Raw genomic sequence first — 72,089 nt, forward strand, 5'->3', positions numbered from 1 at the left:
CTCTTTGTGACCCCATGGACTGTAGCCCACCAGGCTCCTCTGTTCATGGAATTCTCCAGGCAAAAATACTGGAGTGGGTTGCCATTTCCTTCTCCACCTAGATTCCATATGTAAGCCTTAATATATGTTTGTTTTTCTCTTTCTGACTTACTTTACTCTGTGTAACGGATTCTAGGTCCATCACTACAAATGACCCAGTTTTGTTCCTTTTTATGGCTGAGTAGTAGCCCATATGTACCATTACTTCTTTATCCACTCATCTGTCAGTGGACCTGGTTGCTTCCAGGTCCTGGCTATTGTGTTTGGTGCTGCAATGAACACTTGTATGGAAATACAAAAGACCCTGATTGCTGCTTCTGCTCTGGAGTGCAGACAACTGCACCCTCAGCTGTCCCATCTCTCCCCATTGTTGCAAGCCCCTCCGTCTCTGGCTGAAGTGAGTTCCAGAGAGATTCAAAGCTCTAGTACCCTTCTCCTTCCCCCTGCTTTCATTTTTTCCTTTTTCCCCGTTGGAAACCAGACATAATATTTTGACCAAAACTTAAGACTGAAAGTGATACATTCCAAATGAATTGTAGTTATAAATCTATAGGGGTCAAGAGAAGATGAAGACAGCTTCTTGACTTTGGAGGTTCGAGAGCAGCTCCCAGAAGAAGGTGGGCTTGAAAGGGCTTGGAGGGAAGGGTGTGTGTGATTTGGATAGGTTGAGCACAGGAGGAAGGGCACTCTAGATAGGAGGAAAAAAATAAGCAAAGGCAACAAGAGGGTTACTGCCACCCATGCTTGGGATGTGGCCAGTGAATCAGCTGGGCCAGAATCAGGGGAAGAATCCTCAGGACTTGTAAGAGAGACTTGGCTAAAAAAATAAATTAATTAAAAAAAAAAAAAAAAGAGAGAGAGAGAGAGAGAGACTTGGCTGCCTACCTAAGAAAGTCAGATTTGCACCCCAGGCAACAGAAATCACTGGAGAAATTTGAATTGGTACATGGCAGTATAAGATTTTAAAATTGGCTTACCACATCCAAGAGTATCTATTTTATTGTATTTAAAAAATGATTTATTTATTTTTTGACTATGCCAAGCAGCATGTGGGAATCTTAGTTCACTGATCAAGGATCAAACCCAGGCCCCCTGCATTGAAAGTGCAGCGTCTTAACCACTAACCATCAGGGAAGTCCTCCAGGAGTATTTATTAATCACCTTCTTTATGTTTGCCACTCTTGCTAGGCATTTTGGGAGACCAAATAAATGGTGAACCACTTTTGCCCTCAGGGAACATATTCCCACCAGAGATACAAAGTATCTACACATTACTACAGAAATCAACACGTATCTGCTTAAAAGAAGAAGGCAGCACCTACTCAGATGGTCAGTGTAGTCCATGACAATAGCAAACACTTATATTGTGCCTGCTGCTGCTGCTGCTAAGTCGCTTCAGTCGTGTCTGACTCTGTGCAACCCCATAGACAGCAGCCCACCAGGCTCCCCTGTCCCTGGGATTCTCCAGGCAAGAGTACTGGAGTGGGTTGCCATTTCCTTCTCCAATGCATGAAAGTGAAAAGTGAAAGTGAAGTCGCTCAGTTGTGTCCGACTCTTAGCGACCCCATGGACTGCAGCCTACCAGGCTCCTCCGTCCATGGGATTTTCCAGGCAAGAGTACTGGAGTGGGGTGCCATTGCCTTCTCCTATATTGTGCCTACTATCTGTTAAAGACTATTCCAGGACTTTACATACATTAATTCAATTAATACAACATGTTCATGAGGTAGGTAACATTACAGAGGAGAAAACAGAGTCATGGAGAGTTAAGCAACCCACCTAACATGTGAACCAGTGAGTAGATAAAAGGATTAAATCTGGACAGTCTGATCAGAGGCTGTGACTAACTTTACCTTATCTTGCCCCACAAATAGCAGGTTAGACCTATTGATGACTGGGATATACCAATCCTTTCCATCTTTGTTAACTTGTTTAGTTTGTACTCATTATAAACTGTCATCCATGATCCAGTCTGAGGGTGTAGACTTAGTGTCAACTTTGCTGAACTCTTGCTTCCCTGGATGAAACGCTACTGCAATTGCTTTGGAACACATTAGATGTTAATTTCTTTTAGTGATACATGGCACACCTATACGTCTGTAACTGTTGTTTAAAAGCATGGAGCATTTAAAATATTTTAAAAACATTAAATGTTAAGCTGCTTTTGCAGTTGAGCAGCGTTGATAGCGTATATGAAATACATACACTACATGGACGAAGCACAGACTCTGGTTTCTGTCTCTTGGTGGTATGACCCTGAGAAAGTCACCTTCCTGACCCTGGTCCTGCATGGAGGGGCTCCCAGGCCCTGCTGATTCCAGGTCCCAGATGATCGAAGAAGATAACGATAGGAACACTCCAAGAAAATCATGAACCTGGCCTGGGCATTTCATACCCTGTAAAAAAGACCCTCTGTGAAAAGGAGAAAATTCTCTTTTTCACAGGCTTGTTTGGAAGAGTCAATGGATATTATGCGTGAAACTCAATTGCTGAACAAACATTAGCTACACGTAGATGATCAAATGTTAGGCAAATGTAAAGTGGTATTATTTTTATTTTTCTTGGTTGTATCTCACAATTCTCTGAAGTTTCCAGGCTGAACTGGGAAAGTTCTGGAATACCACAGGAGGGCTTGTCTAGCGTTTTCTTTCCACCAGCTTGTTTTGAAAGCAGGAGTACTGGAAATATTGCATAAAAAACCAGGCTGGCTAGATTTCAAGCCCTATTTCTAGACCAGAGTGGTTTGGATCTGCTTGAATAAGATTCTGAGCAGTTGGATGTGGAGACAAAAACCAAACCTCAGCAAACTGAGAAATGACAAGCAAACTGAACATTTTCAAATTATGGGATGGTTTAGGGGCTATGGGCAAACGTCCATTAGCGACTAGGATGCAATTATCAAGCATGTTTTTAGACTATGTCCAAAGGGCCAGTTTTTGTTTTCAGTTGTTCTCTTTTTGAAGCAAAATTCCTGTTTGCTTAGGACTTGGAAGCTACGGTCATTAGAAGAACAACTTACTTTGGTCAGTTTCCTATTAAATTTTTGCTTGAAAATCATTACAGTGGCAATCACTAGTTTGTGCTTACTTTATAATAATTATTTTTTCAAAAATTATCATAATTAATGGACTAATGATAATCATGTTCCCTTCAAATAGTTATATGGATGTGAGAGTTGGACCATAAAGTAGGCTGAACACCAAGGAACTGATGCTTTCAAGTTGTGGTGCTGGAGAAGACACTTGAGAGCCCCTTGAACAGCAAAGAGATTAAACCAGTCAATTTCTGAATATTCATTGGAAGGAAAGATGCTGAAGCTCCAATTCTTTGGCTACTTGATGCAAAGAGCCAACTTATGGGAAAAGACTGACGCTGGGAAAGATGAAGGGCAGGAGGAGAAAGGGGCAACAGAGGATGAGATGGTTGGATAACATCACCAGCTCAATGGACATGAATTTGAGCAAACTCTGGGAGATAATGAAGGGCAGGGAAGCCTGGTGTGATGCAGTCCATGGGGTCACAAAGAGTTGGACATGACTGAGAAACTGAACAACAATTATATGAATTAACAAATAAATATGAATATGTATCATTACAATGATCTCTTAAAAGTTTCACTGAGTCCCGTTTCTGTATCAGATAATGTTGAGCACTGAGGGTGGAGGTGAACAAGACCCTAGTGCTTTGTAGGTGACGCGGACATGGTGACATAGTAGAATGTGCGCAGTGGTCCAGATGCCATATCCCTGTGATGGAGGTGATGGAGACAGTTATTTAGCATCATTGAACTGCCAAAAGATTCAGTGCACCTTTTCTATGCTTTTCCAGTCTTCGCCTTGGAACTCTGTGTACTTTGCATATGTAGAAATCGAGCCTCACAGAGGTAATTGTCAAAACTGCTCAAGAACCTGTGTGTGTCTGTCTACAACTTTCCCCACTTACCATGTTTCAGAGGTGCTCCTGGGTACTCCTGGCTGCCTCTTTCTGCAGAAACCATGAAAAAGCTTCACTGCCCATTTGGAAGACCCATCCAGGGCTTGGTAAGGGGTGTTGATGCTTCTTGCTCAGAATGATGTCCTCGAGGTGGGGGGAGGCAGGGAGAGTTTTGTTTAGCCCACCTGGGACAGCCCTGGCTTCACCTGCCACTGCATGCACAGGAAGGATAGCCCTGTACTAGCAGCCACCTCTGTCCTGCTCAGTCCTCACCGGAGAATAACATGTTACATAGTGCCATGAATTTTTAATGACTTGGACTTGAAAAGTAGTTTCAGAAGGTGAGCAAAATGCTAAGTTAATTGAGCCCTGCTGCTCAGCCTTCCTCTCCCAAAGTAGTTTTCAAGGAAATATGGCTGAAATATCAGTTGTCAGACGATGAATATTTTAAAGCAAATTCTGATATGCACCCAAGGTTCACTTGGCTTGCTAATGAGAGTGATGAGGACAGTTACCTTTAGGGAAAGGAAGTGAGTTCACTGTTGCCACTTACCGGGGGCTGCTTTGACAGGCATCTGCTCTAAGCACAGAGCTCTGTCTGGGGAAATCAGACCTGCTTGTCTGAACATCACCCGGTAGGGAAAGCTCCATCTTTCAATGGTTGGGAGCTCTGTCTGTGGCAGAGAGCTGGCTGCAAACTATTTTTATTCCCTTGGCTGATTGTTGAGGTGGAATCCATCACCTGATGAATATTCAATAGGTGAAGTTAAAAAAAAAAAAAAAAAGGAACATCTCTGCTTTCCTGCAAAACCCTCTGTGGCCCAAACCGGAAGAAATCCCAAAGGCAGGAGCGGAAAAGTCAGGCACATCTCCTGTCTCTTCGACAAGAGTGCTCTCCACAGATGCTGGGAAAGTTCTAACTGAGGGAGGGCAAGGAAAACAGAGTGTGTTTTCAAATTATCTCAGCGAAATAGCCAGAGGAAAAAGACTCTCACCTTGAAATTAAGAGAATATGAAAAGTGAGCCAGGCATACCTTAATGATTGCTACCTGTGGCTTAGTAGAGTGGATGTTCTCAACCTCCAGGATCTAATGCCTGATGATCTGAGGAGTAGCTGATGTCATACTAATAGAAATAAAGTGCCTCTTTCTGGGGAGGCAGAAAGGTAATGTGCTTGAATGATCCCCAAGTCATCCCCTCCCCACCCAGGCTTGTGGAAAAACTGTCTTCCACCAAATTGGTCCCTGGTGCCAAAAAAGTTGGGGACCCCTGCAGTAGAGGATGTCTGGCTTTTCCTTGAGCTTGAGATGGAAATTTGGGCAAGAAAGGGAGAAAAGGAACCGCTCTGTGTTCCGCAGGGAATGCAACACTGCCTGGAGTTGGTAAATAACATACAGCATGTTGTTGTTTACTTGCTAAGTCGTGTCTGACTCTTTTGGGACTCTATGGACTGTAGCCCACCAGCCTCTTCTGCCCATGGGATTCTCCAGGCAACAGTATGGAGCAGATTGCCATTTCCTTCTCCAGGGATGCTTCCTGACCTAGGGAGTGAACCTGTGTTTCCTGCGTTGGTAGATGAGTTCTTTGCCACTGACTCATGAGGGAAGCCCACAGCACATTTTTATGAGGTCGGTTTTGCTAGTTGTGCAGCTCTTCGCTTGTCAGACCACAATGGAAGTGGTGGGTATTTTAGCCTGTGCAGTTGAAGCAGGATTCGCTGAATGGTGTGGCTGCAGAGTGACTGTAACCCATCCCGGACAAAAGGGTGAAGTCTGGATCTCTCTCTGTCCTGCCTGCACTGGTCTCTGTTCCCATGCCCATGGCTGTCCTCAGCCTTGCTGTCATCATGGCATCTCCCACACCTTGGAGTTACTACCCAGGAATGGTTTGTTGTTGTAAGAACACCATTAAGAGGTACTGAGGGATAAACAATAAGGTCCTACTGTACAGCACAGGGAACCACATTCAATATCCTCTGATAAACCATAATGGAAAAGAATATATAAAAACGTCTGTATGTAAGTAATTGAGTCACGTTGCTGTACAGCAAAGATTGGCACAACATCGTAAATCAACTTTACTGCAGTAAAATACATTTTAGAAAGGGAACTGAGAAGCCAGACACCCATTGTGGAAAAGTATAGAATATTCTGGATGATAAAAACTGCATGGATACCATGCTTTCCAGATACCTGGTACTTACTTGTTGTACTTCAGCTTATTGAATCTTCACTGGAACATGATGGCTGTGTATCATTTTCTTCATTTTACAAATAAGGCAAATGGGGCTTAGAGAGGTTATTTGGCTAAAATCACACATCTTTAAATAGAACAGCTGGGGTTTGAACCTAGGCCAGTATCTCCCCACAACCTGCACTCCTCCTTTACTCTTTCTGGATGGACATGGAGCAAAAGGAGGTAGATCAGTCTTAGGTTAGTAGGCTGTGGCCAGAAGCCATTGTCTCTGGGCAACTGAGAAGTTAGAAGAAGCCCTTTCTCTTCTAATGCTGGCTTGTGGCTTCCTGGTCTTGAGTGGTGATAACCTGGCTATAGGCAACTGTGGCATCTCAATGCCAAGCACACAGGAGAGAGGAAAGGAGCCATGCAAGAGGAAGTTCCAGCATGAAATCAACACCCACCCAGAAACAAGGTGTTGGGGGTGCTGGCCAGGAGGCTAGGGCAGGTCCTGGCACAGAAAACCTGGATGGCAGGAAACATCACGTACACCTCAAGTTCCGCGCTCCAAGTCTGGCGATTTAATCATAGAAACAGAGGTCCAGTTTTCACATAGAAATACTTAATGTACTTTTTCCAGCCTCATAAAATGTTCTGAGTGTGTGATACAATGAAATAATACCTCATGGAAGGGTTGTGTAACTCAACAGCAGAGAGCAAAGCAGACCAGGAATTCCTGCCATCAAGATCCCACTCTGACCAGCGTCTGCTGCTGCAGCCTCCAATGCATGGTGTTCTAGACATCCTACTTATAAGCACTGGTACATACCCGAGTAGCTTCTCCAGGCTCTACTTCACATATTCCATCGCCACTAAGACATGAACCAGTCCTAAGAAGCAATATTGCTTATATGTGGAATCTAAAAAAAAAAAAAAAAAAAAGGAGACAAAGGAACTTACTTACAAAACAGACTCACAGACATAAAAGATAAATTTATAGTTACCAAAGAGGGAGGTAGGGGAAGGGATAAATCAGGAGTTTGGAATTAACACACACATACCACTCACTATATACAAAATTGATAATCAACAAGGACCTACCGTATAGTACAAGGGACTATACTCCTTGTACTATATACAAGATATATAAGATATTATATATCTTATAATAACCTGCAATGGAAAATTATCTGAAGAAGAACAGATATATCTCTATGTATAACAATCACTTTGCTGCACACCTGAAGCTAACACAGCATCGTCAATCAACTATGTGCATGCGTGCACGCTAAGTTGCTTTGGTTGAGTCTAACTCTTTGAGATCCTGTGGACTGTAACCCGCCAGGCTCCTCTGTCCATGAGATTCTCCAGGAAAAAATACTGGAGTGGGTCGCCATGCCCTCCTCCAGGGGATTTCCTGACCCAGAGATTGAACCTGCATCTCCTGCATTGGCAGATAGGTTCTTTACCACTAGTACCATCTGGGGAACTTGTAAATCAACTATGTGCTTAGCCGCTCAGTCCTGTCCATCTCTTTGCGACCCCATGGACTGTAGCCTGCAAGGTTCCTCTGTCTCTGGGGATTCTTCAGGCAAGAATACTGGAGTGGGTTGCCTTGCCCTCCTCAAAGAGGGGGGTGGGGGAAGTTACTACTTCCCCATTTAGAAGAAACTAGAAAAGGCAGAGGAACCAGAGATCAAATTGCCAACATCTGCTGGATCATGGAAAAAGCAAGAGAGTTCCAGAAAAACATCTATTTCTGCTTTATTAACTATGCCAAAGTCTTTGACTGTGTGGATCACAACAAACTCTGGAAAATTCTGAAAGAGATGGGAATACCAGAGCACCTGACCTGCCTCTTGAGAAACCTGTATGTTGGTCAGGAAGCAACAGTTAGAACTGGATATGGAACAACATACTGGTTCTAAATAGGAAAAGGAGTATGTCAAGGCTGTGTATTGGCACCCTGCTTATTTAACTTATATGCAGAGTACATCATGAGAAACGCTAGGATGGAAGAAGCACAAGCTGGAATCAAGATTGCCCCAGAAAAATATCAATAACCTCAGATATGCAGATGACACCACCCTTATGGCAGAAAGTGAAGAAGAACAAAAGAGCCTCTTGATGAAAGTGAAAGAGGAGAGTGAAAAAGTTGACTTAAAATTGAACATTCAGAAAACTAAGATCATGGCATCCGGTCCCATCACCTCATGGCAAATACATGGAAAACATTCCATGGGAAACAGTGGAAACAGTGTCAGACTTTATTTTTGGGGGCTCCAAAATCACTGCAGATGGTGACTGCAGCCATGAAATTAAAAGATGCTTACTCCTTGGAAGGAAAGTTATGACCAACCTAGACAGCATATTAAAAAGCAGAGACATTACTTTGTCAACAAATGTCTGTCTAGTCAAAGCTATGGTTTTTCCAGTAGTCGTATATGGATGTGAGATTTGGACTATAAAGAGGGGTGAGAACTGATGGTTTTGAACTGCGGTGTTGGAGAAGACTCTTGAGAGTCCCTCGGACTGCATGGAGATCCAACCAGTCCATCCTAAAGGAGGTCAGTCCTGGGTGTTCATTGGAAGGACTGATGCTGAAGCTCCAATACTTTGGCCACCTGATGCAGAGAGCTGACTCCTTAGAAAAGACCCTGATGCTGGGAAAGATTGAAGGCAGGAGAAGGGGATGACAGAGGATGAGATGGTTGGATGGCATCACCAACTGGATGGACATGAGTTTGAGCAAGCTCCAGGAGTTGGTGATGGACAGGGAGGTAGGCCTGTGCTGCGTTTCATGGGGTCGCAAAGACACAACTGAGTGACTGAACTGAACTGAAAGCTCTAAAATGTTGACTGATTTACCAAAGACAATAAAGCTGATAAGCAACAGGACATGGATTTGAACTCAGATCAGATTCCGAAGCAGCATTTCTGCTAGTTCTCTGATTGTTGCTGGGCTGTGCCTGCTTTGTAACTTCTTTATTGTTTTATCCTGTGTGTAGATGTGGTACCACTATGTCCTTGGACATCCAAGTTCTCTATCCCCATTCAGGTGACATATCTCACTTGTCCACAGTGACTGGGGTTTCCATGCCCGAAGATGATGTTGTCCTCCACCTGCATCCTGTCTTTGATCCAGAAGGTTCCATCCTCTCCCCTGGGGACTCCATGGTACTTCCTATGGATGCTTCTTCCCCTTCCCCAGCCACAGCTTCTCTAGTCCTGGAGGGGACATCTAGTTTGGCTAACAAGTCGCAGACCCCTGGCTTGGGTCACATTTGCCTGTTGACCTTCTTATGTGGGGGAAGAAAAATTGGCCTTTAGACACCAAAGAAGGGAGGGAAAAGAAGGGGAGAATAACTAGATTGCTGCTTCTAGAAAACTGACATGGGAACTGGGCATAGTCATTCTCCAATCAGAAGTTAGCTAGGGATGGCTGAGCACTTTTAAGATAAAGACTACAAAACTGTGTTGAGCAAATTAGATACAGAGCCTGAGTAAAGACCCATAGAAGCTAGGGGCTTTGAGGCTAAAGCATAATTAGTGGAACGGTTTTCAGTTTGATTTTGGTGAAGAGCCAATGAGATATTGAAAGTGGTGAGGGATGGCTGTCTCCACATTTGCTATAGGGTCACAATGAATTGCATTTTCTATGTAGACATTTATTAGTCAAATTTTCAGGCACAAACAGTTTATGAACTTACTCTGCAACTCACTGAAGCCCCAGCTCCTCGTCTTTTAGAGTTTCCAATACCAAAGAGTCTGTCAAGCTGGATCTCTCAGGGGCACCCCTGAAGGCCACGTGGTGGTCTCTCCCCAATTCATTCAGGGGTGGGAGTGTCTCTGAATGGTTTTAGTGGATCCACATACTCTGAATAGCTTTAATTTCACCAGCGGAAGACCATTTCTAATATTCATTGTGCTCATTAAAAGTCACCAGTTTTCCAGTGAAAACCTATTTTTGATACTTGCATACTCATTCACAAAATATTAATTTTGAAAATTAATTTACTGTGTATAATTACTATTGTATTTTAAAATTATGATAAAATACACATCATATAAAATTTATCATCTTTACTATTTTTAGGTATACAGTTCAGTGGCATTCAGTACGTTCACATTATTGTATAACCATTACCCCCATCCACCCCATAGCTCTTTTCATCTTATAGAACTAAAGCTCTGTCTCATTCATAACTCCCTCTCCCCCTTCCCTTCCTCTCAGCTCCTGGCAGCCATCATTCACTTCTGTCTCTATGAATTTCGCTACTCTGAGTATCTCATGTAAGTGGAATCATACAGTATTTGTCCTTTTGTAACTGACTTATTTCACTCAGCAAATCCTCTAGGGTTTTTCAGGTTGTAGCAAGGGATCACAATTTTCTTCCTTTTTCAAGCCCAAATAACACTCCATTATATGTAGATACCATGTTTTGTTTATTCACTCATCCATTAATGAACATTAAGATCATGGCATCTGGTCCCATCACTTCATGGAAAATAGATGGGGAAACAATGGAAAAAGTGAGATACTTTATTTTTGGGAGCTTCAAAACCACTACAGATGGTGACTGCAGCCATGAAATTAAAACACGCTTGCTCCTTGAAGAAAATATATGACCAAACGAGATAGCATATTAAAGAGCAGAGACATTACTTTGCCAACAAAGGTCCACCTAGTCAAGGCTATGGTTTTCCAGTAGTCATGTATGGATGTGAGAGTTGGACTGTGAAGAAAGCTGAGCACCAAAGAATTGATGCTTTTGAACTATGGTGTTGGATAAGACTCTTGAGAGTCCCTTGGATTGCAAGGAGATCCAACCAGTCCATCCCAAAGCAAACAAATCCTGAATATTCACTGGAAGGACTGATGTTGAAGCTGAAACTCCAATACTTTGGCCAAATGATGCGAAGAACTGACTCAACTGAAAAGACCCTGATGCTGGGAAAGATTGAAGGCAGGAGGAGACAGGAACAACAGAGGATGAGATGATTGGATGGCATCACCGACTCGGTGGACATGAGTCTGAGTAAGCTCTGGGAGTTGATGGTGGACAGGGAAGCCTGGCGTGTTGCAGTTCATGGGGTTGCAAAGAGTTGGACATGATTGAGTGAACTGAACTGAAGCTAATGGACACATGAGCTGCTTCCACCTCTTGGCTATTGTGAGTAATGTTCTACAGATCTCTCTTTAGGACTTGGCTCTCAGTTCTTCAGAGTACAAAACTAGAAGTGGGCTTGCTAGTTCATATGGTGATTCTATTTTTATTTTTATTTTTCAGAATTGCCACACTGTTCTGCAAACTGTGTAGTTTTGGTGCAGTAACAGAAACACTTAGTGACACAGGGCTGCAGAACCTCTCTGGATGAGGCATTCCACAGAGCAATATAGGAGCTGACCACTCCTAGAATGAATGCACAAACTCATTGCTTCTTACTGAGATATTATAGCTGGTAACTCACAGCCACATGCATACATATTGTTTTCACAAACAGTGGGAAGCCCTTTGACAAAAGAATTTTTTTTTCAAGTCTAGTATTAATTTTTTTTTTTCTTTTTCATTAGAGTAGTTATTCATTTAAAAGAGGCAGATGGGCAAGAAAGAACACTGACCTCAGGATGGAAAACCCATGTGCTTTTCTGGTTCTGGTCTTGAATCTTCTTTCTGTGGTAAGAGAATCTTTGGCAATTTCTCCTCCTTGAAACTAGAAAAGTCTCATCCAGATCTTACAAGGACGATATGTGTTGTTCAAATACCACAGCTGAGAACCTGAGTCTATTTCTCCTATATAAGTGTTGTCTCTCATTGATAGTGGTTTTCTGAAAGAGAAGGTGGGACTTCTTGATTCAAGATTTACATCTGGATGTGCTGCCCACCCCCAGGGTTTCTAGGCTGATTCCCCCAAGTCATGCCTCATGGAGATCAGCTCTTCAAGGGCTGTGCTGTCTGTGCTAAGTCACTTCAGTCTTGTCAGACTTGGTGTGACCCTGTGGACTGTAGCCCCCCAGGCTCCTCTGTCCATAGAATTTTCCAGGCAAGAAAACTAGAGTGAGTTGTCATGCTCTCCTCCATGGAATCTTTCTGACCCAGGGATAGAACCTGCATCTCCTGTGTCTCCTGCATTAGTAGGCAAAATGTTTACCACCAGCACCACCTGGGAAGTTTGAGGGAAAATCCTCCGTGCTTTGTTTTCATCTTATTTGGAGATTTGATGGGGTTGAGGAGGGGAGGCAAGGGGAAGGACCCTGGGCTGCAAGGGGAGGTGGAGCTGAGTTTTCGCTTCAAATTCTGTGACAACAACTCAAGCATCTACCTCAGCCTGTCTCAGTTTCTTAGTGTTTCACTGTTCCGTCCAATTATTGGTTCTAATCAGTGACTTAAGCATGTATCAGATCAAATGACAAAAGTCAGAGCCCTGGGCCCTGCCTGGCAGGCTGCAGGCTCACACTGAGGTTTGCTGCAGGGACATTGACTAGGATTTTCTAGAGAAAAATAAAAGACTTCTCATCTTTTTAATTAATGCAGTTTTTTTTTAAAAAATTAACTCATTCACCAGTTTTCACTCCAAATTGTCAAATGCAGAAAAAGAAAGAAGCCCTTGTACAAATAATAATAGGGGAAAAAAAGTTCCTTTCTATTAGTAATGGGAAGCATTTTCAAGGTACTTCCTTGGTACTTCCTTCAGGTGAAATCTCTCAAAAATCATAGCATAAATTATAGATTTGTTCAAGTCTTTTCACCATAGGATATTAAGAGGCTTGTTTTAATAGTGTTGTAAGGAAAAAAGAAATAAAAGACATGTAAGAACCTCTTATCTACGTTATCACATGAATCCTTCTGACAACTAAAATATGGTAAACTTTTAGCTTTTTCTTTTAATTGGTTTTTGTTTTAGTTTAGTTACAAGCTTGAAAAGGATTCTGTGAAAAAGGTTATTCTAGGAATTAGCTTTTGTTCGCTCAGCAGTTCCTCTGGAAAACTTGATCAAGGAGGAGTGAAGGATGATTTTGTTTCATTTGACCTGTTGGATTTGAATCTTCAGCCAGAGATGGGGTGGAGATCCTGAGTGTCCTCCAGCGATTTGCCAAATGGAATATTAACTGTCAGTCATGGAGATGGTGCAGGGAAAGATTGAAGGCAACAGGAGAAAGGGATGGCATAGGATGAGATGGTTAGATAGCATCACCAACTCAATGGACATGAATTTGAGCAAATTCTGGGAGATAGTAGAAGACAGAGGAGCTTGGTGTGCTTCAGTCCATGGGGTCACAAAGAGTCAGACATGACTTAGTGACTGAAAAAACAACATGGGGATGGGGAGCTGGGAGATCAGGCCCCTTTGGGGCTGTTTCATTTCCTTTGGCTCTGTTGCGTTAAATCTTCTGAATGTACTAACTGGAACATACCATCTTTAACTCTTCTTCTCATTGTCTATTCTGTTATAGCAGCCTGAGCTGACAGAAACACCAACTTCATAGATAGAGACATTGATGAAAATCATATGTCCAGCAAATGGCCAACCCAGCTGTGAATGAGGAGGGATTTTGGGCCCTTCCCCGACATGACTATGAGCCATGCCATGTAGGGCCACCCAAGGCATGGTAGAGTTCTGACAAAATGTGGCCTGCTGGAGAAGGCAATGGCAAACCACTTCAGTATTCTTGCCTTGAGAACCCCATGAACAGTATGAAAAGGCAAAAAGATATGACACTGAAAGATGAACTCCCCAGGTCAGTAAGTGCCCAATATGCTTCTGGAGAAGAGTGGAGAAATAACACCAGAAAGAATGAAGAGACAGAGCCAAAGAGAAAACAACGCCTAGTTATGGATGTGACTGATGATGGAAGTAGAGCCTGTTGCTGTAAAGAGCAATAATGCATAGGAACCTAGAATGTTACGTCCATGAATAAAGATAAATTAGAAGTGGTCAAATAGGAGATAGCAAGAGTGAACATTGACATTTTAGGAATCAGTGAACTAAAACAGACTAGAATGGGTGACTTTAACTTGAATGGCCATTATGTCTTCTACTGTGGGCAAGAATCCCTTAGAAGAAATGGAGTAGCCATCACAGTAAACAAAGAGTCTGAAATGCAGTAGTTGGATGTAATTGCAAAAATGACAGCATGATCTCTATTCATTTCCAAGGCAGACCATTCAATATCACAGTAATCTAAGTCTATGCCCTGACCAGTAATGCTGAAGAAGCTGAAGTTAAACAGTTCTATGAAGACCTACAAGACCTTCTAGAACTAACACCCCCAAAATATGTCTTTTTCATTATAAGAGACCAGAATGCAAAAATAGTAAGTCAAGAGATACCAGGAGTAACAGGCATATTTGGCCTTGGAGTACAAAAATGAAGCAGGGCAAAGGCTAACTGAGTTTTGCCAAGAAAATGCACTTGTCATAGCAAACACCTTCTTACAACAACACAGGAGAAGACTGTACACATGGACATCACCAGATGCTCAATACCAAAATTAGATTAATCGTTTTCTTTGCAGCCAAAGATGGAGAAACTCTAAACAGTTGGCAAAAACAAGACCAGGAGCTGACTGTGGCTCAGATCATAACTCTTTATTGCCAAATTCAGACTTAAATTGAAGAAAGTAGGAAAAACCACTAGACCATTCAGGTATGGCCTAAATCAAATCCCTTATGATTATACAGTGGAAGTGAGAAATAGATTCAAGAGATTAAATCTGGTAGACAGAGTGCCTGAAGAACTATGGACAGAGGTTCATGACATTGTATAGGAAGCAGTGATCAAAACCATTCCCAGGAAAAAGACAAAATGGTTGTCTGAGGAGGTTGAGGCCTTACAAATAGCTGAGAAACAAAGAGAAGCAAAAGGCAAAGGAGAAAAGGAAAGATATACCCATTTGAATGCAGAGTTCGAAAGAACAGCAAGGAAGAAGAGATAAGAAAGTCTTCCTCAGTGATCAATTCAAGGAAATAGAGGAAAACATAGAATGGGAAAGCCTAGAGAATTCTTCAAGAAAATTAGAGATACCAAGGGAACATTTCATGCAAAGATGGTCACAATAAAGGACAGAAGGACCTAACAAAAGCAGAAGATATTAAGAAGAGGTGGCAAGAATACACAGAAGACCTATACAAAAAACTATACAAAAAGAGATCATCATGACCCACATAACAGTGATGGTGTGATCACTCACCTAGAACCAGACATCCTGGAGTGGGAAAACAAGTGGGCCTTGGGAAGCATCACTGTGAACAAAGCTAGTAGGGTGATGGAATTCCAGTTGAGCTATTTCAAATCCGAAAAGATGATGCTGTGAAAGTGCTGTACTCCATATGCCAGCAAATTTGGAAAACTCAGCAGTGGCCACAGGACTGGAAAAGGTCAGTTTTCATTCCAATCCCAAAGAAAGGCAATGCCAAAAAATGCTCAAACTACCGCAAATTGCACTCATCTCACACACTAGCAAAGTAATGTTCAAAATTCTCCAAGCCAGGCTTCAACAGTACACGAACTGTGAACTTCCAGATATTCGAGCTGGATTTGAAAAAGGTAGAGGAATCAGAGATCAAATTGCCAACATCCATTGGATCATCAAAAAAGCAAGAGAGTTCCAGAAAAGCCTCTACTTCTGCTTTATTGACTATGCCAGAACATTTGACTGTGTGGATCACAACAAACTCTGGAAAATTCTTCAAAAGACGGGAATACAAGACCACCTTACCTGCCTCCTGAGGAATCTGTGTGCAGGTCAGGAAGCAACAGTTAGAATTGGACATGGAACAACAGACTGGTTCCAAATAGGGAAAGGAGTACATCAAGGCTGTATATTGTCACCATGCTTGTTTAACTTATATGTGGAGTATATCATGCAAAATGCTGGGCTGGATGAAGCACAAGCTGGAATCAAGATTGTTTGGAGAAATATCAATAACCTCAGGTATGCAGATGACAACACCCTTATGGCAGAAAGTGAAGAACTAAAGAGCCTCTTGATGAAAGTGAAAGAGGAGAGTGAAAAACTAGGCTTAAAGCTCAACATTCAGGAAACTAAGATCATAGCATCTGGTCCCATCACTTCATGGCAAATAGATGGGGAAACAGTGAGAGACTTTATTTTTTGGGGCTCCAAAATCACTGCAGATGGTGACTGCAGCCATGAAATTAAAACACGCTTGCTCCTTGGAAGAAAAGCTATGACCAACCTAGACAGCATACTATAAAGCAGAGACATTACTTTGCTGACAAAGGTCTGTCTAGTCAAAGCTATGGTTTTCCAGTAGTCGTGTATGGATGTGAGAATTGGACTATAAAGAAACCTGAGTGTTGAAGAATTGATGCTTTTAAACTGGTGTTGAAGAAGACTATTGAGAGTCCCTTGGATTGCAAGGATATCAAACCAGTCAATCCTAAAGAAAATCAGTCCTGAATATCCATTTGAAAGACTGATACTGAAGCTGAAACTCCAATACTTTGGTCACCTGATGCGAAGAACTGACTCATTCGAAAAGACCCTGATGCTGGGAAAGATTGAAAGCAGGAGGAGAAGGGGACAACAGAGGATGAGATGGTTGTATGGCATCACTGACTCAGTGGACATGAGTTTGAGCCAGCTCCAGGAATTGGTGATGAACAGGAAGGCCTGGCGTGCTGCAGTTCATGGGGTTACAAACAGTTGGTATGATTGGGTGACTTAACTGAACTAAACTGACGTGACATTGATTCTTGGAAATCAGTGTTAAAGGGTCCAAGGAGAGAATGATCAATCTGAAATTGAAGGACACAGGTTTGGACATAGCTCTGGTTAATTCCGAGGGCTTCCCAGGTGGCTCAGTGGTAAAGAGCCACGTGGCTCAGTGGCCAGTGTAGAAAACACAAGAGACATGGATTCAATCCCTGGGTCCTGAAGATCCCCTGGAGTAGGAAATAGCAGCCCACTCCAGTATTCTTGCCTGCAAAACTCCATGGACAGAGGAGCTTGGCAGCCTACAGTACATGAGGTCACAAAAAGTCAGACCCGACTGAGGAACTGAGCATACACAAGCACTGGTTACCTCCTTCTCTCATTACCCTGAACCCTATTTGGTTTTCTGTCCTGTGGGGAAATACAGGATCACTGGAGAGATTGAGTAAGAAATGCATAAGCTTGTAAAGATCCCTCTGCCCCTCCACAAAACTCTCCAAGGCTATTAAAAATGCTTAAGTTGGCTACATTTTGCATCTAGTTCAACGATTAAGCACTCTTTGTACAAGGGGTGATCTGGTGGGACAGAAGGGAGAAAGCCTGGGTGTAAGAGCTCTGGGAATGCTTCTTCCTTGGTCTTATGGGGGTAACAAAAGAACAGAACCTTAGCAAAGAAGATGAAAGAACTTCCCTTGATATCAAGTCGCTCCTTCATTTGTAAATGCATAGGTGGAATAATTAAAGAAGAATCACAGCTGCTTCTTAGAATGCGAATTCACTCACTTGTCAGCAGACACACACCAGCCACCACTCCAGGGGCAAGTTACCAGCAGCACAGACAAGTTCCTTTCTCTTCTGGGTCTTCCATTCCAGAAGCAGAGACCATGATGAAATTATGCAAGAAGACACAGCTCCTCATCCTGTCTGGGAAGCTACAAGCGGGTTACATGCAACCACAGTGCCCATGGAATGAGACTCCTGAGGTGTCCCGAAAGTTTGACTTCATGAAGGGGGTCCATTATTCTCTGGGTTTAGGAGGGAAAGGGCAGAGAGAGAGTGAGAAGGTACCTTAGGCTGAATGAAGACCCAAGTTTGATTAACGTATTAGTAAGTGCCTCTTGTGGGCAGAATGTGGTCTCCTATATAAAAACTCACATCTAGGAACTAGCATTTCTTAGATAGAAGGCTGATTTGAGATCTGGGCAAAAAATATAAAAGATAAAGTAGTACACTATCAAAAGTTAAATCAAAAGGAGCTCTGAGGTGACTTGAAGAAACTACCACTGGTAAAAGATAGGACAAATTGAATATTGGTAGGAATAATGGCAGCAATGTATTAGAATATACCAAACATGTATAAATCAATAAATTTATATTAAAACTAAAAAGATTCTTTTAGAAGTGCTCATGAACCAACTGATGAGTTAATTTTTTTTTTTTTTTTTTGGCCATGTCTTGAGGCTTGTGAGATCTTAGTTCCCCAACCAGGGATGGAACCTGAATCCACAGCAATGCAAGTGCTAAGTCCTAACCACTGGATCTCCAGGGAATTCCCAACTGGTGACTTAACAAACTTGTAAAAAGAGAAGAACCAAGAACATTTGGTTTCTTAGAGGTAAATTTATCCTGCATTTTCCACTTACTAGATGAAAGAAAAATAATAGAACCAGAATATGATTTTGTGATCCTGAACAAAGTAATGGATCCAGACAATAACTAATGGCAGCTAACGTCACAATATGGCAGACAATCTGATATTTTGTGTCTCTTGATGGAAGTACATACCACCACCTAGGAAGTGTTTTTGCCAAGAAATGGACCCTGAACTTGATCAAGTATCTAGACTTAATTACCAGGAAATACAGAGGAATACATTCAATGATACCATATGAATGCAATCAGCAATATCCCAAACCTCAGAAACTTTATAGCTTTTTCAGCGAATACACGGCAAAGAAAAATGGAGGATCCCTGGTTGGGGAACTGAGATCCCACATGTAGTGCAGCATGGCTAATAAAAAAAAGAATAGAAAAAGGAAGGAAAATGGGAAACATACACAAGTAAATTTTAGACTTAAGAGACATATTAACCATCTGTAATGAGTGGCTGTTGTTTAAGTTCTACTTAAAAAAATCAACCTCAACCATAAAGAAATCTTTTAAGACACTTCAGGAAGTTTGAACAGTAATTGGATTTTTGATGATGTCGAAAAATTATTGTTCAGTTTATTTCTGGGATGATAACAGTGCAATGTGTTTAAAAAAGTCCTTCTAGAGATTCAAACAGAAACCCTTACAGATAAAATCCTATTCTTATGTGCAGGTTTTGCTAGGTACTACTGGATTATATTATATTAGTCACTCTGCTTTTGTGTGTGTTTGAAACATCTCATAATAAAGTAGTTAAAAATAGTAAAATAGGGAAAGGGAAAACAATTTGACCCAGAGAATAGATAGTGGTCATGTCAGGCCTGAAGGCATGGGGAAGAATGCTTTCCTGGGGCCCTCACACAGAAGTGACCAAATGGTCTGCTATTTGCCAGGCATTCCTGCTCAGGAAATACATCTTCGACAGTTCTATCTCACTGTGTAGTTCTGTGTTCTTCGAATTCCCTAAAAATTGGTGTCTGTGACTCTCTGCACACCCTTGGCCAACCCCATGTGGGCTCAAGTTTGCTGAACTGTCACACAGTCTAGGGGTCATTGATCCCCCAGACTCTGCTCAATGCTATTGATTCCTGCCTGCTGCCCTGTGGTCCCATGACCTCCTGCAGTGCCCCGTGGCCTGCGTTTCCTGCCCCTCCAGGAGCACTCTCGTCTCTTCCGTGGTTTCCCTGGCTAATGGGAGTACAGCGTGATGCCAAATAAAGTCTCCAGCAACAATAAGGTTCAAGGTTGGCTCCTCCTGCAGAGGAGTTAAGCCTTATCTGCTTTCAGCACCACTCTCCCTGTGGTACTTAGCCAGACTGGTGGAAGGTTTTCAGAGCAATCGGTTTGCAAGCTGTCGCTGCTAACCCTGACTCTAGCCCCAGAGACGACCTTTCTTCAGACTGGATTATTTATGTGTATCCTGCAACTTCACTGGGGAAGTGTGTTTTGGCCCCCAAACAAAGATTACTGTCTCCTCGATGACCTCAAAATATTTCCTTGCACATGGCTGTTCACTGGGGTGCTTTGCTGAAGGTTGCTGCCTTTTTATTTTAGTTGCTTGGCATTGTTTCATTCCTAAGGTACCAGGGGCATAACTTTGGGGATCAATTGTACTAGGTACAAATAAGTCAAACAATTCGTGCTGCAGACACGGGTACGATTTTTAAAGATGAGTTCCAGAAGTCTCTGGAGTCATGAACAGGAGTGCTGACCAAGGCAAAGAAGACAAAATATATTTCAGAATTTGGAACTAGTGTGGCATAGTGGTTAGGACCATATCATTGGCAGTCCTGATCTGGGTGTAGATATCAGCTCTGCCTTAGTGGTGTGATTTTGAGGAATCAGCTAACTCCACAAAGCTTGAGTTTCCTTAGCTTGATTATAGTGCTTATCTCAGGGGGAGTATCATAAAGAGTAAAATAGAGAGATATGATGGATATGCTTGCCACATGCTGACTGCTTATTATTATTCAGATAGTATTAAAAATTAACCATAATATATAGTCATAATCCTTATAATGACAGCTTTCAAAGCTCATAGCACTTCATATACATGTCTATTGTAGATTAATATTTTGTACTATAATTATTTTATTGACTAGGTTCCTAGCCTATACTAAATGGCAGGTACTCATTCTTATCTTTTTTCTCCCTAATATTCAGCACCTAACAGGTACTTAATACTTGTTGAAGGAATGAATGGTTACCATGGTTATCAGGAAGAAATGCAACTGCCTGTTTTTTAGTCATAAGACACAGCACACATGTGCACACTATGGACCTCCACATCCATGATAAAAATGCTGACAATCCCCAAGCACTGGGTTCACTGATACTGCTCTTAGAAGTGGCTACAGAAGGCGACTTGGGGGTTCCTGTAAATCCTTGCTCCTTGAAGGGCAGAATGCAGAGTAAAAGCTGTGCACAAGGCAAAGAGGAAAACGAGCTGCTGTTTTTCACATCCTGTAAAGGCTACCGAACTGTGGTCAGAGGACATTAATTTTGCGGTTTTCCCTGTATGTGGGCTTCCAGAAATTTATACTTACAGCCTAGGATTCTCTTGGATTTTTCTCAGATGCTCCTGACTTTTGTGTTTTGCTCTTCTGGGGTGTCAGGAAGGGAGTACTTCATATCTGAGGTGTGCGTATGGTGAAGTCAGGCCAGTGGAGAATCTTATGTAAGGCTCAGATAAATGAGATGAAGGGCAAAGGCAGCTTGATTGGGCTTTATCTAAAAAATATACAATTTTTGTTAAAGTAAGAACATATTCATCAATTATAACATAACCATCGATCCTTAATTAACTGCAGTCACGTGGTTATTCACTTAGAGTGAAAACACTACCTGGGTCAAGATTTAAAGAAATATATCTACTCTTCCTTCTATAGTTTACTTAAGGCTCAGCCACTGTATTCCCTGGAAATTGGACATATTCCCTAGACCATGTCTCTCTTCTGGGCAGAGATCTGCTGACTCGACAAGGTCACCATGCAGTGAACAGAGCCTTCACTGTATCCTGAAGTGCTCCAAGGGGTCTGGGTGTGAGTCAAGTGTTCCTGTCTACTTACTGTATGAAATTACTACACAGGTTAACAAAACACAAAAAATATTTCCATAGCCTTTTATTCTAGGTACACAAGAAAAACATAAAAACTACCCTTGCTCCAAATGGCATAATGCTTTCAAATAATACTTGAAATTTTTTCTAGGAAAAGTTTAATGCCCCAGTGCACTTTTTCTTATTATGCATCTATATGCTTAAACACGTACATAGATATACCTGCAAGGGCACGCCAACCACAGCACAATAATTAGAAGGAATTTCAAACTTTTCTGGCATTTTTTAAACTTTTAGTGTCCACATTACTCTTCCAAGGAAGGAAGCATCTCTGGAGGATGCAGAAACTTTGCTCCAGGACCTCTCCCTGCAGATGCAAAGAAGCACCTTGTTGGGCTTCTCTTGTGGCTCAGCTGGTAAACAATGTCTGCAATGCAGGAGACCTGGGTTCGATCCCTGGGTTCAGAAGATCCCCTGGAGAAGGAAAAGACTACTCACTCTGGTATTCTGGCCTGGAGAATTCCATGAACTGTATAGTCCATGCGGTCGCAAAGAGCGACTTTCACTTTCACTTTTCACTGGATGGAGACAGATATTCCTGAAATTCAGAAAGTTCACTTCAGGAACTTCCAAGTTCTTCTTTTTTGGAGACCTAATTAGTTTAAGTCACTTCCATGTTTTCTAAAAAAAACACACCTGGTATGTATACAATTTTCAAAGTAAATTCCCATATTGCTGTCTCCAAAAGCTTGAAGCTGTTCTGTACATCTTGCTGACTTCGCCATGGTAGCATTGATTCTGTTATTGTCCCAGGAGGGTGAGGAAACAGAGGAACAGGAGCACGTAATCATATGATTTAGATGCAACCCTTACTGACAAGCCCAAATGACGACTTCAAGGCCTTGGAAGAGAAAATCCAGGGGTGATGTCATGATCAAGTAACCTCAGTGAAAGCCAGACTTCTGTGTAAATGCTATTATGTGTCACTGCTGGTTTTCTCCTTTAGAACACCTGAAAATAAATTGCTTCTATGGAGCCCGTTATCCCACCTTGAGTGGAATTCCTCTGGTGTAGGGTAAGAGCAGAAGTAGGGCTGCCTTGTCCCTGAAAAATTGTGAAGTGGGTAAAGTTTATTTTTGCTACCTTCTTACCATCCTCTCCTCTGTCCTGATTTCCTGTAGTCATTCCTCAGGCCTGTGTCCGATTCCCAAGGGCCTTCTTGCTGTCAGTTAATAATAGCTTCCGATGCTGTTATTCTTCTCAGAGTGTTGTTTTGCATTTTAATAAGGCCCCCAGGGATTAAAAGCCTCCAGAACCAAAAGAGCGAATCTCTAACGGTGGAATTTTAGGTCTCTATGACAGATATGGTGGGAGATTTTTATAGGGAGGGTTCCCTCAGAAGGCAAACACCCTGACAGCCTTCAACTCCTCTGACTTGGTACGGTTGGCCCTACAAAGGAGGACAGGAATGTGAATTAATCAGCAAGAAAGTGCTGAACTTTATGGAAAAGAAAAACCTTAAGCCTTTGCTAATTATAATCATGTTTTAATCAGTTTTCCAATCAATGAATGTATGGTGACGTGGGAGACATTTTCCTGCAGGGAAAACAATACACTGTCTTAGGGAAAGTCTCTTTAGAGTTTGTGCAATAGGAAATCTGAGATTTTTTGAGATGGGGATATTTCCTAATCTGTGTTCCAGGGTGTAATCAGGTTGACATGAGTAGAATTCTGGGATTAAGTCTTAGGTACAGGACTAAAGAGTTAATAGTAATAATGAAGATGATAGTGAAGTGTTGTTTCCAACATACATTTTGTACATGGTCAAAAAAGAAAAGGAGCCAGAATATTCTTCTCACCATTGTCTAGGACAAGAGGATGTCAGATTCCTACACTTTATCTGGACTGCTCTATCGCCCCCTTTTTTTTTCCCTCCCCCTGCTAAGTAAACAGTGGAGCTTCATCCATTATTCAGCTATCAGAGACTGTCAGGATTTTCTGGCTGTGGAACTAGCGAGTTCTTCCATTTCTTTTAAAACGTGGAAAAATGCATTTGCAAAACTGCTGGAAAGGGAAATGAAGAAAGATATCCACTCCTACAATATAATTAATCCTGTGAGTGTCTCCCCCAAAGGGCTGACTTGAGTTTTTCTTTAGTAATGGGAATTTAGTTTTCTTTTTTCAGTTGTCATTATTCATACTTAACTACCTATGGCAAGTTCCAGGGAAGAAAGAGACTCTTGTAAACAGGTTTGGGGCACAGAGGAAGGGAGGTCTTTGAAATGATGCCCCGTGAGAACCAGCACAGAGCAACCGTGCCCCGCTCTACCTTACAGCTGTAAACACAGCCCCTCCCTGCCCACCAAGTGTTACAAATTTCCCTGTTATTGCTCTGGGAAGGCTTCCTGCCCCAAGTTTTCCATGCGGAATGCTGCAGTTTGAAGTCTTCTCTTAGAGAGATTTTCCAGGTCAAAAGTTGCAGGTGTAAGAATATTGAAAGGAATGTAAAATCTTGTGCGCATGTGAATAAATATTTTTTTATTGCTTTGATCTTTGCAGTGAATAGTGACCTCTACACTTTGAAGCACAGAACACACTACCCAGGGAGGGGACTGAAACACCAGGGGTGAGGAGATGAGCTCCCAAACACCTGAAACTGGCTCCAGTCTCCACTTCTGGATGACGGTTTCTAGAACCTTCAGAGAACCAACGGAGCCTGAAGTGCCATCTTGCTTCCGTATTGCTGCTGTGGGGGTAGGGCAAGGGCATACTAGGGGTTCTGATTGCACAGAGAGAAGACCTGGTTTAAGGTCGTCCATTGGCTGAGCCTCCTACAGCTAACATCTTCCAGAAGGGGATTTACAGCATCCTTACATATTGTGAGGGCTTCCCCAGTGGCTCAGGGGTGAAGAATCTGCCTGCAACGCAGGAAACACAGGTGGTGTGGGTTCAATCCCCAGGTCAGGAAGAGCCCCTGTATTCTTGCCTGGAGAATCCTATGGACAGAGGAGTCTGGCAGGCTACAGTCCTTAGCCCTGCAAAGAGTTGGACGTGACTGAAGTGGTGTAGCACTCACGCATGCACATTTTCTGAAAGATTTTTCGCTTTTGGTAAATTACAAAACACTATTGGAGTATGCTGGAAAGTCGACACAATCTGCATCAATGAAACTGGAATGGGATTTCCCTGGTGATCCAGGGGTTAAGACTTCCAGTGCAGAGGGTGTGGATGTGATTCCTGGCTGGGGAGCTAAGATACCACATACCTAGCAGCCAAAAAAACGAAAACATAAAAGACAGAAGCACTATCCTAACAAATTCAATAGAGAGTTTAAAAATGGCCCACATCAAAAATTTCTTTAAAAACAAGGAGAAACTGGAATGCATCATTAAATGTGATAGAGCATGCTCAGAATAGAGGTAGGTGAGTCCTTTGGTACATAGGAAAAGGAAGAAAACTCATGCCCCCTCTTCTTTTGATAAAATGATCACTGTTAGAGAACTGCCTGACTGTAAACTTGAAGTAATAATAATTTTGAAACTCATGGAAACTCTCTCTCACGGTTGAATGTAGGTGTTCAGGTAGGAATAATGCTGACACTCAGGAGGCACTTGGTTATGAAGGGAGAAATGTTGAGAGACCCATAGCCTGTGGACAACCATACATCAAAGCCAGCATCATTATCTCAAAGAGAAGGAGGTCTCAAGGACAGAGTTTCATGTGCTTTAATATATTTGTCAATGGCAACTTGAAGACAAAGTCTGTGCCAATCCAGGCAGACTGGGCAATAAGAATGATGGACTATTAAGATTTAACCTAGAGTCCCATGGAAACAAATACCTGAGCACTCAAGTCAGATGCAAAGGGAAGGCTGTATAAGGAGAAATATTGGGGGTTTTAATAATTTAATGGGGAGAAAAAACCTTAAACAATTAAAACAAGATGCAGCAAGACAGATAATATGAGACATAATTTTTTAAATTAAAAATTAAATTTATTAAATTTAATTTAATTAAAGCAGGGGTTCAGGATGGGAAGACACATATACACCCATGGCTAATTCAAGTCATGGCAAAAGCCACCATAGTAGTGTAAAGTAATTAGCCTCCAATTAAAATAAATAAACTAATTTTCAATTAAAAAATATTTACTTTTGGCTGCTTGGGCTGCATAGTTGCAGCAAGCGGGGCTCCTCTCTAGTTGCTTTTCAAAGGCTTCTTATTGTGGTGACTTCTCTTGCTATGGAGCCCGGGCCCTAAGATGCAAGGCTTCAGCAGCTGCGGCGCGCGGGCTCAGTAGCCGCGGCTCCCAGGCTCTAGAGCTCAGGCTCAGTCGTTGCGGCATGCGGGCTTAGTTCCTCTGTGGCATGTGGGATCTTCCTGGACCAGAGATTGAACCCATGTCTCCTGCGTGGGCAGGCTAATTCTTCACCACTGAGCCACCAGGGAAGCTCAAGACTTATGATTTAATGTTATATGAGTGAAAGGAGTAAAAAAGTACAAACTTCCAGTTATAAAATTATTAAGTCATGGAGATGTAATGGACAGCATGATGCCTAAAGTTAACAATGTTGTATTGTATATTTGAATGTTACCAAAAGTAGATAGACCTTAAACAGTCTTATCACAGGAAAAAAATTTGTAACTGTGTATGATGATGGATGCTAACTAAATTAACTGTGGTAATCATTTCAAGATATATACAAATATTCAATCATTATATTATATACCTAAAATCAATATAATGTTATATATCAATTATACCTCAATAAAAATAATGACATACAATAGATAACATATGCAATTATTATGTAATTAATAATATTCTGTAGAAATGATCAATTGTGCAAATAAGAACTGAGAAATTTGTTTTATTAAATATTCATGTGAAATGGTGTTGAAGGTTTTTGTAAACAGGGAAGCTTTATCTTAACCAACGGTGTAAATTAATTGCTGAAAATGATAATGGCTGAGTAGATAAAAGCATATTGCCCAGGTCAAAGAAGCAAATAGTCCTTCGGCACTCTAAAATGATCAGACTCTACATGAGAGATTGTAGTCTTGAGAAAGGTGTTGAAAGATAAGCATCGAGGGCCTAAAAGGTAACACATGAAATGGGTCAACAAGCATCTCAATAATTCATAGAGGTGGCCAAGTACAGCGCAGAGGGGCTAATGAGAGGGAAAGAAGATGTTCATTACTTATAGTTCCTGAGAGTAGGGGCTGGCATGCTGTGCAGGGCCACACAGGGAAGAACTAGTGTTGGTCAGGAGGGAGCAAAGAGTGCTGGGAAAGCATAGGCCACAGCCTTTATTAAGTTTTCCATGAGAAAGACAAGGCAGAGCAGGCAAACAGCTTAGGACTGGCTAGCTTGCACTATCCCAGCAGGCTTTGGGGCCTGGGAGTGTCCCTAGTTGTCTGGCTATAGTTGTTTTAGGGGAAGGGAAATATTAGCACGGTGAGTGATGATAGCATACAGAGGTTGCTGAGGGTATGGACTCACGATCTGTTGGTTTGTACAGTAAGTCCCCGACATGGGAACTAGTTCTGTTCCAAAAGCCCATTCCTAAGTCTAATTTGTTCCTAAGTCTAACAAGGTTAGCTGACGTACTCAACTAACACAATTGGCAATATAGTTCTGTACTGTAACAGATTTGTAATGCTTTTCACACAAATAATACATATATAAAAAACAAACCCCAAAATAAATATTTTTCATCTTACAGTACGGTACCTTGAAAAGTACAGTAGTACAGCACAATCGCTGGCACACAGCAGCTGGCATCGAGTGAACAGGCAGGAAGAGTTACTGGAGGAGGGAGGGGAGGTGGGAGATGGTAGAGCTGAAGGATCGTCAGCAATAGGAGACTGAGGGCAAACTGCATTTTCGTCCTGCTGTTGACAGCACAGGTGTCTGGTTCCTTGCTGGAATCAATTCTAGCTACCCTCTTGAAAAACTGATCTAGTGATGTCTGGGTAGCACTGTACCAGCTACATCATCGAAGCTTTTGTGCTTGCTTCTGGGCATCCTGGGCATGAAATAAAGATACTGTACCCTATACAGTACTGTACAGTAAGGTACATGAAAGCACAACCGCTTATAGAAAACGCATGCATGTTACAGTGTATGCCAGACACGTGAACTGACATATGTGATTGGACCTGCAAACGCACATTCACATCTTTGAAAGCTTGAAACTTGAAAGTTCGTATGTAGGGAACTTACTGTGTTCTTAGGAATCAGCTAGCCCTGAGAGGTGCAGTCTCCCTGCCCTTTCACCCTGCCCACCCTGTTCAGTTAGCTACTCAAAATGTCAAGACATCCTAAAATATAGAAAATAAAAATTATGATTAGTATGTCTGTGTCCAAGCTGTAGCTCCAGGGTAAGAACTAGGAACCACAGGGAGAAGTTTTGGGGAGACGGATTTTAGGGAGAAAAAGAAATCTCTCTATGAAATAGAGCACTCTAAGAGTGGAACAGATGTCTTTGTCAAACAGGGAATGTCTGAATCCAGATATATTCTGAGATGGAAAAACCAAGTCATTCATGTTGTATGTGGGATTTTTTCAATAACTGGGAGGTAGGAGTAAGGTCCAACTCACAGATTCTATTATTCTATAGTCAATTGCATGCTTCGTGTATGAAGGAATTTGTATGGCAATTGTTTCTCTTCATGTTCTACTCCTTATCTTCTCAGAGATAGCGCTCATTTAAAGAGACTAAAATTTAGCAGTGGGAATAAATGGCATTTTTAAAAAACATAATTGTAATAACTGGGGCTCTGATGGGGAGTATTGGAAGCAAGCCACTGGAAAAAGAACCCCTATTTTAGTGCCAGTTAAATGGAAGCCAAGTGGCCAGACGCCTTAGTTAAAAACAATGGGCTGACCTTGAGTTCTCTTGAGAAACTAGGGATTATAAGATTTGTCTTGGCAACATCCTTCTATGAAGTCATTCTTTCACTAGAAATTTATAGAGCTCTGGCTTTGCCTTGTCCATCAGGGACCTCACTGTGTGTCAGGACCATCTTTTGCAACCGATTGATCTATTAGTTCTCATTTAAGTGTGCTCCTATTAAATATTAAAAGATTCTAATGGAGAGTAACAGTCTCAGTTTCCTCCTTCTTAAAATGAAGAGGTTGTACTAGAACGATCAGTAAGGTTTCTTTGATCCTTAAATCCCTTGACCTCTAGATGCTGCACTTAGAGGTACTCTGAAAAGCCTGTTCCTTGGATTGACTCAAGTCACAAAGCCACTCTAATGTAACACTGTAGATGCGCACGAAGGCTGCCTGTGTGTCCTTCACTCTTTTCAGAGACTGTTACATCAATCTTCAATGTTTGTATCCACCATTCACATTTAGGCTTTTATAGTCCCGGTAAAGGGCTTCCCAGATGGTGCAGTGGTAAAGAACTGGCCTGCCAATGCAGGAGACACAAGAGACATGGGTTTGATCCCTGGGTCGAGAAGATTCCCTGGAGTAGGAAATACTAACTTGCTCCAATATTCTTGTGTGGAAAATTCCGTGAACAGAGGATCCTGACAGGCTACAGTCCATGGGGTCGCAAAGAGTCAAACACGACTGAGCTCATGAACACACACATTCCCACTAAAATTTTATATAGACATAAATAAAATGTGGTTTCAATTTTTATATAATTAATAGTACACTCTATGATTTTGCTACTTGCTTTTTTTTCCCCCACACATCTTTGTTTCTGAGATTTAGCCATTTTGGCATAGCAAGGCATTCGTTTTTAACTGCTATATAATATTTTAGTGTGTGATTATACTGTTAATACACCACCACTTACGTATACATCTTCCCATTAATAGGCATTTAGGAAATTTCCCAATATTTTGCTGATATAGACAATGTGCTAAGAACATTCTTGTACTTGGCTATAAGCATTTTCTTTTTTCTTCTTCGTGTTCTGCAGTTTTACTCTGATAAGTCTTGGAATAACTTTACCGTAATTTATTCTTTCCATCTAGAGACTCACTGGGCATCTTTCTTTAAATCTGCAGAGTTTTCATTCTGAACCATGCATCCCTTTCCTTGTCTGAGAACTCCTATGAGGCACAAGCGCCTCTCTAGTCCACTGTTTGTGTATCTTCACTGCACACATGATCTTGGTACTACGTTCCTTCTCTCCACATATCAGGTCTGGGCCTATACCATGTATTGAGTTTTTATTAATAAACTTGATAACTTTATCATTATTATTAATTTCCCCCTTTTTTAATTGTTCCTTTTATTTTATTTTTTATTACAATCATTTTTTAAAGTTTCAATTTATTTATTTTAGCTGGAGGCTAATTACTTTACAACATTGTATTGGTTTTAAAACCAATACAATATTATTTTAAATTTGTGCTTGTTTTTATTTTAAAATTTCTCATTTTTTAAAAATAGAGGTTATTGGGACTTCCCTGGTGGTCCAGTGGTTAAGAATCCGTCTTCCAATGCAGGGTTTGCAGGTTTGATCTCTGGTCAGGGAAATAAAATCCCACATGCCTTGGGACAAGTAAGCCGGTGTTCCAAAACTAGAACCTGCGCGTCTAGAGCCGGTGCTCCGTAACAAGAGAAGCCTCCCATAATGAGAAGCCTTCGTGCCACAGCTAGAGAAAGTCTGTGTGCTGTGATGAAGAAACAGCTCAGCCAAAACTTATAAATAAATAAATACCATTAAAAAAATGGAAGCTATTCATTTATCTCACTGGGCAACCAAACATACCTATTTTAAAGTTTTGCCAGATGGTGCCACAAACTTAGTTTCCCTGAGGGCATATTCGTGTTGAGCATGTTGATTTTCTTGGCTGTCTTTCTTGGTATTAGATTTTGCCGTCTGTTTTGGAATTTTGCTTTGCAGGCTTATTTTGAGTGGGAGGCGTTTGTTTTTGTTTTTTCTGTTTCCTTTGCATTCACCTCTCCTGGGCCAGTGGTTTTGTGGCTACCAAGGCCCAGCTGCTGGGGACTCCCTGCACCAAACTTGGTATTCCAGAGCTGTGGTCCCACGGTAGAACTGGGGATATTGTGGCTTGCTTCCTGACTTGATAGAAGACTGCGCTTCTGTCTGCTTTTTCCTTCTTGGGCTGGTATCCTATTAAAAATTTGACCCCCAGGGAAGCTAAAAGCTACAGCTTTTAGTTTCTTTTATGAGTGGGTGTTGGGAGTGAAGACAGTAGTCCGTGAGTGACATTAGCCTAGATTCCCACTCTTGAGTGGGGTAATTTTATCCTCTTTGCTCCTCTGGAATCAAAATGCAGAGTGCCTCCTTCCAGAAAGGGCCCCAGCAAGCCTGTGGCTCTGGCAGAGCCCAGGGACTTTTTCTCTTCTGTTTGTGGTTCAGGGAGAGACTCACCTTGATTTTTGAGCCTCATTAACACCTTTAGTTTTCTATTTTTCTATTTCATCTACTTTTTGCTCTGCATTTGGATGAAGGGAGTGCGTCTGTTAATGCGTCTTAATTAGGGAATGAGGCAGAGAATTATGTTATGAAAAGACCTTTCTTGTGGAAAACTGTCTGAGAGCAGGATTGGCAGGCAGGGAGGCCGGCCATAAGGCTATCGATCCCCTAGTCCAGGTGAGGCGGCCGTGACTTGAACTTGGGGGACGGAAGAGGAGCGAAGAGAGGCTTGCTGATGCAACTTGCATTAGCTCCTGGAAACCTTAGGAGTTTTTCATCAAATGAGGTGGAGCAGCGTCTCTGTCCAGATGTCCCTGGTTGGTGTTATGAATTTCCACAAGAGCTTTCCCAGGTGAACCCCGTCTCATTTTACTCTTATATTCTATCTTTCCTTTTTTCAAGTTTTTGTTCTTTTTTGTGGTAAAGGTCACATAATAAAAAACATACCATTTTCACCATATTTAACTGCACAGTTCAATGGCACTAAATACACTCACATTATCGTGCAACACCATCATCCATCCCCCGAATTTTTCACCTTTCTAAACTGAAATTCTGTCCGCATTAAACACCAACTCCTCATTCCCCGACCCCGGCCACTGGCATCTACCAAGGTACTTTCTGACTCTGGGAATTAGACTATTCTAGGTACCTGAACATAAGAGGAATTCCTTTAAAAAAAATTAATTGGAGGATAATTGCTCTACACTGTTTTGCTGGTTTCTGCCATACAATAATGCAAATCATCTATAAGTATACACACACACACACGCACATACATATGTGCTTAGTTGCTCAGTCGTGTCGGGGCATGGGCTGATGCAGGCAAAAAGATGTTCTTCTTCTCTTCTTGTGAGATTATTCTTAGGTTTTAAAACAAAAATTCCCCTCTCCCCCCACTGTATTGCTAAAGTTTCTCAAGTGGGTTAGAGAGATCTCCTAGGCTGTTTTCATTAGTAGGTAGCTATCTCATTGTTGATCTTTGTAAGGGGGCGAAGGCTGGGGTCTCCTATGTTGCCATTTTCGTGATGTCACGCTGGACAATATGCCTGAAGATAATTTTGAATTTCACAACTGATAAGGCTAGCTACTGGTATCTGGTAAGTAGTGTGTTATCTGCTCAGTCGTGTCTGACTCTTTGTGACTCCATGGACTGTAACCCACCAGGCTCCTCTGTCCATGGAATTCTCCAGGCAAGAATACTGGAGAGGGTTCTCCTTTTTCTGAGCCTTCCTCCTACCTACTCCCCTCCCACCCATCTAGGTCATCGCCGAGCCCTGGGCTGGGCTCCCTGTGCTGTGCAACAGCTTTCACTAGCTGTCCAGTTCACACACGGCAGTGTACACGCCTCAGTTCTACTCTTTCCGTTCATGCCACCCTCTCCTTCAACTGCTGGGTCTGCATCTGTGTCTCTATTCCCGCCCTGCCAATGAGTGCATTGGTACCATTTTTCTAGACTCTAGCATCAAAAAATCTATAAAGTATAGATACCGGAGCAGGTGTGGAGAAAAAAAAACCCTCTCGTGTTGTTGATGGGAATCTAATTGATGCAACCACTATTGTATCCTTGATCCTGTCCTTTTTATGTGATATCTGGGCTCAAACTTTTATTACACAGTTTTTATATAGAAATAGTAACAGATTTGTATCCATTCGTAGATGCTGAGAAAGGGTGAGCCAAGATGGAGAAAAAAAAAAAAAAATTAGCCCCTAAGCAGGGCACCACAGCATTTCCTCTAATTTACAAAATCCCAAATCTCAAGGGGCTTTTATCCAGGTAAAGTCAGAGTGAATGGGATGACTAGAAAGGGGGATGAGAAAGGACCAAAGTGCAGCCCAAGTAACAGAGGAACACAGAGGAAGGGAGTCCGGAGACAGATCTGTCTGCTTGATTATTCAAGGGATATCCATCAAGTCTGCTCCACCCACACCAGCCATGTCCGGAGCCCGAGGATGGGGTGTGAGCAAAGAGAAAGCCCTGGACTTCCCAGGAGAGTCCCCATGCCTGGCAGGGACATGGCAAAGACAAAGCAGAGAGTCAGCACCTGCCCCTGAAGGTGAAGGAGTGTCAAGGGCTGGGTGATGTTCCCCCTTCCAGAACCAGCTGCTTGAGACCATGTGTCTGTCTCTTTCCTACCCTCTCCTTCCTGGTGCTGCCAGCAGGGCATTCAGGGATCAGGCATGTTTTGGCTCTGAGCCCACAGAGGGGATCGCGATTTCCCAGAAGGATGCTCCAGCTTGGCATAGCTCCCACTGGTGACCAATGTCAGTTGCTCTAGGTGGCATCTATGTTCTAATTTTCTGTTACATGGAGGAAAATGATGAGGAAGGTGAGGGAGGGCAGAGACAGGTGTGGCACTGGGTCCAAAGGAGGTTCGGCTCCAACCAGCTCTGCAGACCTTGCTGAGCCCTAGCCAATGCCCAGGGGCTCCCTGACACTCACACAGATGGCAGGTGTTCTGCAGAAGCCAACACAAAAGGGGCAGCGAGAATACTGACAGAAACGTACGTAAGCCAGAGCAGTGTTAGAGCAAAATGGGTTCTTTCTTTTAATTATTTTTTATTGGAGTAGTTGTTTTACAATGTTGTGTTAGTTTCTGCTGTACAGCAAAGTTAATCAGCTACATGCGTACATATATCCTCTCTTTTTGGATTTCCTTTCCAGTTAGTTCACCACAGAGCATTGAATAGAGTTCCCTGAGCTATACAGGAGGTTCTCATTAGTCGTCTATGTTATACATGTGTGAGAATGCTCAGTCATGTCTAACTCTTTGTGACCATATAGACTGTAAGCAACAGGCTCCTCTGTCCAAGGGATTTTCCAGGTAAGAATACTGGGTCGCCATTTTCTCTCCCCAGGGGATCTTCCCAGCCCAGAGATCGAACCTGAATCTCCCTCAGTAGCAGGCGGACTTTTTTTTTAACCACTTGAATCACCTGGGAAGCTCATTTTATACATACTAATGTGAGGCCTGGTGTGCTGTGATTCATGGGGTCGCAAAGAGTCGGACACGACTGCGCAACTGAACTGAACGGAATATGTATGTATCAGTCCCAATCTCCCAATCCATCCCACCCTCCCTTCCCAGTCTTGGTGTCCATATGCTTGTTTTCTCTGTCTGTGTCTCTATTTCTACTTTGCAAACAAAGACCACTTATATAAAACATGGAGTGATGGAGAGCAATCCCAAGAAGAGCATTGGAGGAATAATTTTTCCTGTACCTGCTCCCCTCTCTCCAGAATCACTCCTCCTGACTGTGCAGCTCTCTGAGAATTTGCAGATAATTCGGATAATTTTGGTGGGACTATTTATGGGGCTGCCTAGGTCATTTGAAACCTTCAAATCCCAGTTAATTTGGACACTCTACCAAACACAATTACTGTCAGTATGAGTTAGGTTTTCAGGGAGAAAATTAAATAATGGGCATGTCGTTGATCTGTAAATATGTCAAGACTGTGATGAGAATGCATTCTATGAGGTGAGGAAAGAGCGCTCACACTTGGCTGGGCGAGAAGGGATGTTGACCCCCAGCCTCCTGGGGCCCCTGCACAGAGGGGGTCTCGGCCCTAAGTGACCCCTGGACCAGGCCTCCACCTCACTCACATGCAGCCTGGACCATCAGGCTCTGATTTCTGGGCACTCACTGGATTCCTCTTCAGCTGCGTGCCCTACACAGCTCATTATGAGGTGAGGAGAAAATGCCCCTTCCATGGGAATTACAGAAACACTATCTGACATGAAGGGTTAATGAACATGAACAGGTGTGCGATCAGATGCTGCCAAGGATAACAAGGCAAGCTGCCTGGCTGTTTGGTGCTTATTAGAGCCCATCTCTAAAGCCACTGAAACAAAACAAGAAATTCTACTGCTCAGGTGATTTTTCTTAAAAAATTATTTCTTCTTCAGTAAGCATTTGCTTTCATTCCTCATGTAAATAATAACCCACTAATTAGTGGCTTTCCCCTCATCAGCAGCAGCTCTGCTGAGGGTTAAATCCTTCACACATGAGTCTCAGTCTTGCCCATCCAGAGTCTGTGGTAATTGACATCCCTGGACATTGACCCCCACAAGCTTGCAGTAATTTATGACCTCTTGTTTCCAATCGGTGATTTATAAGGAAAAACTTGCACATGTGGTGGGGTCTTTTCATGCATCTTATCCCTTTCAACAAGGTATGATACATTAGTCTTAGAACTCTACTGCCAGTTTCTTTTTTGGTTAAGGTCGGAATTTCCTTCCATCAGGCATGACACTGCCCAATGTCTCATCATCATGGGTAGGACACAAAGCTAAAGAGTTGAAGACGCCACAAGATTGGGCTCTTTCCACTGGAAGCTCATCCATAAAAAAAATATCTGATAGGATGTAGCGTGAATTTTTGTATCTATTTGACTAACCAAGGGTGATGAAGTCTGTGTCACATACAAGGTGGTAAGGACTGACAGACAAGTCCAGGGAAATGTGTCTGCACTCAAGAAACGTGAATTCAGCATGGACAGGCAAGGCTCTACCATGTAAGCAATCCTGAAGTATTTCTGTATCTTATTAGTAAGAACATGCGGGCAGGTAGGATTGGCTACTCTTTGCTGCCTGCCCCTCTGGAGCTCTGTCTGGGCTCTCACTTGGCCGACTGAGAGACTCCTCTGGCAGTTTCTACCTTGGGAGTTGTCAGCTCCTGAATTTGGGTTCAAGTTACCCAATTTCAACCAAAAACAAGACTGATAAACTTGATGCTGATTGAAAAACTTGATCTTTCCTTGATGGGGAGGAACTTAAGTGAACAGAAGACCAGGATGCCATTTACAGAGCCTCACACCACATGAGATGCTTTTGCTAGCGGGCTCTTCCTGGGAAAAGAGAGTGGCCCTTTGCATCGTTCTCAGAAGGAAGCCTCTCTCCTTGGTCCCCATAACCCTCCTGCAACAGCTGCAGGGTGAACCTGCATTCAGCTGACTTCTGACAGGTGGCAAAATGTGGGGCGCTTTTAAGGCAACTGGATGTTAGATTCTGAGAATGTCCTTGACCACGAAGGCAGCTTTTCACAGGAGCAACTGGGCAAACATTTTTTTTATCCATTTCAGGAAAGCAGGAAGGAGAACTTGCAGGGCTTACTCTGAGCCTCCCTTAACTGTTCGCGTTTCTCTGTCCATGTGTCTCCCACCTAAGCTTTTCCAAACTGAGAAATAAAACATGCGGATGCTGGTCAAGGTGACACATGAACACTTATTCCCAGTACGTTAGATTCACACTCCTGATCAGGTATGAATGAGCGACTGAGAGTCTACAGCAGTGAATGCTAAGTGCTCAAAGAGCGTTGCTGAGAGTAAACGAGATTCGATGTGGAAGTCAGGGAGGTCAGCGCAGGCCAGCGTTCCTGGGAGTCATCCTGGAAGACTTTCTGGAAGGAGAGAGGCATGAGCAGGGTCATGGGGAGAGGAGAGAGGACAAGGAGGAGAAGTGAAAGACGAGGAATAAATAAAGAAGCTGTTGGTGGCTTTGAGGGGGTAAGGACAAGGGAAAGGAGGCAACTGAGGTTCTTGTTCACTAGGGAACGATAATGCTGTCTGTTTTTCTGACTGCAGTCAGATTGTGGCTCTAACTCTGTCCTTTAATCATCACCACCCATCTCTCTCATACCCTTTCCCACTCCTTAACCTTTACTTGTTTTCCCTTTCTCCTCAGCATCATCAGACTATGTAAAATGCTACAACTATATTTATGTATTTTGCTAATTGCCTCCACCTCCCCCTGACCAGACTGTAAGGTTCCAGGACAGAAAAAAAAAAAAAAGTTGTCATTTTGGTTTATTGCTGTATCTTTGGAACTTAGAACAAAAAAGGACTAAATGATCTCTCTCTCTCTTTAATTTATATATGTACACATAATGCGCGTGTGTGCAAATATACATATTCAGAGCAGCTAGTTCTGTTTTATTATATATATATATTTGATTTTCAAAAGAAGGAAATTTCACTCAAGTGGTACTTTTGATGACTTACTATGCTTATCATCAATATTTCCAAATCAATATTTAGAAAAGGAGGGGAAATGAAAAGGTTTAGGACCAGGAGACTAGAAAGACGTGACAAGCCTGTGTAGGTCTTGCTTGTCTGGGGCTGCCTCGGAAGAAGGGAGTCGGGTGATTTCATGAAGGTTTCTGGCACAAATGCCTGGGGGCAAGAATCCTAAGTGGAAGCCGAGGAGCTCACACTGCATCTTGCAGCTGGTGCCTTGTTGCTGGATGGGAGCACAGTGCCAGCAAAATTAGTCATCTCACAGAGCCTTGATAGAATGATCGAAAATAAATACTCCCAGGAACACAAATCTGCCAGTCCCTAGAAGAACATAAATTGAAATCTTCAATCAGGAGAAATTAAGAAGGTTGGATGTTTCTTTCAATCTTCCTGCCTAGAGTTAAAGCTGCAGAGAAAAGCTTTCATTACAAATATGACCTATACTTATATGTGCTCTTAGGACACTTTGGTGATTTGTTTTTCTCTCTTGTCTTCTGGTAAATATATTTAGAATTATACTTTCCCTTTTGAGTACTACATTTGTTTTAGCATATACATGTTGACAGGAATTGTTTTTTATTGTTCAGTTTTCATATTTTAAAATTTTGCACAATTTCTTCTTCAAATAAGGTATATTCAGTGTGTTTTTGTTTCTAGACATGGGTTAATTTTTTTCAGCTGACATTTTTTGTTACTGATTTCATGTAATGATGTATACTCTTATGGTTTGATGTACACTCTTTTAAAGGGAAAAAGTAGGTTAAAATATATATATATATGTATGTACGTATCATGTTTTTCACTTTGAATTGTCTTTTGTCCAATACTAAAATTGGTACCAAAGTAAACACATATTTACCTGACTTGTTTTTTAAACGTGATCATCTATTCTCTTTGACCTAATTTGTACCACACATTCTTTTGATTGGTGAGTTGAGCAAATTGATACATTAGTTATAACAATAAGCACACGTATTTGTGCTTACCACATACCAGGCATGGTTTAACGATGTTATACATTGAATCTTCACACTAACCTTATGAGGAAGATGAAACCTATTCTCTTTACAAATAAGGAAACTGAAATACAACTAGGCTAAGAAAGCTGCTCAACTTTATACAACAAGTAAATGGAAAAGAGAGCTCAGAGAATGTGGTTCTGGATTCACATTTTTATCTGTTAGGCAATTAGAGAAGGAAATGTCAATCCACTCCAGTGTTCTCGCCTGGAGAATCCCATGGACAGAGGAGCTTGGCAGGCTCTGGGAGCAGTCCCTGGGGTCTCAGAGACAGACACTATTGAAGCGATTTAGCTTGCATGGGTGGTATCTCTGGGTTGTAATTAGTGTTTGATTAGGACTTCTCTTTTATTCATGTTTTTTTGCTTACTTATTTTTCCTCTTTTAATGCTTTCAATTAAAGCAGTTTGATTAATTTTGTTATCTAGTTTGATGACTGTAAATCACATCCCCTTTTGTTTGGTCTCTTTTGTTGGATTCCAGGTAAGAACCCACAGTACTTTTAAATTTCCATCTCATAAGGACCCAGCAACCACTCTGAGCTGGACTCTCCTTCCCTCTTATTTCTACATGTCTTCACTATCAGCCCTCTCTTCTGTTTTATTGACTATTTTCTGCACATATTGTTTCCACTGCTTTTTTGTCCCTTGTCACCTGGAATTTCCTCTTCTCTCCTTTTCAATTATTCAAATTCTACCCAATTTTCAAAGGCTTAGCCCAGATTCCTTGTTCTCTTTATAAAGTCTTCCTTGATTTCCTGTGTCAGGATTTAGGTCTCCTTAGCTAGTTTAAGCAGAAACTGATTTATTAGCCAGTATTGAATAACTTAGTTGGAAAACCGAGTCTGGATGCTACACAGCTGTAGATCACAGCAGTCAGGAGACATTGCCACAACCTCGGGTTTCTTGGGCTTCCCTGGTGGCTCAGATGGTAAAGAATCTGCCTGCAATGCTTGAGACCTGGGTTCAGTCCCTGGCTTGGGAAGATCCCCTGGAGAAGGGAATGGCAACCTACTCCAGTACCGCGTAGAGAATTCCGTGCACAGAAGAGCCTGGCGGGCTTCAGTCCATGGGATCTCAAAAAGTCAGACATGACTGAGTAACTATCACATATATTTTCAGGTACCTTACCATCTATGACACCAGGGAAAGGACATGAGAGTTTCAACCACCGTCACCACTCTATCAGCAAGAATAACCCAGCTATGTGTGCAATTTCTTTGTCATGGAGGCGATGTCTGTGAGGGCAGCACCTAAGACTGTATCCAGATACCGCAGCTGCACATGAGTCTGAGAGACGCAGGTGGCAGCTCTGGCATGGGTGTTCAAGAAGGCATTAAGGGAGAGAGTTGCGCAGTCAATCCGTAGTATCTGTCATATTTGATCATCTTGATCAGTCTGATCTCTGCGAAGTTCTGGAGATCTTGTGCATCTTTTCATGCGTGTTTCACTTACCATGTTTCTTTGCTCTCTAGTAAAGCTTACTTTATTTCACTCTTTTAACTAGACTGTTGAGAAAGTATTTGAGGCCGATTTGACCTTAGCATACCTGGTATGCTAAGTATCTTAAAATATCTAGAAACAATAAATATGGGTTCACTGATTAAGGTCACTTCAAGGGGTTGCTTGTGTAAAGCTATGTGCTGTTTTAAGAAAATTTTGAGGGCAAAAAACACGGATTTATACATCTGAACACATATCAAGAATGTGATTATTTGTTTTATAAAAGAATTATTCACCTCAACAAAAATTTAAAGGAGGTGTAGCACAGGTTTTATAAAAAACAAAAATAAAAACAAAAAACCACACCCAGGGGACTTCAAATGTGAAATGGGTGGCTTTTATTTACAGAAAATCCCACTACAGGTGGCAGAAATGCTGTAGCACCAGGTACCATGAGTGTGCACACTTAGAATATCTGGTGACAGAGTGTTTACAGCAGATGGAGGACCATGTCCCCAGATTCTGACACTAACATCTGACAAGGCTGAAACAGCATTTTATGACCTGAAGTCATAAAGCCATCTTTGAGATGACTGCTTGTATCATTTTTACCACATTCCTATCTGACTGCTGACACATTCAGCTTGGATTATCTAGGTATTTAGATACCCAGTGATGATTTTTACCCATCATTTTGGCTTTTTTGGCATATTTTGTTTTTTAAAAATTATGTTTTTTAAAATCATGGTAATATATATAACATAGGGCTTGCCAGGCGGTGCTAGTGGTAAGAACCCACCTGCCAATGCAGGAGATGTGAGAGATGTGGGTTTGACCGCTGGGTTGGGGAGATCCTCTGGAGGAGGGCATGGCAACCCCCTCCAGTATTCTTGCCTGGAGAATCCCATGGGGGAGGAGCTTGGCAGGCTACAGTCCATAGGGTCTCAAACAGTTGGATGTGACTGAAGTGACTTAGCACCCACGCATATGTAGCATAACATTTAGAAGTCTAATGTTTCTATGTATACAGTTCATTTCTACCCATCATTTTGGCCTTCACCTGAATCAGTGGTATGGTGACCCGTATCTGCCACTCACAAAATTTGTGGAGACAAACCTACCAAGCTTTTGTCCTCTCCTTTCTCCCTCTGTCACTGCCAGTCAAAGTGCTTTTCCCCCCTCTCTCTCTCTCCTTTTCTTTTTATGGCTTAGACTACTTTGATAGTCTCTTCTATCTTTTTGATTCCATTCATTTTCCCCTTAGTATAACCAGGTAATGCTTTTGGGCTGTAAGTGATAGAAATACTTGTCCTAAACTGACTTCAGTTCAGTTCAGTCACTCAGTCATGTCTGACTCTTTGTGACCCCATGGACTGCAGCACTCCAGGCTTCCCTGTACATCACCAACTCTCAGAGCTTGCTCAAACTCAAGTGATGCCATCCCACCATCCTCTGTCATCCCCTTCTCCTCCTGCCTTCACTGTTTCCCAGCATCAGGGTCTTTTCCAAGGAGTCAGTGCTTTGCAACAGGTGGTCAAAGTATTGGAGTTTCATCTTCAGCATCAGTCCTTCCAATGAATATTCAGGACCGATTTCCTTTAAGATGGACTGGTTGGCTCTCCATGCAGTCCAAGGGACTCTTAAGAGTCTTCTCCAATACCACAGTTCAAAAGCATCAGTTCTTCAGTGCTCATCTGTCTTTATGGACCAACTCTCACATCCATACATGACTACTGGAAAAACCATAGCTTTGACTAAACTGACTTGCACAAAGGAAAATGTATTATTTCAAATAACTGGGAGTCCAAAGGTAGAGCTGACTCAAACCATAGCATCACCAGTAGCTGAACCATGACGGGAAAAACTATGACCTTTCACTTTCCACCTTCTTAGGATCAGCTTCGGAGAAGGCAATGGCACCCCACTCCAGTACTCTTGCCTGGAAAATCCCATGGACGGAGGAGCCCGGTGGGCTGCAGTCCATAGGGTCGCGAAGAGTCGGACACGACTGAGCGACTTCACTTTGACTTTTCACTTTCATGCATTGGAGAAGGAAATGGCAAACTACTCCAGTATTCTTGCCTAGAGAATCCCAGGGACAGGGGAGCCTGGTGGGCTGACGTCTTTGGGGTCGCACAGAGTCAGACATGACTGAAGCGACTTAGCAGCAGCAGGATCAGCTTTATTATGGTGACATCTGTTGTGACTCATGCGATGTAAATCACATGTGAGAGAGAGAGAGAGAGAGAGAGAGAGAGAGAGAGAGAGAGAGAGAGAGCTCTTGCCAATCACTGGACCAAGAACAGTGGTCAAGGTAATGTTGAATGCTGATTGGCTTAGACAAATCGTGATTACCCTAGACTAATCGTCCTCTGAATATGGGGATGGAGTAGTATATAGTCTCCACCGGGATCACATAGCATACTCAATTTCAAAAGGATTAAATAAAGGAAGGAGGAGAAGGAGACAACAGAGGGTGACAGAGATGGTTGGATGGCATCACTGACTCAATGGACACAAGTTTGAGGAAACTCTGGGAAATGGTGAAGGACAGGGAAGCCTGGTGTGCTGCAGTCCATGGCATCACAAAGAGTTGGACATGACTGAGTGAATGAATGATAACAGAAAGGGGGAAAATTACTGAGGGGTGGGTAGGGTTAAGGAGGCCAACAAAGAATGGTGAAGCTCCCAGGGACTAGGAATTATGGGAAGATGATGCCACCCCTGAGGCTGAGGTCCGCAGAGGGAGCTGTGTCATGGAAACAAAATGAGTCATAGTCGTGGGAAAGCCCTGCAGGTGGGAGCTGGGGCCAGGAGGAAACTCAGCTGGGGTGCCGCGTAAGGCTGACCCCACACAGGAGCCTAAGGGCAAGGAAGACCAGGTAACACCGAGAACAGGGTGAGAGGGGCAAGAGGTGGGGGTGAGGAGGTCAGGGTGTGCTTATTTCTGGAAGGATCAATGCGGCCTAAGCATAGCGTCAGTGGAACAAACATGTTAGGAATAAGGAAGTGGGGACGCAGGAGGAGGTGGCAACCTCTATGTCCAAAGCAGCCCTGAATCCATTCTCCATCCCTGGGGCAGGGGGATCATCTAAAAGGCAAACATAGCCCAGTCAATTTCCTGCTTTGAATCTTTTTTCAATTTTTAGTCTCACCCAGTGGCATGTGGGATCTTAGTTCCCTGGCCAGGGGTCCATTACATGCCCCCTACAGAGGAAGTGTGGAATCTTAAACCACTGGACCACCAGGAAAGTCCATTTTCCTGCTTTTACCCTTTAGGATAAAGATCTCGGTGTGTGTGCCAGGGCAAGAAGTTCCAAACCCACCTTCTCCCTCCAGCCTCCCTGCCACCTCTTCCCCTGATGGGTCTGAGCTCCAGACAGTGGATTCCTTCAACTTTCTTCTCCCAGGTGAGCTTGTCTGTGACCATTGCTTCTTCTCGAAGCCACCCACCTGCTGCTCTCTTCAGGTGGGTAACTGGATGATTTTGCCTCCTGCCTGTTCCACGAAACTGTGAGCCCCTCCAGGGCAAGGCTTGGCCCTCCTTCCTCTATGGAGGAGGATCTGTGGGATGATTTCCCACCTAAAGGAACCCTGAATTCATTCTATTCCTCAGCCTTTATCACCATCCAGGAGAGCACTGCCTGGGGCTAAGCCCTTGCTCTATATCTCATGACCTTGACTGAATCTCTGAACTTTTTGAGTCTATTTCCTCATTTATAAAATAGAGATTTAAAAATAACTTTTGGGATGTTCTGAGGCACAAACATAATACTTTGGCCACCTGATGCGAAGAACTGACTCATTGAAAAGACTCTGATGTTGGGAAAGGTTGAAGGCGGGAGGAGAAGGGGATAACAGAGGATGAGATGGTTGGATGGCATCACCGACTCGATGGACCTGAGTTTGAGCAAGCTCTGGGAGTTGGTAATGGACAGGGAAGCCTGGGGTGCTGTAGTCCATGGGGTTGCAGAGTCGGACACGACTGAGCGACGGAACTGACTGATTGACTGAGGCACAAATGTAATAATTGTAAGCCTTCTGGTACCTGATGCCAGGTTCCTACTTTTTTCCACCATCTAGTCCCCATGCTATGCTTAGTCACTCAGTCATGTCCAACTCTTTGTGGTCCCATGGACTGGAGCCTGCCAAGCTACTCTGTCCATAGGGATTCTCCAGGCAAGAATACTGGAGTGGGTTGCCATGCCCTTCTCCAGAGGATCTTCCCAACCCAGGGATCGAACCAGGGTCTCCTGCATTGCAGGCAGATTCTTTACCAACTGAGCTATCAGGGAAGCCCCAGCTCAGTGTTCCTTGCAGTCTTTTAGTCCAGCCTGCTTTCCGTGTATTGGCCGAGGCCTTCGCCTTGGCTCCACCACAGCCCTGCCTCTTAGCCCCTGAGGCTTCTGGAGAGGGTTCACCTGACCTAAGCCCCCTTCATGGACACCCAGGTTATACTTCACCTTCTTTCTCTGAGCTCCAGCTGAACTTAGGCTCACACTTCAGGGAATGAGGTCAAAAAACCTGCTTGGAAATTGTAGACAATGGGGCAGACCAGTGGTTGAGACTTCGCCTTCCAATGCAGGCAGATGCGAGTTCGATCCCTGTCTGGGGAGCTAAGATCCCTCATATCTCCTGGCCAAAACAAAACAAAACAAACATAAAACAGAAGCACTAATGTAATAAATTCAATAAATACTTAAATTAAAAAAAACTGTAGATAAAACAAAGGAGACTTTTTAGCAGAGTTGAGATGTTACGTGACCTCCAATCTAGTTCTGACACTTCGAGAAACAAAGCACAATGAGTCTCAAGTCAAGACATTTTAAAACACTACTAACTGCTTTTACCAAGCGGTGACAAAGGCTGTTGCTATCCTGTGTGTTAATTTCAGTTGGACATTTTACCACCATCACTGGAGAAACCAGAGTCAGGGACCTATTATTTATCTTCACAGTGGCCAAGAGCTGGCTGGTGCCTTTCCCACAGGGTCAGCATCCCCTCCCCCAGCATCTTCCTTCAGCAGGGGTGCAATCTGCCCCTCTCCCCATTATTGTCAAATCATCCACTGGCCTTCTTTGATCTTGCCTGTGGCACAGAAATAACTCTATTTAGGGTCTGTCAATCTGTATAAGATTTATCGTAAAATGGATGTGGCATACAACGAAAAGTCGCATTCTGCTGCAGCCTAAAATTTAGAAAATGGAGCAGAAATAAAAGATTCCCAAAAGTATGAAATATTTGAATTGAATAAGGCCTTCTCCTCTGACCCCATCTCCCCTCCTCCTCAACCCCCCTCCTTCACCCCCAGCCTTCCAACACAAAACGGAGCAGCAGTCCAAGCTGGCCTTGTCAGGCAGCAGCACCGACTCCAGGAGGGCTGCATAATGCATTTACATAATTGCACAAATTAGAGATACCTCGGAATGAAAGGTTTCCTGGTGCTTTTTCTCTGCCCTTTCATTTGCTGGTCGCAAAATTACCAGCTCTCCCGTGGTGCTGCAGGCTCTCCTCTAGTAGGTGGAGGAGCCCTGTGTGGCTGGGTCTGCAAAGGGCCACCAGGCGACCCACCTGCACTGCGCATGCGCAGGTGACTCCCGGGCCAGGTGCTCACCCTCCCTGTACTTGTACCTCCACCTCCGCCCTCACCTCCACAGTCTGCAAAATGAGAGCCCAGGTCAGGTGGAGCTCCTGGACATGTGTTTAGTAGGGAGCTTTGTCTTTCCTACCTTAGATTACAAACTGCCCTCTAAAAAGTTCTGGGAGGGACGTCCTTGGCGGTCCAATGATTAAGCCTACTCCTTTCTTTCTCTTAGGTCTGATAGCTTTTGTAGAGCAGCTGGGAGTGATTTTCTATGTAGAACAGACCTGGTGATTCTGGATGGAGAATCCAGTAAAGACCTCAGAGAGGAGGGCTGGAGATAAGAATGAAGAGATTTGGGGACTTCCCTAGTGGTCCAGGGGTTAAGACTCCATCTTCCAAGGTAGGGGGTGCCAGTTTGATTCCCGGTCTGGGAACTAAAATCACACATGCCTCTTGACCAAAAAATCCCAAAACATAAAGCAGTAACAGTATTGTAACAAATTCAATGAAGACTTTAAAAAATGGTCCACGTTTAAAAAAGAAAACTTAGAAAAAATAGTGAAGTGATTTTAATGTATGAAATACAGGCAAACAACAAGGTCCTACTGTAGAGCCCAAGGAACTATATTCAATATATTGTAATAACTTACCATGGAAAAGAATATATAAAACTAAGTCATTTGCTGTACACCTGAAGCTAACACAACTCTGTACATAAACTATGCTTCAAAAATAATACAGAAGAAAAGAAAGAAATTGAAGGTCAGAGAAGTGAAGTGATTCGCCCAAGATTACTCAGTTAAATACGTATCAGAATTAGTTCTCTGTTTCTTCCATTATTCCACAGCAATCCATGTCTCCCAAACTAATTATTCTACCAACATCCACTGCCAAGTTTTCGATCGTAATTTACTTCCTGTAACCATACTTTTAGCCAATGGGTCTAGACAAAAATAAGAGAATTAATAGGATATAAAATTGCAGGGCAGGTTTGCATAACATTAGAAGTAAGATACAGCCAAAGGTTATAACTAAATGAAATCCATGACCCTTTTAAACCACCTTTTCCTCCTTCATATATATATATATATATATATTTTAAGTAGAAATGGGTGAGTAAAGCTCTAGCTTCTGTGCTCACTACTACAGAAGTTAAAATCAATGGAACTCTGGTGTAATTAAAAATTAAAATGACCTCAGTGTTTTTCATGGAAATAAAAAGACCTCATGAATAAAGAATTACTATTATGCAAAAAATAAAGGAGAAAGGGGTTTTCATTCAGTAGACATTGCTCTACATTCTGGGGACAAAGCAACCCGAACCATTGATGGGCATCATCTCTCAGTGTTAGGAGCTCCAGGCTGGAATTCCTTGTTTAATGAGAAAATGGTCTTGAATGGGGGAAAAGAGGACTGTGAAGGGGCTTATTGGGTTGGCCAAAAAGTTTGTTTGAATTTTCTGTGACACGTTGCTGGAAAACCCAACTGAACTTTTTGGCCAACCCGATACATTGCTCACCAGGGCCAGGTGGAGAGAAAAGACTGGGAAGAGAAGGAGTCTTATCTACCAAGAAGAGCTGTCAGCTCAGATATTTTCGGAGGCTGGAAAACGGCAGTGATGGGAGGCTCTCGGTAAGACTTCTCCCACCAACAATAGACAGCATCCTGTGTCCATTAGAGAAGCAGGCAAGGAACCCAACTAGAGAGTAATTTATACCTGATTCATAGTCACAGCCTTTATGAAGAGAGTTTAATAAGAATGGCTTGGAGAAGGTGGGACCGTGGTTACAGGCTGTAACCCTGAGATAATGCTGCAGATACCTTGTTGACAGTGGGTAACTCTGTTGACTTGAGCCCAGGGTCAAGCCTGTTGCTCTCGTTTCAGAGCACAGTGATTCTGACTTACAAGAGCTGCCTTTACCTCGCAATTATATAAGCTATTCTCTTTAATTGTTCCTTGACTTGGGTGAACCTAATTTCTGACCAAAAAACTGAAAAAATACCCAGCTAAATTCAGGCAAAGATCTACCTTTTAACATTTTGCAGCTGCCCCTTTGTTTTCTCAGACTCTCTAGAATTTGGTAGTCGTGTCCAGCAGAGGAAATTCACTATCGGCTTGAATGACAGACAGTCTCCCTTAGTCTCCGTTTGGGTTTGTAGTTGATTCATGACCTCATGCATAGGGAAATCCTTTCTCAATCTATCAAGTCACTGCAGACTTTTCTCACAGCAAACTGAAGGCAGCAGAGCTATCGGATTCCGTTGGTTTTTCACAGAGATTTCCAGCAAGTGGCTTGCATTTTCTCACCAGATCTATCTTCACACCTGGGTTGGTTTAGAAATTGTTTTCTCAGGCCATGATCAGACGATCGCTATGATCCCATGAGCAGATGCTCACGGTGATGACCCCACGAGCTGACGTCTTCTGGTTCTCCCCTTTAGCTCCGGGATGCCACCTCCTAGTATTCTCAGAACCCCCCACTCCTGCATTCCTCGCTCAGCCCTCATCCTTTGCAAGCAGCAGAATTAGGGGAAACAAAAATAACTCCTTCATCAGGAAAAAGGGGTCTTAAACTGAAGGGACATGGGTGAAGGGGAAGAGGACAAAGACCCTCGAGGCAGCAGAAACTTTAGGCTCTGGGGTGAACCACTTGGAGGAAATAGATGCTCAGAGTCAAAGATCTAATACAATGCAGGAAAGCAAGTAACTCCAATTCCTGGCTTTCCCATTCCCTCCTTTTACATTTTTCTTCTCTCTCTCTTCCTCCCTTTCCCACTTGTTAAATGCATTTGATGTTCACAAGGTCTCCGAGAAGAGTATGTGTAATTTTCTTTTTGTCTGCGCTCTGCAAGCAGAGGTCCAGTGATGCATTTTTGTCAGCATTTTCCTTCTCTGCACAAGTTGAGCATCTGTCATCCTGTCATTTACTCATGGATTCATTTGTGCATTTCAGATACTAGGCACATACTTTGTTCCAGTTCTAGTGCTTTAAAACAGTGCGAGCTAGTATTTACTCTTCTACTAGCAGGCCCTATGCTAATAGGCTGAATACATTCACTGAAAGGTCCTGATAGCTTATTCCTCCCTGTTTTCCAGATGCAATTTGGGGTTTAAGGGACATAAATAACTCGTCCTCAGGCAGCAGAGCCTGGCTTTGCACACAGCAGCTTGATGACAGACTCGAGCTGTGATCTGTGTTTCCTCTTTCTAGGCCACTGGTTCTCAAATGTTAGCTCCACTGAAATGACCAGAAGGGCTTTTTTAAGCACAATTTTCTGGGCCCCACTCCTAAAGTCTCTGATTCTTAAGGCTGATAATTTGCATTTCTAACAAGTTCCCCGATGGTATTAGCGAGGCCCCTATATTGAGAAATGCAGATATAGTCCTCGCGTGTGTCCCCATCCCAGTGGTTCCAGTTGCTTTAGGAAAGATGAAATGTGAGATTGCTACCAATTTGCAGCTGGCTTGTACTGTACCCATCAGTAAAAGAGCCAGGAGGCCACAGTGCTGCTTCTCCTGTACTGAATCTGTATCTGTGATAGCATCTCAGTTTTTAGTCTTCCCTCAGTGCTTCAGAGGAGGAAGCTGTTTTGAATTGAGGTGCTTGTTGTTCCCAGTGGCCGGCTGAAGACAATATTTCCTGTAACTCGGGATGTCCCAGTGTGCGGGAGTGGAAGGCTTACAAACAATATCACACAGAGTCCTCCCCCAAGTCATTTCTGCTCAATCTACTGGGTCAGAGTCTAACTAATCTGGAGCACCATTCTGAATTTTGAAAGCAGATAGTAAAAACAGCAGCTGTACCAAGACTGTTTATTTATTTAATCCCTCATGTAAACACAGTGACAATGATGGATCATCACTTGGCTCGTCAACATGACCGAGCTCCAGCAGGGACCTTGTCCTCATGTGAGCCCACTGGCCTTTTCCTGTGTCTGCAAACAGTGGCAAAGAGGAAACAGAAGGGAACTATGAGTGAGGAAATGGTGTTGAGTTGCAAAACATGGATAAAACAATCGGTGCTACAATTCCCAGGATAAACAGGACCCTGCCGGGTTGCGGAGGTCCAAATCCTAGCAGGACAGTTCCGGTCTCTGGCACCGAGGTTATGCCCTTTTTGCAGCCTTGGACTTGTCGTGCCCCTGAGGAAACTATTTACAGTTTTGCACAGTGGGACAGTTTTATGAGCCAGCCCACTCACTTTTATGAGGGTCCCCAGGGTAAAGCAGTCCTACAATCTTACACCAGCGCACCGACATCAGCTCAGTACAAACAATATAAAGTAGGCCATCCAGGCCTGTAAAACAGGCACTGCCAAGCGGTTGTGATTTAAGTTCAGTTCAGCGGTGACCTGGCTCATTACGATAAGATAGAGGAATGAATAGAGCCTACACAGAGAGAAAGAGCAAGTGAGTGGGAAATAAATAATTCACTGGGCTCCTTCCAGAGGCTGTAAGTTGAAGGGACTGAAATCCTGATATCCAAAAAGGACCCAAACTCCATCTCTAGGATGGTCTTTCAAACGACTTTTCAGATTTGTTGGCTGAAGGAAATGACACCACCTTCCACCAAATATTTGGTCAGCACTCCATCGCCAACGCAAGAAGTCTTTCAGGTCTTAATATGGCTTTCTGTGATAAACCAACTTTTCCCCAGTGAAACTGTCGAGCACTGAGGTCTCTGGCTGTGCTTGTATTTACAAATGAGTGTGCTAAGCTTTGACTTCATAAGAAGACAGGGTTAATTATGAACCAGACTATGGATCTGAAATTTATCAGCAGGCTAAGTAGCTGGTGACTGCCCCAATCAGAGTCAGCTTCCAGGAAATGAAACGGGACTTATTTACATTTAGAGTGATGCCCAGCTTCTTAATCACCTCAAAGCATTTAAAAATTAACTTTCCTCCTAGCAGCTTGAGAGGCATAATGAACTCTGGGAGGGCGTTGGCTACTCTGGTTCCCTTCTCCTCTGGAGCACCCTATTCCTTACTTCAGTCGGTGTTCTTCGCCTGTGTCTTTTTGTTAAAGCTTGGAAACTTTCTTTCTGTTTATTTGTTAAGTCTCCCGATAAAGCAGTTTTCTACAACCTTACCAGAATTGCAAATGATCATTGGGATAGCTGAGTGTGTGGGGTACAATAAGAGATGGGAATCATTCTGCTGAACTTCCTTTTATATAGAATGTTTCAGCTAAATAGGTCAGTTACCAAAAGATTATTATGGATTACATGTGCTGGACAAGAGGGGTGACCCAACACCCCAAGAACTTCTCACATGGCCATGTGGTTCCTTTTAATTTTTATCATTTTTGCTTTTGTAAAAGATTCGTTGTACATCTGTTTTTAAAATTTTTTTAAATTTTATCTTAGTGTATAGTTGACTACAATGTTGTGTTAGTTTCAGGCACACAGCAAAGTGATTCAGTCATGCATATATCCATTCATTTTCAGATACTTTTCCCATGTAGGTTGTCACAGAATATTGAGTAGAGTCCCCTGTGCTATACAGTATGTGCTTATTGAGTATTTTATATATAGTAGGGTATATATGTTAATCCCAAACTCCTAATTTATCCCTCCCTCTCCTTTTCCTCTTTGGTAACCTTAAGTTTGTTTCTGAAGCCTGTGAGTCTGTTTTTTAGATAAATCCATTTGTATCAAGACCCCAGGCATTTCTCACATGGCCACGTGGTCCCTTTTAAATGAACACTAGACTAGTATTGACTGAATAAATTGTGGGTTAGAAGTAACTAGTCAACAACAATGACCAGAATAGCTAGATTGAGAGATGCCTGTATAAATGGCCATTTCCGCCACATTTTAGTTTAACACAATCTACAATTCAACCTAAAATTTTTATGATTTAGACCTGCAGTCTCTATTTCATAGTTTTGAAATCAACAGAGGAAGTTATGATTTGCTGGTGAAATGTGAGTGATGGTAATACATCCCTGGCCCTCCTCAAAGGAGCTGTTGGAAAGATTCCCAAGATTTTTGTCAGTTTAGAGGGGCTGTGCAAACATAAGATATTTTAATATTCCAGTATTCACTTCCATTATTTAATATATTAGAATCTTTATCCACTGTTTTGAGTTTTAAAAACTGAAACTGTATAAAATATCATCCTTTTCAAATCATTATTTCTCCTTTTTATGCAATAATCTGAAATGCAGAAACCTTATTTTAAAGAAAACTTTTGTTTTCTAGAATATGTTAACAACAACAAAAAATTGGATCTAAATGAGGCATGATCAGAGGGACTTTTTGGTTATAGGGGAAAGAAAGAAATATTTCCATGTAAAGGATTTGTGTGCTTTCCATTTAGAAATCCAACATGATATGAATTTGGGTAAAAATGAGGCCTCTCATTCTTGCTAATTACAACAGTTAAGGGGCAAGCCGGGTAAGTTCTTGGACCTTCAATATTGACCACAGAAGTTGGTTTACCTAATATGGTGAAAGGAGGGATACTCAGCTTCTTAGGGGCTATTCTTCAAAAATGAGCAGAAGCCAGTGACTCAGGATCTGTGTCTTTATTAGAAGCAGAACGCCCTGTACCTACAGTTAGTTGGGAATGTGCAGATTCTGCTGGGGGAAGATTGGCGGCTGCACCTCTTGGGCTTTCCCATAACAAGATATTCATCTCTGGAGGCTATCCTGGTGAGTCAAGGCATACATAAATCCATTCTAATTAAATATGCTACTCTCCAGGGGGAGATGCCTTCATTAGAGGACTTATTTCAGGGGAATATAGATATGTGCATATCTATATTTTAGTGATAGACACCAGTGTCTGTTTGCAAGCAAGCAGCTCTACCCTCCCCCCTCTCTTTCCTCTCATCTTCCATCTTGCTATCTGGAGACTCACACAAAACAAATCCCCTGGGAAAGAACATACTTGCGAATATGTGAAGTTAAACCCTTCTCAGACATATGTGTCTTTCCATTAGGAGTACAATGAGAAGCTTCCTACAACTCTGCATTTGATGGTGCCATCTCTAATTGAAGCACCTGGCCCAATTAGGGCTTAACGAGTGCTTTCTGATGATCAAGATAATGAGAGCTCACAGCTACAACCCAGAAGCATTGCTTTTTTATTTTTCTAAAATATAATCCAAAGAAGAAAAGCAAACCTACAAGTTAGTGGTGAAAATATTGTCCTCTTCTTGCTTTTCAAAAAAAATTAATTAATTTTTTTTTTATCTGTGTTGGGTCTTAGCTGCAGCACATAAGATCTTCAGCTGCAGCATGCGGGCTTCCCTCTAACGGGTTTAGTTGACCTGCAGCCCTGGGATCTTAGTTCCTGACCAGGGATCGAATCTGCATCCTTCGAAGTGGAATACAGATTCTTCTTAAATACTGGACCACCGGGGAAGTCCCCCCTTGCTTGTTTATAAAAGTAAAATTACTGTCAAATCTTAAAGAAAAAGTTATACTCACACCCCATACTGACTTATTAACTGGACTCTGCTTCAGAAATAGAGGCGATAAGGGAAGAGTCTAGCAGCACAGAACGTGCTGGAGAAGAGTTTTGACTCCTCCCTTATTGATCTCCAGAGCCACACGGAAACGACAGCAGGATCCTGGGTAAAACGTGACACAGATGTTGAGGTCAGAAGAGTTTCCTTCTCACCTTTGTGATGTGATGAGTCATAAGACCTTTGTAAAGTACTGTCAGTCTCATCCTCTAACTCAGGGATTTAGTCATTATAGGGTTCAAGTGAAAGTGAAGTCGCTCAGTCGTGTCCGACTCTTTGTGACCCCGAGGACTGTAACCTACCAGGCTCCTCTGTCCATGAGATTCTCCAGGCAAGAATACTGGAGTGGGTTGCCATTTCCTTCTCCAGGGGATCTTCCCAACCCAGGGATTGAACCCGGGTCTCCTGCCTTGCAGGCAAACGCTTTAACCTCTGAGCCACCAAGACAGAGAAATGAACCAAGCACTACACATTAAAACTTTTTTTTTTTTGGCAGCACTAGGTGGCATGTGGAGTCTTAGTTTTTAACCAGGGATCAAACCCATGCCTCCTGCAGTGAAAGCACAGAATCCTAACCACTGGACCACCAAGGAATTCCCTAAACAATTTCTAATGTAATCCTATTCATAAAACCTTTGAACTGCTGATCTCATTTAGCACAATGCCCTCAAGATCCATTCATGCTGTTGCAAATAGCAGAATTTCAGGAATTATGTATCATATTTTTTTTAAATCCATACATCCACTGATGGACACTTAGGTTACTTTCATATCTTGGCTATTGTAAATAGTGCTGCAGTGAACATGCAGGTGCAGATACCTTTTCCAGATAGTGATTTCGTTTTATTAGGATAAGCACTCAGAAGTGACATTGCTGAATCATATTGTTGCTCTATTTAATTTTTCAAGGAAACTCCCTACTGTTTCCCATAGTGGCTGCATCAATTTGCCTTCCCACCAACAGTGCATAAGAGTTCCTCTTTCTCCATATCCCCACCAAGACTTGTTCAGTTCAGTTCAGTTCAGTTCAGTCGCTCAATCGTGTCCGACTCTTTGCCACCCCGTGAACCTGCAGCACACCAGGCCTCCCTGTCTATCACCAGTTCCCGGAGTTCACCCAAACCCATGTCCATTGAGTCGGTGAGGCCATCCAACCATCTTATCCTCTGTGGTCCCCTTCTCCTCCTGCCCTCAATCTTTCCCAGCATCAGGGTCTTTTCCAATGAGTCAGCTCTTCGCATCAGGTGGCCAAAGTATTGGAGTTTCAGCTTCAACATCAGTCCTTGCAATGAACACCCAGGACTGATCTCCTTTAGGATGGACTGGTTGGATCTCCTTGCAGTCCAAGGGACTCTCAAGAATCTTCTCCAACACCACAGTTCAAAAGCATCAATTCTTCAGCACTCAGCTTTCTTTATAGTCTAACTCTTACATCCATATATAACCACTGGAAAAACCATAGCCTTGACTAGAAAACCTTTGTTGACAAAGTAATGTCTCTGCTTTTTAATATGCTGTCTAGGTTGGTCATCGGAGAAGGCAATGACAACCCACTCCAGTACTCTTGCCTGGAAAATCCCATGGACGGAGGGGCCTGGTGGGCTGCAGTCCATGGGGTCACTAGGAGTCAGACACGACTGAGCAATTTCACTTTCACTTTTCACTTTCATGCATTGGAGAAGGAAATGGCAACCCACTCCAGTGTTCTTGCCTGGAGAATCCCAAGGACGGGGGAGCCTTGTGGGCTGCTGTCTATGGGGTCGCACAGAGTCGGACACGACTGAAGTGACTTAGCCGCAGCAGCAGCAGCAGCAGGTTGGCCATAACTTTCCTCCCAAGAAGTAAGCATCTTTTTATTTCATGGCTGCAATCACCATTTGCAGTGATTTTGGAGCCCAGAAAAATAAAATCAGCCACAGTTTCCACTGTTTCCCCATCTATTTGCCATGAAGTGATGGGACCAGATGCCATGAATTTAGTTTTCTGAATGTTGAGGTTTAAGCCAACTTTTTCACTCTCCTCTTTCATCAGGAGGGTCTTTAGTTCTTCTTCACAAGACTTGTTATTTCTCCTCTTTTTGATAATTGCCATTCTAATAGATGTGAGGTGATGTCTCATTGCGCTTTTGATTTGCATTTTCCTCATGGTTAGTGATATTGGGCACATTTTTATGTATCTGTTGGCCATTTGTTTATCTTATTTAAAAAAATGTCTATTCAGATCCTCTGCCTATTTTGTAATTGGATTTTATGCTGTGTGTTATGTAAGTTCTTGATATATTTTGGATATTGACTCCTTATCATATAGATGATTTTCAGATATTTTCTCCCATTCTATAGGTTGCGTTTTCATTTTGTTGATAGTTTCCCTTGTTGTGCAGAAGCTTTTTAGTTTAATGTAGTCCCACTTGATTATTTTGGCTTTTGCTGCCTTTGCTTTTGGGGTCAAATCCAAAATATTATCACCAAGTTGCATGTCAAGGAGCTTACCCAATAGGTTTTCTCCAGGGAGTTTCATGGTATCAGGTCTTATGTTCAAGTTTTTAATCTATTTTGAGTTGGTGTTTCTGTATGGTGCAAGATAGTGGCCCAGTTGCATTCTTTTGCATGTGGCTGTCCAGTTTTCCCAACACTATTTATTGAAGAGGCTGCCCTTTCCCAATTATACATTCTTGGCTCTTTTGTTAAAAATTAGTTGACCATATGGGTGTGATTTTACTTCTGGACTCTCTTCTATGTGTCTGTTTTTGTGCCAATGTCATTCTGTTTTGGTTACTATAGCTTTATAATACAGTTTGAAACCAGGAAGCATGATGTTGTCAACATTGTTCTTTTTTTTTTTTTTCAATTTCTTTGGCTGTTTGGGGTGTTGTGTGGGTCCATGCAAATCTTAGGATTTTTTGTCCTATTTCTGTGAGAAATTCTGTTGGAAGTTTGATAGGGATTACATTGATATGGTAAATTGCTTTGGTTAATGCTGACTTTTCAAAAAAAAAAAAAACAGCTTTAATTCTTTCAAATTGAAAGCATGGAATATCTTTCCACGCATTTGTGACTTCTTCAGTCTCATTCATCAGTGACTTACAGTTTTCCATGGACAAGTCATTCCTGCCTTTACTTAAATTTATCTCTAGGTATTTTATTCTTCTTGAGGCAATTTCAAATAAAATTGTGTGGGAGGAATACTCTCCTTGGAGGATGGAATGAGGGTAGCAGACCAAAGGGGACCAGAGTCGCGGCTTAGGGTGGATAAACAAGGCTGCTGAGACCAGGAGACTGTTTTAGGGGATGTCCCAAATAGAGTGGTAATCTTATTTCAGGAAAAAAAAAAATTAAACCTCTCCCCACAGTCATCTCCCTTAGAGAAGCAGCTGTAGGGGGAGTGTTCAGGGAAGACATCAGACCAAGTTTTACCGTGGTCTGACCTCAGCGTGATAGGGACGCATCTTTCTACTGTTTGTTTCGTCTCTTGATCTCTCGGCTTAGATGCTAAATCAACATGGCAGGAACATTTATGTTTCTGTTCACTTGTTAGAGAGCTGAGCACGCAGAGCATACCTGATATGGTTAAATGGTGATACTGTGACAAGAAACACAGACCCTGAGCTGGGGTTGGCAGGCAGAAACACAGTGCAAAATAAGTGTCAGAAAATGTATACAAGTTTGGGCAAATCGTCCACCTTTGCCGTTGAGTGGCTTGTGACAGATATGAACGGGGCCTTACTCATGAGTGGTAAAATACGTGCAAATTGCAGCAAAATCAAGCTGTGAACACAGGAAATAGCATTCAGAGGAGCCAGTGAGCAACTTGATGGTGTGAAGACCCCAGAGCAGCTGGGAGCTGCAATGTCATCAACCCCTGGACCCTGTCGCCTTAGCTCGTCACACCCCGGGGCGGCTGCAGGTGGAGGAGGGAGCCCGACTTCAGGCTGGATACTGTCTTCTCAGGGCTGCCCTTTGTCCTTTGTTCTCATTCAGGAGCCGGGTTTGGTGGCTTTTGTTAACCAAAACACAGGATAAAAAAGTAACGATTTTTAAAAGGAATTCTTCCGATTAGCTGTGAAAGCGAATTTGCTCCCATCAAAGAATGCAGTCATTTGAAAATGCGTTTGCATACCCTTAACATCCTATAGCAGTGTGGGTCACTTGCCTTTGGGGATTTAAAAGTCTGCACACTGAGAACGTTGGGTAACCAAGAATCAAGTGAATTTCTCCAAAGGCCCGATTGGTACATTCTCTCCAGACCCCACAGCTGGGTGCTGACCTGGACAGTCCATGTGCCTTGAGGACCTCAGTGTGCATCTGGCCTAAAACAGACGGTGCAGCAGGGCTGATCAAGCCCCGTGCTGGGGGCCAAGGACACAGTGGCCTGCAGACGCTGCAGGGCCCACCTCTCATGTTGACCCCTTTGGGACCTCCAGGGGCCACAGTCCAAGGGCTTTCCCAGGGGTTGCCTGGCCTGGGAGGGGCTCTTGGGAGGAAGTGAAGGTCAGCCTTACAGGTGTCTGCAATGGGATGGGTTCTCGGTTTACGGGGCTCGGGGAAGTCCTGCACTTTGGGACCCACCGTAGAATTTGCGGTGTGGGGGTTGATCCTGGACCCAGCTCTGACCAGGTTTGTCTAATAGCCGTTTGCTTCCATGAACAAGGACCCCTGGCAACACAAGTGACCTCCATGGCCTTCCAGCCCCTCGTCCTGCAGTGGATCATAAATATCCCTTAAATTTCAAAAGAGACTCTTGAGAATTTTCAAAACCCCTTGCACAGTTATTTGATCTTCCTGGCCACCTGCAATGGTGGCTTTGTGTCTGTGTTAAAGATGGAGATGCCAAGATAGGAGGAAGAGAGAGCTTCCTTGGTGTATTTGCTGTGGAGGCATGGCTTGAACTCAAGTTCCTCTCATCCAGCCCAAGTGGCTGCCTGGTGCCCGTCTCCCACGTCTCCCAGGGCCCTGGTGCGCGGTGAAGCTGGGGCAGCACAGCGTGGGGTAAGGACTAGCCCTGTTGCCAGGTGAGGGCCCAGCTCCACTGCTGACCAACTGTGTGAGGAAGCTGTGTGTTCACTCCTGTGCTCAGTTTCTGTCTGTAAGTGGGACTGGAACTAGTGCCCGTGCCAAAACTGTGTAATACACACTTGTTACTGCAAGTAGAGTGCTTATCATAATACAAGCTGGAGACTTCCCCACCAGTCTTCCTTCCAATGCAGGGGATGCAGGTTCGATCCCTGATTGGGGAGCTAAGATCTCATATGCCCAAATATGCCTAAGATCCCATATGCCTGTGGCCAAAACATAAAACAGAAGCAATACTATAACAAATTCAATAAAGACTTAAAAAAAAATGGTCTGCATCAAAAAAATCTTAAAAAAAAAACCAAGCTATATTTTGATGTTTATTAGTGCTGGCATTATGCTATGCACTGTATGTGCATTATTTTATGGTGGCATTATAGCATGTTCAGGGGATAAGTTGCTATTCCCATTTTTGAGAAGAAACAGGCACAGAGAGATGAAGCAGTGTCTTGGTGCTAGGAGGCCCAGGGGGCCATGCTCTTAACCACAGCACCAGGCTTCGTTTACAACAGGGCTTGGATCCAACTAAGCACTCAAGTAGCTGGGGGAAAAGTGGAAACATTGACAGACTTAATTTTCTTGGGCTCCCAAATCCCCATGAAAGGTGACTGCAGCCATGAAATTAAAAGACGCTTGTTCCTTGGAAGAAAAACTATGACAAACCTAGACAGCATATTAAAAAGCAGAGATAGCATTTTGTAGACAAGGGTCCGTCTAGTCAAAGCTATGTTTTTTTCCAGTAGTCAAGTACAAATGTGAGAGTTGGATCATAAAGAAGGCTGAGCTTTCAAACTGTGGTGCTGGAGAAGACTCTTGAGAGTCCCTTGGAGAGCAAGGAGTTCAAAACAGTCAATCCTAAATGAAATTAACCCTGAATATTCATCGGAAGGACTGATGCTGAAGTTCCAATACTTTGGCCACCTGATGCAAAAAGCCTGATGCTGGGAAAGATTGAGGACAGGAAGAGAAGTGGACAGTAGAGGCTGAGGTGGTTGAATGGCATCACTGACTCAATGGACTTGAGTTTGAGCAAACTCCAGGAGATGGTGAAGGACAGGGAAGCCTGGCATGCTGCAGTCCATTGCAAAGAGTCGAACACAACGGAACAACAACAAAGGTTCAATACCACTTAACAACAACAACTCGAAGGTGTATGGTATCAAGGTCCCGTCACCCAGATGCGTCTGCAGGTTAGTTCCCAGTGGCTGGAATCCCAGAGGCATATGTCCCCTGTTGAAATGCAGAGTCTCCCTGGATGGCTTACACTTAGTTTTAGTTCTCTTCTAACCTTGGCAGCAGTGAGGCTGTTTCTGAAGTGGCTTTGATGGAGGAGAGGGAGAGAGATCCCAAGGACATTGCTCAGAGAGGTAATGATGGACATTGTTGTCAGTGGGGATGTGGCAGAAGAGGTAGAAGTTTCATAAGAAAGGAAGATGAGGACTCATCTGGTTAAGATTTTTTTCCCCAGCTGCTAAAATGATCCATATTGTAGGACCTCTTTAGAGTTAATTTTCTGAGCACTCTTTGCATGAATCGTTTAGTGCTGTTATGTGATGGAAATCACAGACTAATAGGGCTCCTTTGACAGAAGAGGGATTCAGAGTACAGAGTTCCTACAACTAGCCTCCTAAATCCCGCACTTGACACCCTGCCTCCCGTATGAATATGCACTGCCTTCCTGATGCTCTGCTGAGATTTTCAAGGAGGTGCTGCCTGTGATCCTGGCAGTAAATGGAACACTTTGGTGTTGAGTCTCTTCCTTGGCTCTGTGATGGGGAGGCCAGGTTCTTACTTGCCAGTCTGGGCATCAGGCTGAGCCTTTCTGGTGGAGGGTTTCAGCTTCCCATCTCTTCTCTTGAAACCAAGTTCAGAGATGCTTCCCAGCTTTCCAGGTATTTGGGGAGGGTTAATTAGGTAGTATTTGCGGAGGGCTTTGAAGAGGAAAGCACCGCACAATTGTCACTACAGAGCATCTCTTCCAGAAGCCAGGAATGTTTCTGCTTCAAGGACACTTGACTTTGTCTTCACAGGCAAGGCTCACTTGAGGGTAAAACTTGGCAATCACTGGTGAACTAATGCTAGCATGTAGAGCATGAAGGATCAAACAGGCAAAACAGACAACAGGAATGGAGAAGCCCTCATATCACCAGGAAGCAGCTGCCAGGGGGCTTGCGATGGCAGGCACCCACCCATTGGGTTGCCAGCTGCCAGGCAGCATTTCCGTCACTGGGCCCAGCACAGGGAATGTGGGTCAGGATGAGAAGATCATGGCTCTGGAGGCCTGAAAGTGCTGAAACAGGAACTCCCCTGGCAGTCCAGTGGGTAAGACACTACACTTCCAACTCAGGGGCCTCAGGTTCGATCCCTGGTCAAGGAACTAAGATCCCACATGCCACATGGCGTGGCCAAATTAAAAATAAATAAATAAAATAAAATCTAAGAAAAAAGAAAGAAAATGCTGAAACAGACAGGAGAGGCAGGAAATGACATTTTGGAAGAACTGGGGCAGGAGAGAGGGGGTAACGTGGAGTGAAAGACCCTTCTTTATCTGCTTGAACACTATTTCAAGATGCCCCATTGGAGTCCCCACGTGCTGTTTGAATCCAGTTCATGTTCCTTCTACTGTCTGGGTCATTGCACTTTCACCATGGCTCATCTGTGGTTTGTAAATCTTCAGGACCATCCTCTTGCTTAGAAAATGAGGTCCAAACCTTTCCTGTGACCTCAAGACCCTTTATCTTCTGCCTCCTATTGGTTTTTCCAGTCAATTCACTTACACACTTCCTTGGGTGGGAACTCTCTCTCCCCAACCAGCCCATGACACCCCCCAGGCTCAGGATGAAAATGCCTGCTCTTCCCAGCACCCATCCCCACACCAATCCTGCCCATTCAGCCCAGTTCCTGGTTCCTTGCCGACTTTCTCTGATTGTACAAGTCCCAAGAATTCTCTTCTTCTACTCAATTCTGTTCAAACCTCTAGCACTTACCAGTATATTCTTATATTGGTATACTACTGTTTCTATGAATATGTTCTACATTGCTATTTGTGTAGCAAAATCGGGGAGACCAGAGTTTGCTTACCTGCACAGAGATAACTGGGTCAGCAAGGTTTAAACTCCACGAGGAGAGAAGTGTCCCAATACCTAACACAGTGCTTGACATACATTAAGGACCTTTTCCAATTTTCCGTGCCAAGGAACAGATCCCCCAAACTCAGTGGTGAAAATAGTGTCTGATGTGGAGTTGAGAAAAAGGAGGCACGGAGAATAAATCTGAGTTTTCTATCTCAAGGATTTGGGTGCTGATGCCACTCCCAGACCTGGGTACCCCAGCATGGAGTGAGTGCTATGGTGAAAAGAGAAAAGTACCCGACCCATTTTGAGCATCTCTAAGAACACAGTCCTTCTGAGGCAACAAGGTGTGCAGGTGATCACTTGATAACATCTTCCCCCATCACTTCCTCACATTAGAGGAGTCTTGGCATCTGCCACCCACTTCGAGTTTTTCCATCATTCCTGGAAACTTGGTCACTCAGAGTGAGGTCGGACCCTCAGCACTGTCCACAAAGGGGAGCTGATTAGAAACAGGCTCTCCCCAATTCTACCTCAGCCATGCTGGAATGAACACTGCCCCACCACAAGGTGAGTTACCTGCACAGTAAGGTCCAGACGCCTTGGACCTCTATTCACTCATCCTCCGCCCCCCTCTCTGCCTGCATCTGCAGTGACTATTGAAATCTCAGACAATTTTCCGTCCCACCCAGTGCTCTGCATTGATCTCTTGGGAAGGAGAGGCAGCTTCTCTTCCCGCTGCTGGGGGTCAGGGGAGGCTCCTGGATGGAGGGGAGCTTGGAGTGAAGATGCTAGGACAACGTGCCCAGTAGTTGTTTCTTCTAAGTGACACTACAGCCCTGGGGGCAAGAGGCTGTGTGCACCCCTAAAGGTGGTCTTCTACCAGGAGCATCTTTGCATCTCCTAGATTTTCTTCCCATGAATCCTAGTATAAGTGAGGCAAAATAAGACGATCCCTCATCATCTTATGTTTGTAGCTCACAGAACATGTGCCTTTATTTCTCTGTATCATCTTCAGTAACATCTCAGTATGGTAGGCTGAAACTTGCTAGCTTCTATTTTCAGGCAAACTTATCCTTGACTCAATTTATTGTTGGTGGTGGTGGGTTTTTTTGGGTCTTGTTTTATTTTACCCTTCTTCCTCTTCCTGTAGATGGATGCATTGCTTCTTACTAAGGAATGACTGTTTTTCTCAATACTGACATGCAGGCCAATGGAGTCAGTATGATTACTTTCATTTGACTGTTAGGGGATCAAGTTGTGCCATCTGTTGGGTGGAGTTAGGAATATTGCTTGTCATCTCAGGGGCTAGCTGAGAATACGGTATGGTCTTCTCTCCTGTGGTAGAGCTGAGAGGGGAGCTGCCCTCTTTCCAAATACCCACAGAAATATCCAGATCTGAGATACTTTGGATGTCAGTCTTGCTAAGCTTGGTTGTTTAGGCTAGATCGTTATTCTGTAGGGTAGCTGAGAGTACACAGGAAGCTTTGAGCTTGGAGTCTGGCTTCCTCTTCACAAATAATGCAATGAATGTAGCAACTTCTCTCTTGGGTGAAAGATCTGGATTTAATAAACGATCTACTACTTGGCTTGCAAGATCCCCACAGATGTCTTATTCCATAGCAAGAATTCCTTGTAATGAGTAAAAAATGGCTCTATGTCATTTTAGAGGTTAAGAATCTTTTAAAATAAATAATGACAAGTCTTCTGTGGAGCTGGAGTTCTATTTCTTGGCAGTCCGTGCCTAACTTATGCCCTTTGTCATTCTAGTGTTTGAAGATAAGGAGTTGTCTAAAAAATAAAGACAAAAAATCCAAAATTTTGATTTTCTTAGCATAATTCTATGTAAGTTATACTGCAAACAATTTCTCTTTCTCTGACACACCTAGCTATTGGAATTTCGTGTTGACTTTTATTTTTATTTTTTTAAATTTATTTTAATTGGAGGCCAATTACTTTATAATATTGTATTGGTTTTGCCAAAATGTTGTCTTAGGATCATTGAAACCAACAGCATTAGAAATAGCTGGCAACTTTAAAAAAGTATAAAACTTATAGCTGATTCATGTTGTTGTACAGCAGAAACTAACACAACATTGCAAAGCAATTATCCTTCAATTAAAAAAAAAGAGTATAAAGTTTAGCCGGTCATCTCCCTACCACCCATCCACACCCCTCCCCCCCCCACCCCCCCTACACACAGCACAATTCTGCAGAGACTAGTCAGCTGACTGCGTGGTGGTTTAGCGTAAGGTCCTACTTCTCAGGTCTGTTTGGACAGAACCCATTCCCTGGTGCTTAAGCTCTTAGCTCCCATGCAAATACCTCCTTCGAGGGGGCTGAAGCCTGTGCTGCTTTGGGGCCTAAATTGATTGCTGAAGTTACAGGATTGAAATGCCTCGGGTAAAAAATTCAGTCAAAAGAAAAACATTAAGTCGACAGCTCTGTAAAGCCTGCTGTCTGACAGCCAGGGACGCTCCGGGGATGGAGAAGCTGCAGCAAATAAGGTCAGCGGAATTAACACTCAATTACCCCTGACGATGAAAAGGATGAAAGGCTATCCAGGGGGGTTGCCCCTCCTCCAGACAAATTTCTGACTTAGTGGATTTGAGGTTAACCCCTTTCTCTACTCTCACTGTCCATAAATGAAAGATGGATCATCCATTTTCTCTTTCCTGCCCCATTTTCAGCTGTTCTCTTTACTGTTTGTAACTTTTGGTCTCCAAGCACCCCAAATTATATTAATGCTGCTCCTTGGTTTGTGTCAGTTAAAAGATTTCTTCTAATCAGAAACCTTTTCATTGTTCCCTTTTGTCTTTCAACTGCATTGGCTCTCATAAGGGCTGTATCCCATCAGCTTAATGGTCAGTCTTCTTTTATGGATACATACGGATATCTATAAAAAATACCTGTTTTGCATATGCTCTGAACTTGATCTTAATATAACTGTATTAGACACTGGGTTGAACTTAGGTTTTTTTCCTCAACATTGTTTTCCAGTTCCGTTCTTGGTAATGAATCATTTCTTGACCTCTGAATAGTTGTTACTGTTGTTTAGTCGGTAAGTCATGTCCAACTCTGTGACCCCATGGACTGCAGCCCTCCAGGTTCCTCTGTCCATGGGAATTCCCAGGCAAGAATACTCGAGCCGGCTGCCATTTCCTTCTCCAGGGGATCTTACCGACCCAGGGATCAGACCCTTGCCGCTGGCACTGGCAGGCAGAATCTTTCACCACGGAGCCACCTGTGAAACCCCTCTCTGAATAGTAATAGGTACAAAAACACCATTTGGAAAATATTTTCCCCTTATTTTGCTATTCTAACAAACTCTTTGTAAAGTCTTAATGGAATTTGTTTTAAAATTGTTTTTATGTTTTGGTTTTTTGGTCTTGAGGCATGTGGAGTCTTAGCTCCCCATTGAGGCGACAAACCCACAGCCCCTGCCTTGCAACATGAAATCTTAATCACTGGACCTTCTGAGAAGTCCCTATTCTAACAATCTTTATACATTGTCTTTATTGAGTTCTCTGGAGGCATGTATCTGGAAATTCTTATGTTAAAGGGTGTGTGCTAATATAATTTTACAACATACTGCTGGATTGCTCAGCAAAATGATTGTTGTAAATATTTGCAGAGTCAGTAACACATGTGAGAGTAATGATTTCCCATCATGCTTGCTGACATTGGCTATTATCTGAATATTTATTTTTTGTCTGTGTGGCTATAAATTGATGCCTGTATTTTGGCATTCTCTGGTTACCTACCAGTGAAGACAAGTATATTTCATATCAGTCATCCCATTCCTACTCAGGAAGCTGAGCTTTTATAGCTGTTGTACTTTTTTCTATTAGATGGCTTTTTGTTTTTACTGATTTATAAAAGTTTCTTAAATATTCTGAGTATTAATCTTTTTCTTGATTGTATACCTTGGAAACATCTTTTCTCCATCTGTCACCTATCTTTTAACTTTGTCCATAGTGTATTTGAAATAGCAACCCACTCCAGTATTCTTGCCTGGAGAATCCCAGGGACAGAGGATCCTAGTGGGCTGCCGTCTATGGGGTCGCACAGAGTTGGACACGACTGAAGCGACTTAGCAGCAGCAGCAGCAGCCAGTATTCTTGCCTGGAGAATGCCATGGACAAAGGAGCCTGGCAGGCTATAGTACATGGGGTCACAAAGAGCCGGACATGAATGAGCAACTATCACTCACTCATAGCGTATTTAACAAAGCAGAAATCTTTAATTTTGGTGTAATCAGATCTTTCCATTTCCCCCCTTTACAGGTAGTGCTTTTTCTGACATACTTAAAAACATCTTTCTTAATCCCAGAATCATAAAGCTAGTCTCCTTCTTCCCCCTCCTCACTTTACTTGTTTAATACTGAAGTTTTAAATTTAAAAAAATTGAAGTATAGTTGAGTTAGTTTCGGGTGTATAGCAAGCGATTCAACTACACACACATAAATCTATTCTGTTTTCATATTATTTTCCCTTATAGGTTATTAAAAGATGTTGAATATAGTTTCCTGTCCTGTTGTTTATTTATTTTATGTTCAGTAGTGTATATCTTTTAATCCCAGATGCCCAATTTATCACTCCCCTACTTTCCCCATTGGTAACCGTCAGTTTTTTTTCTATGTCTGTGAGACTGTTTCTTTTTTTGGTAAATAAGTACATTTGTATCATTTGTTATATTTTTATTCCACATGCATGATATCCTGTGATATTTGTCTTTCTCTGTCTGATTTACTTTACTTAGTAAGATACTCTCCCGGTACATATACTAAGGTTTTGAAGCCATCTGAATTTATTTTTCCGTGTAAAGTGCGAGAGGGATATAATTGCACCTTTTCATTACAATGATCTCATTTCGCCAGCACTACTGAACATGATCGATGTTTCCTCTGCTCGTGTGTGATGCCACTTCTATCACAACTCAGTTTGGTATGAGTCTGGGTCTGTTTAAAAATTCTCCATTCTGTTCCATTGCTCAATTTTTTAAAATAACTGGACCAGAAATATAATCTTTTAATTGTTACAGCATGTTCCATGCCTTAATATCTGGTAGAGTCATTTTAACTACATGGCTCTTGTTTTTCAGACTCCAGCTGGAATTCTGGTTGGAGCTGCATTGGTTTAATATGATTCTGGGTAGTTTTTGCCTTTGACGTCTGTACATGTGGAATATACTTTCTCCAAATAGCACAGGGACTCTGCAAAGTTCATTTCAAAAGGTCTAGATTTCTACAGAAGGAATGAAGTTCTGTGTTAAATAAAGCTTTCAATTTTGCAATTGAAATCCTGTGATGATGGTTTTAGAAGCCCTTCCCTCATGAGTCCATGTCTAACTCTTTGTGACTCCATGGACTGTAGCACACTGGACTTTTCTGTCCATGGAATTCTCCAGGTAAGACTACCGAAGTGGGGGTGCCATTCCCTTCTTCAGAGTATCTTCCTGACCCAGGGATAGAACCTGGGTCTCCCACATTGCAGGCAGATTCTTTACCATCTCATGTTTGTTAGAATAATCAACTATTCTTTTATCTTAAAGAGATTTAATAACTGCTTGGATGATAAGACTTCAGGACATCTGTGTTTTGTAGTAAATAACTCTGTGTATTTTAGTAAAAGATACTGACACTTTCATGGCTTAATGTTGTCAGATTTCGACGCAGATGTTGGCCCATGTTCTCTGGAGGTCTGGGCTTTGGTTTCCAGTATACTACCAACTCACAGATCAGTTAAATGACCTGAGCCTCAGTTTTCTCATTTGTAAAATTAAGACATCAGACAAAGTGGTTTCTACAGTTTCTTTCATCTCTCAAATGGATTTATGAGTCCTTGACAAGCGGGCTGTGGAAGCTGTCAGGTTATACATGAAAGGGTGCCCATGAGTCTGGGTAGTGAGGTGAGTGGTATTAAGTGGGAATATTGTCCCCAAGGAGCAGAGGTGGAGCTGAGCTGAAGGGACGTGAGGTGGGTCACTGAAGGACCTAGGAGGCAGAATCATAGCAAAGACATGAACCACATGGAGGGTGAAAGGTAAATTTTTCTCACTGAAATATATCTGAGCTGAAGCTGAAGGTCAGAGAGAGAGATGAGAGTATCAATTGTAGGTAGATCTTAAAATCTTTAATATTCATGACATGATTCTTCATAATAATGTGTGCCTTCTGTTTACTGACATAGTACAGAGGGAAGTCGTATGTGATCGACCTGATCTTCAGAATCCCATCCTTATATATATGAAGAATTCTTAGCTTTCTTTTGCACATGAGGAAACAGAAGCACAGAAGTTCATACTGTCCATCAGCTTATCATGGTGGGTCTGGGCTCAGCCTATATGCTTTCTGACTCCAAAGTGAAAGTGAAAGTGAAGTCGCTCAGTCATGTCCGACTCTTTGCAACCCCATGGACTGTAGCCTACCAGGCTCCTCCCTCCATGGGATTCTCCAGGCAAGAGTACTGGAGTGGGTTGCCATTTCCGTCTCCAGGGGATCTTCCTGACCCAGGGATCGAAGGTGCTTGTAATTCCACTTCCCCTCACTGCATGGACCAGAGTTTTTTTTTTTTTTAATTTATTTTTATTTTATTTTTTTAGTTTTTATTTTTACTTTATTTTACTTTACAATTCTGTATTGGTTTTGCCATACATTGACATGCATCCACCACGGGTGTACATGCGTTCCCAAACATGAACTCCCCTCCCACCTCCTTCCCCATAACATCTCTCTGGGTCATCCCCGTATACCAGCCCCAAGCATGCTGTATCCTGCATCGGACATAGACTGGCGATTCGATTCTTACATGATATTATACATGTTTCAATGCCATTCTCCCAAATTATCTCACCCTCTCCCTCTCCCTCTGAGTCCAAAAGTCTGCTATACTTGATTTTGCTTTTACTGTAAGGTTTTTTCTTTAAAATGTGGACCATTTTTAAAGTCTTTATTGAATTTGTCACAATATTGCTTCTGTTTTATGTTTTGGCTTTTTGGCCACAAAGCATATGGAATTTTAGCACTCGACCAGCAATCAAACCTGCACCCCCTGCATTGGAAGGTGAAGTCTTAACCACTGGACCACCAGGGAAATTCCAGACCAGAGTTTTAATTTAATGATATACGCATTTAAGAAGGGTCTAGGACTTCTGTACCCAGGGTCTCAGAATGAATCATCTTAAATCTGGTGGATTTCTTTGACTGTCTTTAGCAACCAAGGTTCTGATGGAAGCCCCCTGATTAACAAAGAATACTCCCTGACCCCCTTTAAAACATATCTCAGTTTATATTTGCTGTTGAGACAGACCTGCAACTGTCAGGGCTTTCAAATTCCCCTGACCTCCCCAGACCTTCCCACATGGGCAGTGGGAAAGTATTGCAGGGGAAAACAAGCTCAAATGTTGGCCGTGTATTGCAGCTTCCCGATTTCATGGCATTTGGAGAGTTCAATCGTTTCCAGTTAGGGGCTAAGATGGGCTTCTGTTCTTTAAATAGTATTATGAAAACAGGTGGAGACAGAGCCTAGCAAGGCTTTCCAAGAGTTCAGGAAGCCAGGCTGGGAGCTGGAGATGGACACACCCTGGAGCCTAATGCCAGAGCTTGGGGCTAGTCTGGTGATTCACTGTCCAGGACACACAGAGAGGCCATGCGGGTCTGGGTTTAAGAAAGTTCTGATTCCATGTCCCTAAAATGGTAGGGACTCTGTCTTTTTGAAAACATTAGATGCCTTCAATTTAAAGTTGAAATTTTGGTTTTCTCTATGATGAAAAAATTTCATATTTTTCTGCCCTAATTCAAACTCTTTTCTTTTCAATCACACTAATCTTCAATATTCTAAGAAAGAATTTCTCAAGAAAATAAAGTGAAATAAACCAAGAAAGAGTCTGTAGTTTGCTGCTTTAAGTGTTTCAGTTCAGTTCAGTTCAGTCACTCAGTCGTGTCCAACTCTTTTCGACCCCGTGAACTGCAGCATGCCAGGCCTCCCTGTCCATCACCAGTTCCCGGAGTTCACCCAAACCCATGTCCATTGAGTCAGTGATGCCATCCAACCATCATCCTCTGCCATCCCCTTCTCCTCCTGACCTCAATCTTTTGCAGCATCAGGGTCTTTTCAAATGAGTCAGCTCTTCGCATCAGGTGGCCAAAGTATTGGAGTTTCAGCTTCAACATCAGACCTTGCAATGAATACCCAGGACCAATCTCCTTTAGGATGGGCTGGTTTGATCTCCTTGCAGTCCAAGGGACTCTCAAAAGTCTTCTTCAACACCGCAGTTCAAAATCATCAATTCTTCGGCACTCAGCTTTCTTCACAGTCCAACTCTCACATCCATACATGACCACTGGAAAAATCTCTCTGCATTTCAATATGCTGTCTAGGTTGGTCACAACTTTCCTTCCAAGGAGTAAGCATCTTTTAATTTCATGGCTGCAATCACCATCTGCAGTGGTTTTGGAGCCCCCATAAATAAAGTCAGCCACAGTTTCCACTGTTTCCCCATCTATTTCCCATGAAGTGATGGGACCAGATGCCATGATCTTCGTTTTCTGAATGTTGAGCTTTAAGCCAACTTTTTCACTCTCCTCTTTCACCTTCATCAAGAGGCTCTTTAGTTCTTCTTCACTTTCTGCCATAAGGATGGTGTCATCTGCATATCTGAGGTTATTGATATTTCTCCCGGCAATCTTGATTCCAGCTTGTGCTTCCTCCAGCCCAGCGTTTCTCATGATGTACTCTGCATATAAGTTAAATAAGCAGGGTGACAATATCCAGCCTTGACGTAATCCTTTTCCTATTTGGAACCAGTCTGTTGTTCCATGTCCAGTTCTAACTGTTGCTTCCTGACCTGCATACAGGTTTCTCAAGAGGCAGGTCAGGTGGTCTGGTATTCCAATCTCTTTTAGAATTTTCCACAGTTTATTGTGATCCACACAGTCAAAGGCTTTGGCATAGTCAATAAAGCAGAAATAGATGTTTTTCTGGAACTCTCTTGCTTTTTCTGTGATCCAACAGATGTTGGCAATTTGATCTCAGGTTCCTGTGCCTTTTCTAAAACCAGCTTGAACATCTGGAAGTTCATGGTTCATGTATTGCTGAAGCCTGGCTTGGAGAATTTAAAGCATTACTACTAGCATGTGAGATGAGTGCAATTGTGTGGTAGTTTGAGCATTCTTTGACATTGCCTTTCTTTGGTATTGGAATGAAAACTGATCTTTTCCAGTCCTGTGGCCACTGCTGAGTTTTCCAAATTTGCTGGCATATTTAAATGTTTAAAATTTGTTAAATTGGCTAGAATCACTCTCTTACTTATCTTTATATTTCCAGAATCATGGCTGAAGCCCCCAGGTATCTTAATGGAGAAAAGGAAAGGGGGGTAACATTGCTTCCTGCTATGAAAAAGAGACATATTATGCTGATTACAGAGGGTGCAATTTTATGATATGGTTATATGAGATCTTTCTGTTGGCAAAACTAGACTCTTTTGGTAATATTAAAAGGTTTTAAAAATTGCTGATGCCCATCATCAGAGATTCTGATTTATTGTTATTAAGATACATCAGGTGATTTAAATGTGCAACAGGGCTGAGGACTATTCATGCCTTCCTAGACCATCCTGACCTGAAGGTGCTTATTTTGTTAGGATCTTGATATGAAAAGAGGACAGACCCAGCTGGACATTTCTGTCAATCAAAGCTTAGGATGACAGACTTTGGTGGTCCAATGGTTAAAACTCTGTGCTTCTACTACAGGAGGCATGGGTTTGATCCTTGGTCACAAGAAGTGGCCAATAAATAAATAAATAAATAATTTACAAAACAAAAATTTGTTTTAAAAAGAGCTTGCTATGAATTTTATGTTTTTTTTAAATGAATGGAACAGATTTAGAATAACACAAAAATTGAGCAAATAGTATAAAGAAATTCACATATATCCCCTGTACAGTAGCTGTACTGCTATTTTCCCAATTATTAACATCTTACACTAGTATGGTATACTTTTTATAATTAATGAACCAATATTGATACATTATAATTTACTAAAGACCATAGTTTACTCTGATGTCCTTAGTTTTTATCTAACATTCTTTTTTTGACCTCCGAATCCCATCCAGGATATTGCCTTACACTTAGTCAAGGTTCCTCTTAGCTGTGACAGTGTCTTAGACTTTCCTTATTTAAGGTGATCTTGACAGTTTGGAGGAGTACTGGGCAGGTATATTGTCGGATGCCCCTCTATTAGAATTTGTGTAATTGTTTTCCTTATGAGCAGGCTGGGAGTTTAGGTTTTGAGGAGGAGATCACAGAGGTAAAGTACCATTGTCATCACATGATATCTTGGGAACATAATATCACAGTGTGTTGACCTTGACCACATGGCTTGAGTAGCATTTGCTAGACTTCTCCTCTTTGAAGTTACTTTTTCCCCACTTCCCAGACTATAGTCTTTAGAAGGAGGTCATGAGGCACAGCCCACATTTAAGGAGCAGAGAGTTATGCCCCTCAGCTTTAGGATGAAGTATCTATGTCATTTGCTTGTTTTTATGCATGAGAAATTGTCCCTATCTCCCCTATTTATTAATTTATTCAATTGCTTATCTATATCAGGATGGATTTATAGGTATTTATTTCATACTCTGAATTATAATCCAATGCTACCCTATTTTGTTGTTTAAATTGTCCAGTGTTGGGCTTCGGGACCTCTTTCACTTGTCTTCTGTGTCCTTTTGACACAACCTCATCATTGTGGACTTTTGTTTCTCTTTGCTTTTTTTGAGTACTACAAATGCTCCAGGCTCATCTTGTATTTTTCCTGTTCCAGCCGTCAAATCAATCATATCTTCAAGGTGCCCTGCTCCCTTTTATTGGAGAATGGTACTAGAATCCAAGATCTGGAAGCTTATAGTTTATCTTCAAAGAAATTTAAATTGCATTGGGTAAAAACTCTAACTTAATCAGCCTGGTCTGCTAATGTCTTGCTCTGATTAACTAGAATATTTTATTAACTGGCATTAAGTCATTCACACTGTGATGTTTTAGAGGAGAAGATTTGTCTTTAATTGCTCTTCAGTTTATGCCAGGGTGAGTTGTGATATTTTTTGTGAATGACACCCCCTTCAAACATGTTCAGAAAGTAACACGTGAGCCTGAGTCAATTATACTTAAGGTTCACTCTATTATTTATTTTTAAGCTTTGTTTCTATATTATTAAAACACTTTTTTTCTACTCCCACCATCCCTCCCAACTATAACTCCCAGCAATGATGAAGGGGAATTACATGGAGTTCTGAAGGGACCTTTTGGCTATAGAGCTGGAAAATCTGTGGTACTATTTTTGGCACTTGCCCTATAATTTAGTAAAAAGTGACTTCATCTTAGTCTGACATGTTGCTAGTAGAATTTTTTTAATCATTTGGTCACAGCTCTATGAAAATATATATACAGACTTGAAGAAAATATACCAAA

Source organism: Ovis aries, chromosome 13 (assembly GCF_016772045.2).
Source record: "Ovis aries strain OAR_USU_Benz2616 breed Rambouillet chromosome 13, ARS-UI_Ramb_v3.0, whole genome shotgun sequence".
Lineage (NCBI taxonomy): Eukaryota > Metazoa > Chordata > Mammalia > Artiodactyla > Bovidae > Ovis > Ovis aries.